This window comes from Triticum urartu, chromosome 1A (genome assembly GCF_056163025.1).
Source record: "Triticum urartu cultivar PI428250 chromosome 1A, HENAU_Tu73, whole genome shotgun sequence".
NCBI classification, from domain to species: domain Eukaryota; kingdom Viridiplantae; phylum Streptophyta; class Magnoliopsida; order Poales; family Poaceae; genus Triticum; species Triticum urartu.
Window position 1 is genome coordinate 64,009,531 of NC_141873.1, and position 72,089 is coordinate 64,081,619.

The 72,089-nt window shown below is 44.6% G+C and overlaps 2 protein-coding genes across 2 annotated transcripts; one reads left to right on the forward strand and one right to left on the reverse strand.

Annotated features, from left to right (window-relative positions):
- The first annotated feature begins 24,737 nt into the window (after positions 1-24,737).
- On the forward strand, positions 24,738-30,875 carry GSH1 (glutamate-cysteine ligase). The gene is made up of 16 exons (XM_048710899.2): positions 24,738-24,951; positions 25,044-25,319; positions 26,601-26,751; positions 26,834-26,941; positions 27,451-27,543; positions 27,974-28,057; positions 28,203-28,271; positions 28,353-28,423; positions 28,502-28,570; positions 28,718-28,811; positions 29,041-29,130; positions 29,220-29,300; positions 29,685-29,777; positions 29,929-30,009; positions 30,097-30,166; positions 30,405-30,875. Exons 2-16 carry the CDS (start codon positions 25,069-25,071, stop codon positions 30,491-30,493), a joined length of 1,494 nt encoding a protein of 497 aa, XP_048566856.1. The 5' UTR covers positions 24,738-24,951; positions 25,044-25,068; the 3' UTR covers positions 30,494-30,875.
- Positions 30,876-36,305: 5,430 nt separating this feature from the next.
- Positions 36,306-37,232, reverse strand: LOC125555461 (uncharacterized). The gene has a single exon (XM_048718432.2). It carries the CDS (start codon positions 37,230-37,232, stop codon positions 36,306-36,308), a length of 927 nt encoding a protein of 308 aa, XP_048574389.2.
- Positions 37,233-72,089: the final 34,857 nt, after the last annotated feature.

Genomic DNA, 72,089 nt, shown 5'->3' on the forward strand with positions numbered 1-72,089 from the left:
CTTAAGGCCATGAAATCTGAGATGAGATCCATGTATGAGAACAAAGTATGGACTTTGATTGACTTGCCCAATGATCGGCGAGCCATTGAGATTAAATGGATCTTCAAGATGAAGACGGACGCTGATAGTAGTGTTACTATCTACAAAGCTAGAATTGTCGCAAAAAGGTTTTCGACAAGTTCAAAGTGTTGACTACGATGAGAGTTTCTCACTCGTATCTATGCTTAAGTCTGTCCGAATCATGTTAGCAATTGTCGCATTTTATGAAATCTGGCAAATGGATAAACAAAACTGCATTCCTTAATGGATTTATTAAAGAAGAGTTGTATATGATGCAACCAGAAGGTTTTGTCAATCCTAAAGGTACTAACAAAATATGCAAGCTCCAGCGATCTATCTATGGACTGGTGCAAGCATCTCGGAGTTGGAATATACGCTTTGATAAGTTGATCAAAGCATATAGTTTTATACAGACTTGCGGTGAAGCCTGTATTTGCAAGAAAGTGAGTGGGAGCACTACAGCATTTCTGATAAGTATATGTGAATGACATATTGTTGATCGGAGATAATGTAGAATTATTCTGCAACGCATAAAGGAATGTTTGAAAGGAGTTTTTCAAAGAAATATCTCGGTGAAGCTACTTACTTATTGAGCATCAAGATCTATAGAGATAGATCAAGACGCTTGATAAGTTTTTCAATAAGTACATACCTTGACAAGATTTTGAAGTGGTTCAAAATGGAACAGTCAAAGAAAGAGTCCTTGCCTGTGTTACAAGGTGTGAAACTGAGTAAGACTCAAAGCCCGACCACGGGAGAAGATAGAGAGAGAATGAAAGTCATTTCCTATGCCTCAGCCATAGGTTCTATAAAGTATGCCATGCTGTGTACCAGACCTATTGTATACCCTGCCCTGTTGGCAAAGGAGTACAATAGTGATCTAGGAGTAGATCACTAGACATTGGTCAAAATTATCCTTAGTGGAATAAGGATATGGTTCTCGATTATGGAGGTGACAAAAGGTTTGTCGTATAGGTTTACGTCAATGCAAGTTTTGACACTGATCCAGATGACTCAAAGTCTCAATCTGGATACATATTGAAAGTGGGAGCAATTAGCTAGAGTAGCTCCGTGCAGAGCATTTTTGACATAGGAATTTGCAAAATACATACAGATCTGAATGTGGCAGACCCGTTGACTAAACTTCCCTCACAAGCAAAACATGATCACACCTTAGTACTCTTTGGGTATTAATCACATAGCAATGTGAACTAGATTATTGACTCTAGTAAACCCTTTGGGTGTTGGTCACATGACGATGTGAACTATGGGTGTTAATCACATGGTGATGTGAGCTATTGATGTTAAATCACATGGCGATGTGAACTAGATTATTGACTCTAGTGCAAGTGGGAGACTGAAGGAAATATGCCCTAGAGGCAATAATAAAGTTATTATTTATTTCCTTATATCATGATAAATGTTTATTATTCATGCTAGAATTGTATTAACCGGAAACATAATACATGTGTGAATATATAGACAAACAGAGTGTCACTAGTATGCCTCTACTTGACTAGATCGTTAATCAAAGATGGTTGTGTTTCCTAACCATAGACATGAGTTGTCATTTGATTAACGGGATCACATAATTAGGAGAATGATGTGATTGACATGACCCATTCCATTAGCTTAGCACACGATCGTTTAGTATGTTGCTATTGCTTTCTTCATGACTTATACATGTTCCTATGACTATGAGATTATGCAACTCCTGTTTATCGGAGGAACACTTTGTGTGCTACCAAACGTCACAACGTAATTGGGTGATTATAAAGGTGCTCTACAGGTCTCTCCGAAGGTACTTGTTGGGTTGGCGTATTTCGAGATTAGGATTTGTCACTCCGATTATCGGAGAGGTATCTCTGGGCCCTCTCGGTAATGCACATCACTTAAGCATTGCAACTAATGAGTTAGTTGCGGGATGATGTATTACGGAACGAGTAACGAGACTTGCCGGTAACGAGATTGAACTAGGTATTGAGATACCGACGATCGAATCTCGGGCAAGTAACATACCAATGACAAAGGGAACAACGTATGTTGTTATGCGGTCTGACCAATAAAGATCTTCGTAGAATATATAGGAGCCAATATGAGCATCCAGGTCCCGCTATTGGTTATTGACCAGAGACGTGTCTCGGTCATGTCTACATAGTTCTCTAACTCGTAGGGTCCGCACGCTTAACGTTACGATGACAGTTTTATTATGAGTTTATGTGTTTTGATGTACCGAAGGTTGTTCGGAGTCCCGGATGTGATCACGGACATGACGAGGAGTCTTGGAATGGTCGAGACATGAAGATTGATATATTGGAAGCCTATGTGTGGATATCAGAAGTGTTCCGGGTGAAATAGTGATTTTACCGGAGTACCGGAGGGGTTACCGGAACCCCCCGGAGGCTATTGGGCCTTATGGGCCCAAGTGGAGGAAGAGGAGAGGCGGCCAAGGGGCAGCCGCGCGCCCCTCCCCCCCCCCCCAAGTCCGAATTGGACAAGGAGGGGGGCGGCGCCCCCCCTTTCCTTTCCCCTTTCTCCTCCTTCCCCCGCAAGTCCTAATCCAACTAGGAAAAAGGAGGGGAGTCCTACTCCCGGTGGGAGTAGGACTCCTCCGGCGCGCCTCCTCCTATGGCCGGCCGCACCCCCCTTGCTCCTTTATATATGGGGGCAGGGGCACCCCATAGACACAACAATTGATCATTGATCTCTTAGCCGTGTGCGGTGCCCCCCTCCACCATAGTCCACCTCGATAACACTGTAGCGGTGCTTAGGCGAAGCCCTGCGTCGGTAGAACATCAACATCGTCACCACGCCGTCGTGCTGACGATACTCTCCCTCAACACTTGGCTGGATCGGAGTTCGAGGGACGTCATCAGGCTGAACGTGTGCTGAACTCGGAGGTGCCGTACGTTCGGTACTTGATCGGTCGGATCGTGAAGATGTACGACTACATCAACCGCGTTGTGCTAACGCTTCCGCTTTCGGTCTATGAGGGTACGTAGACAACACTCTCCCCTCTCGTTGCTATGCATGACCATGATCTTACGTGTGCGTAGGAAATTTTGGAAATTACTACGTTCCCCAACAGGTTTTCCCTTGAAGAGGAAAGGGTGATGCAGCAAAGTAGTATAAGTATTTCCCTCAGTTTTTGAGAACCAAGGTATCAATCCAGTAGGAGACCACGCGCGAGTCACCTTGTACCTACACAAACAAATAAGAACCTCGCAACCAACGTGATAAAGGGGTTGTCAATCCCTTCACGACCACTTGCAAGAGTGAGATCTGATAGAGATAATGATAATAAGATAAATATTTTTGGTATTTTTATGATATAGATTGAAAGTAAAGATTGCAAAATAAAATAGATTGGAAACTTGTATGATGGAGAATAGACCTGGGGGCCATAGGTTTCACTAGTGGCTTCTCTCAACATAGCATAAGTATTACGGTGGGTGAACAAATTACTGTCAAGCAATTGATAGAAAAGCGAATAATTATGAGAATATCTAGGTATGATCATGTATATAGGCATCACGTCCGTGAAAAGTAGACCGACTCCTGCCTGCATCTACTACTATTACTCCACACATCGACCGCTATCCAACATGCATCTAGAGTATTAAGTTCATAAGAACAGAGTAACGCTTTAAGCAAGATGACATGATGTAGAGGGATAAACTCATGCAATATGATATAAACCCCATCTTTTATCCTCAATGGCAACAATACAATATGTGTCGTTTCCCTTTCTGTCACTGGGATCGAGCACCGCAAGATTGAACCCCAAAGCTAAGCACTTCTCCCATTGCAAGAAAGATCAATCTAGTAGGCCAAACCAAACTGATAATTTGAAGAGACTTGCAAAGATAACCAATCATACATAAAAGAATTTAGAGAAGATTCAAATATTGTTCATAGATAGACTTGATCATAAACCCACAATTCATCGGATCTCGACAAACACACCGCAAAAAGAGTTACATCGAATAGATCTCCAAGAAGATCGAGGAGAACTTTGTATTGAGATCCAAAGAGAGAGAAGAAGCCATCTAGCTACTAGCTATGGACCCGAAGGTCTGAAGTAAACTACTCACACATCATCGAAGGTGCCATGGAGTTGATGTAGAGGCCCTCCGTGATCAATGCCCCCTCCAACGGAGCTCCGGAAAAGGCCCCAAGATGGGATCTCTTGGGTACAGAAGGTTGCGGCGGTGGAAATAGGGTTTCGTGGTGCTCCTGGATGTTTTCGGGGTATGTGAACATATATAGGAGGAAGAAGTAGGTCGGTTGAGCCACGAGGGGGAGGGCACGCCCAGGGGGTAGGTGCGCCCCCTGCCTGTGGCCGCCTCGTTGATTGCTTGACGTCCACTCCAAGTCCTCTGGATCGCGTTTGTTCCACAAATCACGCTCCCAAAGGTTTCATTCCGTTTGGACTCCGTTTGATATTCCTTTTCTACGAAACACTGAAATAGGCAAAAAACAACAATTTGGGCTAGGCCTCCGGTTAATAGGTTAGTCCCAAAAATCATATAAAAGTGTAAAATAAAGCCCATTAACATCCAAAACAGATAATATAATAGCATGGAACAATCAAAAATTATAGATATGTTGGAGACGTATCAGATACCCAAAGGAGACTGTTGGGTACACCTTCTATCACAGATCCGAAGGCAAGATATTCGTTGCTAAGAATGGATCCTTTATAGAGAAGGAGTTTCTCTCGAAAGAAGTGAGTGGGAGGAAAGTAGAACTTGACAAGGTAATTATACCTTCTCCCTTATTGGAAAGTAGTTCATCACTGAAATCAGTTCCAGTGATTCCTACACCAATAAGTGAGGAAGCTAATGATGATGGTCATGAAACTTCTGATCAAGTTACTACTGAACCTTGTAGGTTAACCAGAGTAAGATCCGCACCAAAGTGGTATGGTAATCCTATTCTGGAAGTCATGTTACTTGACCATGACGAACCTACGAACTATGAGGAAGCGATGATGAGCCTAGATTCCGTAAAATGGCTTGAGGCCATGAAATCTGAGATAGGATCCATGTATAAGAACAAAGTATGGACTTTGGTTGACTTGCCCGATGATCAGCATGCCATAGAGAATAAATGGATCTTCAAGAAGAAGACTGGCGTTGATGGTAATGTTACTGTCTACAAAGCTCGACTTGTTGCAAAAGGTTTTCGACAAGTTCAAGGAGTTGACTACGATGAGACCTTCTCACCCATAGCAATGCTTAAGTCCGTCCGAATCATGTTAACAATTGCCGCATTTTATGATTATGAAATTTGGCAAATGGATGTCAAAACGGCATTCCCTAATGGATATCTTAAAGAAGAGTTGTATATGATGCAACCAGAAGGTTTTATCGATCCAAAAGGTGCTAACAAAGTGTGCAAGCTCCAGCAATCCATTTATGGACTGGTGCAAGCCTCTCAGAGTTGGAATATACGCTTTGATAGTGTGATCAAAGCATACAGTTTTATACAGACTTTTGGAGAAGCCTGTATTTACAACAAAGTGAGTGGGAGCTCTGTAGCATTTCTGATATTATATGTAGATGACATATTATTGATCAGAAATGATACTGAATTTCTGAATAGCACAAAAGGATACTTGAATAAGAATTTTTCAATGAAAAACCTCGGTGAAGCTGCTTATATATTGGACATCAAGATCTATAGAGATAGATCAAGACACTTAATTGGACTTTCACAAAGCACATACCTTGATAAAGTTTTGAAGAAGTTCAAAATGGATCAAGCAAAGAAAGGGTTCTTGCATGTGTTACAAGGTGTGAAGTTGAGTCAGACTCAATGCCCGACCACTACAGAAGATAGAGAGAAAATGAAAGGTGTTCCCTATGCTTCAGCCATAGGCTCTATCATGTATGCAATGATGTGTACCAGAACTGATGTGTGACTTGCTATCAGTCTAGCAGGGAGGTACCAAAGTAATCTAGGAGTAGATCACTAGATAGCGGTCAAGAACATCCTAAAATACCTGAAAAGGACTAAGGATATATTTCTTGTATATGGAGGTGACAAAGAGCTCGTCGTAACGGTTACGTCGATGCAAGCTTTGATAGTGATCCGGATGACTCTAAGTCACAAACTAGATACGTGTTTTTATTAAATGGTGGAGCTGTCGGTTGGTGTAATTCCAAGTAGAGCGTCGTGGCAGGATCTACGTGTGAAGTGGAATACATAGTGTTGGAAATATTCCCTAGAGGCAATAATAAAAGCATTATTATTATATTTCCTTGTTCATGATAATTGTCTTTATTCATGCTATAATTGTGTTATCCGGAAATCGTAATACATGTGTGAATAACAGACACCAACATGTCCCTAGTAAGCCTCTAGTTGACTAGCTCGTTGATCAACAGATAGTCATGGTTTCCTGACTATGGACATTGGATGTCATTGATAACGAGATCACATCATTAGGAGAATGATGTGATGGACAAGACCCAATCCTAAACATAGCACAAGATCGTATAGTTCGTTTGCTAGAGTTTTCCAATGTCAAAGTATCTTTTCCTTAGACCATGAGATCGTGTAACTCCCGGATACCGTAGGAGTGCTTTGGGTATATCAAACGTCACAACATAACTGGGTGACTATAAAGGTATACTACGGGTATCTCCGAAAGTGTCTGTTGGGTTGACATGGATCAAGACTGGGATTTGTCACTCCGTATGACGGAGAGGTATCACTGGGCCCACTCGGTAATGCATCATCATAATGAGCTCAAAGTGACCAAGTGTCTGGTCACGGGATCATGCACTACGGTACGAGTAAAGTGACTTGCCGGTAACGAGATTGAACGAGGTATTGGGATACCGACGATCGAATCTCGGGCAAGTAACATATCGATTGACAAAGGGAATTGCATACGGGGTTGATTGAATCCTCGACATCGTGGTTCATCCGATGAGATCATCGTGGAGCATGTGGGAGCCAACATGGTTATCCAGATCCCGCTGTTGGTTATTAACCGGAGAGTCGTCTCGGTCATGTCTGCTTGTCTCCCGAACCCGTAGGGTCTACACACTTAAGGTTCGGTGACGCTAGGGTTGTGAAGATATGTATATGCAGAAACCCGAATGTTGTTCGGAGTCCCGGATGAGATCCCGGACGTCACGAGGAGTTCTGTAATGGTCCGGAGGTAAAGAATTATATATAGGAAATGTTGTTTCGGCCATCGGGACAAGTTTCGGGGTTATCGGTATTGTACCGGGACCACCGGAGGGGTCCCGGGGGCCCACCGGGTGGGGCCACCTGTCCCGGGGGGCCACATGGGCTGTAGGGGGTGCGCCTTGGCCTACATGGGCCAAGGGCACCAGCCCCACTAGGCCCATGCGCCTAGGGTTTCCATGGGGGAGGAGTCCAAGTGGTGGAAGGCACCTCTGGGTGCCTTGGGGGGGAGGGAATCCTCCCCCTGGCCGCCGCACCTAGGAGATCAGATCTCCTAGGCTGCGCACCACCCCCCCTGGCCCTCCTATATATAGTGGGGGAGAGGAGGGACTTCATACACCAGCCCCTGGCGCCTCCCTCTCCCCCCGTTACGTCTCTCCCTTGTAGTATAGGCAAAGCCCTGCTACTGTGACGCCCTGCATCCACCACCACGCCGTCGTGCTGCTGGATCTTCATCAACCTCTCCTTCCCCCTTGCTGGATCAAGAAGGAGGAGACGTCTCCCGTCTAGTACGTGTGTTGAACGCGGAGGTGCCGTCCGTTCGGTGCTTGGTCATCGGTGATTTGGATCACGTCGTGTTCGACTACATCATCACCGTTCTTTGAACGCTTCCGTGCGCGATCTACAAAGGTATGTAGATGCATCCAATGACTCATTGCTAGATGAACTCCTAGATGCTCTTGGTGAAACGAGTAGAAAAAATTTTGTTTTCTGCAATGTTCCCCAACAGTGGCATCATGAGCTAGGTCTATGCGTAGTTCTTCTTGCGCGAGTAGAACACAATTTGTTGTGGGCATAGATTTGTCAACCTTCTTGCCGTTACTAGTCTTTTCTTGCTTCAGCGGTATTGTGGGATGAAGCGGCCCGGACCAACCTTACACGTACGCTTACGTGAGACCGGTTCCACCGACTAACATGCACTAGTTGCATAAGGTGGCTGGCGGGTGTCTGTCTCTCCCACTTTAGTTGGAGCGGATTCGATGAACAGGGTCCTTATGAAGGGTAAATAGAAGTTGACAAATCACGTTGTGGCTTTAACGTAGGTAAGAAGACGTTCTTGCTAGAACCCTAATTCAGCCACGTAAAACTTGCAACAACAATTAGAGGACGTCTAACTTGTTTTTGCAGCAAGTGGTTTGTGATATGATATGGCCAAAGTTGTGATGAATGATGAATGATCTATATGTGATGTATGAGATGTTCATGCTATTGTAATAGGTATCACGACTTGCATGTCGATGAGTATGACAACCGGCAGGAGCCATAGGAGTTGTCTTTATTCTTTTATATGACCTGCGTGTCATCGAGAAACGCCATGTAAATTACTTTACTTTATTGCTAAACGCGTTAGCCATAGTAGTAGAAGTAATAGTTGGCGAGCAACTTCATGGAGACACGATGATGGAGATCATGATGATGGAGATCATGGTGTCAAGCCGGTGACAAGATGATCATGGAGCCCCAAGATGGAGATCAAAGGAGCTATGTGATATTGGCCATATCATGTCACGTTAATTATTTGATTACATGTGATGTTTATCATGTTTTGCATCTTGTTTACTTAGAATGACGGTAGTAAATAAGATGATCCCTCATAACAATTTCAAGAAGTGTTCTCCCCTAACTGTGCACCGTTCCTAAAGTTCGTCGTTTCTAAGCACGCCGTGATGATCGGGTGTGATGGATCCTTACGTTCACATACAACGGGTGTTGACGAGCCTAGCATGTACAGACATGGCCTCGGAACACATGCAAAACACTTAGGGTTAACTTGACGAGCCTAGCATGTACAGACATGGCCTCGGAACACAGAAGACCGAAAGGTCGAGCATGAGTCGTATAGAAGATACGATCAACATGAAGATGTTCACCGACATTGACTAGTCCGTCTCACGTGATGATCGGACACGGTCTAGTTAACTCAGATCATGTAATACTTAGATGACTAGAGGGATGTCTAATCTAAGTGGGAGTTCATTAATAATTTGATTAGATGAACTTAATTATCATGAACTTAGTCTAAAATCTTTGCAATATGTCTTGTAGATCAAATGGCCAACGTAGTCCTCAACTTCAACGCGTTCCTAGAGAAAACCAAGCTGAAAGACGATGGCAGCAACTATACGGACTGGGTCCGGAACCTGAGGATCATCCTCATAGCTGCCAAGAAAGATTATGTCCTACAAGCACCGCTAGGTGATCCACCCGTCCCACAGAACCAAGACGTTATGAACGCTTGGCAGACACGTGTTGACGACTACTCCCTCGTTCAGTGCGGCATGCTTTACAGCTTAGAGCCGGGGCTCCAAAAGCGTTTTGAGAGACATGGAGCATATGAGATGTTTGAAGAGCTGAAAATGGTTTTTCAAGCTCATGCCCGGATCGAGAGATATGAAGTCTCCGATAAGTTCTTCAGCTGTAAGATGGAGGAAAATAGTTCTGTCAGTGAGCACATACTCACTATGTCTGGGTTACATAACCGCTTGTCTCAGCTGGGAGTTAATCTCCCGGATGATGCGGTCATTGACAGAATCCTCCAGTCGCTTCCACCAAGCTACAAGAGCTTTGTGATGAACTTCAATATGCAGGGGATGCAAAAGACCATTCCTGAGTTGTTCTCAATGCTGAAATCAGCGGAGGTAGAAGTCAAGAAGGAACATCAAGTGTTGATGGTCAATAAAACCACTAAGTTCAAGAAAGGCAAGGGTAAAAAGAACTCCAAGAAGGACGGCAAGGAAGTTGCCGCGCCCGGCAAGCAAGCTGCCGGGAAGAAGCCAAAGAATGGACCCAAGCCTGAGACAGAGTGCTTTTATTGCAAAGGGAAGGGTCACTGGAAACGGAACTGCCCCAAGTACTTAGCGGACAAGAAGGCCGGCAACACCAAAGGTATATTTGATATACATGTAATTGATGTGTACCTTACCAGTACTCGTAGTGACTCCTGGGTATTTGATACCGGTGCCGTTGCTCATATTTGTAACTCACAACAGGAGCTGCGGAATAAACGGAGACTGGCGAAGGACGAGGTGACGATGCGCGTCGGGAATGGTTCCAAGGTCGATGTGATCGCCGTCGGCATGCTGCCTCTACATTTACCTACAGGATTAGTTTTAAACCTCAATAATTGTTATTTAGTGCCAGCTTTGAGCATGAACATTGTATCGGGATCTCGTTTAATTCGAGATGGCTACTCATTTAAATCTGAGAATAATGGTTGTTCCATTTATATGAGAGATATGTTTTATGGTCATGCTCCTATGGTGAATGGTTTATTCTTAATGAATCTCGGGCGTATTACTACACATGTTCATAATGTGAGTACCAAAAGATGTAAAGTTGATAATGATAGTACCACATACTTGTGGCACTGCCGCCTTGGTCACATAGGTGTCAAACGCATGAAGAAGCTCCATGCAGATGGACTTTTAGAGTCTCTTGATTATGAATCATTTGACACGTGTGAACCATGCCTCATGGGTAAGATGACCAAGACTCCGTTCTCAGGAACAATGGAGCGAGCAACCAACTTATTGGAAATCATACATACTGATGTGTGCGGTCCAATGAGTGTTGAGGCTCGCGGTGGCTATCGTTATGTTCTCACGCTCACTGACAATTTAAGTAGATATGGGTATATCTACTTAATGAAACACAAGTCTGAAACCTTTGAAAAGTTCAAGGAATTTCAGAGTGAGGTTGAGAATTAACGTGACAGGAAAATCAAGTTCCTACGATCAGATCGAGGAGGAGAATACTTGAGTCACGAGTTTGGCACACACTTAAGAAAATGTGGAATAGTTTCACAACTCACGCCGCCTGGAACACCTCAGTGTAATGGTGTGTCCGAACGTCGTAATCGCACTCTACTAGATATGGTGCGATCTATGATGTCTCTTACCGATTTACCGTTATCTTTTTGGGGCTATGCTTTAGAGACTGCCGCATTCACTTTAAATAGGGCTCCGTCGAAATCCGTTGAGACGACACCGTATGAATTATGGTTTGGGAAGAAACCTAAGCTGTCGTTTCTAAAAGTTTGGGGATGCGATGCTTATGTCAAGAAACTTCAAACTGAGAAGCTCGAACCCAAGTCGGAAAAATGCGTCTTCATAGGATACCCTAAAGAAACTATTGGGTATACCTTCTACCTAAGATCCGAAGGCAAGATCTTTGTTGCCAAGAACGGACTCTTTCTGGAGAAAGAGTTTCTCTCGAAAGAAGTAAGTAGGAGGAAAGTAGAGCTTGATGAAGTATTACCTCTTGAACCGGAAAATGGCGCAACTCAAGAAAATGTTCCTGAGGTGCCAGCGCCGACTAGAGAGGAAGTTAATGATAATGATCAAGATACTTCTGATCAAGCTCCTACTGAAATTTGAAGGTCCACAAGGACACGTTCCACGCCAGAGTGGTACGACAACCCTGTCTTGGAAATCATGTTGTTAGACAACGGTGAACCTTCGAACTATGAAGAAGCAATGGCGGGCCCGGATTCCGACAAATGGCTAGAAGCCATGAAATCCGAGATAGGATCCATGTATGAAAATGAAGTATGGACTTTGACCGACTTGCCTGTTGAACGGCGAGCCATAGAAAATAAATGGATCTTTAAGAAGAAGACAGACGCGGATGGTAATGTGACCATCTATAAAGCTCGGCTTGTCGCTAAGGGTTATCGACAAGTTCAAGGGGTTGACTACGATGAGACTTTCTCACCGGTAGCGAAGCTAAAGTCCGTCCGAATCATGTTAGCAATTGCCGCATTCTACGATTATGAGATATGGCAAATGGACGTCAAAACGGCATTCCTTAATGGTTTCCTTAAGGAAGAATTGTATATGATGCAGCCGGAAGGTTTTGTCGATCCTAAGAATGCTGACAAGGTGTGCAAGCTCCAACGCTCGATTTATGGGCTGGTGCAAGCATCTCGGAGTTGGAACATTCGCTTTGATGAGATGATCAAAGCGTTTGGGTTTACACAGACTTATGGAGAAGCCTATGTTTACAAGAAAGTGAGTGGGAGCTCTGTAGCATTTCTCATATTATATGTAGATGACATACTTTTGATGGGAAATGATATAGAACTCTTGGACAGCATCAAGGCCTACTTGAATAAGAGTTTTTCAATGAAGGACCTTGGAGAAGCTGCTTATATATTAGGCATCAAGATCTATAGGGATAGATCGAGACGCCTCATAGGTCTTTCACAAAGCACATACCTTGATAAGATATTGAAGAAGTTCAATATGGATCAATCTAAGAAGGGGTTCTTGCCTGTGTTACAAGGTATGAAATTGAGCTCAGCTCAATGTCCGACCACGGCAGAAGAAATAGAAGAGATGAGTGTCATCCCCTATGCCTCAGCCATAGGTTCTATTATGTATGCCATGCTGTGTACCAGACCTGATGTAAACCTTGCCATAAGTTTGGTAGGCAGATACCAAAGTAATCCCGGCAAGGAACACTGGACAGCGGTCAAGAATATCCTGAAGTACCTGAAAAGGACTAAGGAAATGTTTCTCGTTTATGGAGGTGACGAAGAGCTCGTCGTAAAGGGTTACGTCAACGCTAGCTTCGACACAGATCTGGATGACTCTAAGTCACAAACCGGATACGTGTATATTTTGAATGGTGGGGCAGTAAGCTGGTGCAGTTGCAAGCAGAGCGTCGTGGCGGGATCTACATTTGAAGCGGAGTACATGGCAGCCTCGGAGACAGCACATGAAGCAATATGGGTGAAGGAGTTCATCACCGACCTAGGAGTCATACCCAATGCGTCGGGGCCGATCAAGCTCTTCTGTGACAACACTGGAGCTATTGCTCTTGCTAAGGAGCCCAGGTTTCACAAGAAGACAAGGCACATCAAGAGTCGCTTCAACTCCATTCGTGAAAATGTTCAAAATGGAGACATAGAGATTTGTAAAGTACATACGGACCTGAATGTAGCGGATCCGTTGACTAAACCTCTCCCTAGGACAAAACATGATCAACACCAGAATTCCATGGGTGTTCGATTCATCACAATGTAACTAGATTATTGACTCTAGTGCAAGTGGGAGACTGTTGGAAATATGCCCTAGAGGCAATAATAAAAGCATTATTATTATATTTCCTTGTTCATGATAATTGTCTTTATTCATGCTATAATTTTGTTATCCGGAAATCGTAATACATGTGTGAATAACAGACACCAACATGTCCCTAGTAAGCCTCTAGTTGACTAGCCCGTTGATCAACAGATAGTCATGGTTTCCTGACTATGGACATTGGATGTCATTGATAACGAGATCACATCATTAGGAGAATGATGTGATGGACAAGACCCAATCCTAAACATAGCACAAGATCGTATAGTTCGTTTGCTAGAGTTTTCCAATGTCAAAGTATCTTTTCCTTAGACCATGAGATCGTGTAACTCCCGGATACCGTAGGAGTGCTTTGGGTATATCAAACGTCACAACGTAACTGGGTGACTATAAAGGTATACTACGGGTATCTCCGAAAGTGTCTGTTGGGTTGACATGGATCAAGACTGGGATTTGTCACTCCGTATGACGGAGAGGTATCACTGGGCCCACTCGGTAATGCATCATCATAATGAGCTCAAAGTGACCAAGTGTCTGGTCACGGGATCATGCACTACGGTACGAGTAAAGTGACTTGCCGGTAACGAGATTGAACGAGGTATTGGGATACCGACGATCGAATCTCGGGCAAGTAACATATCGATTGACAAAGGAAATTGCATACGGGGTTGATTGAATCCTCGACATCGTGGTTCATCCGATGAGATCATCGTGGAGCATGTGGGAGCCAACATGGGTATCCAGATCCCTCTGTTGGTTATTAACCGGAGAGTCGTCTCGGTCATGTCTGCTTGTCTCCCGAACCCATAGGGTCTACACACTTAAGGTTCGGTGACGCTAGGGTTGTGAAGATATGTATATGCAGAAACCCGAATGTTGTTCGGAGTCCCGGATGAGATCCCGGACGTCACGAGGAGTTCTGTAATGGTCCGGAGGTAAAGAATTATATATAGGAAATGTTGTTTCGGCCATCGGGACAAGTTTCGGGGTTATCGGTATTGTACCGGGACCACCGGAGGGGTCCCGGGGGCCCACCGGGTGGGGCCACCTGTCCCGGGGGGCCACATGGGCTGTAGGGGGTGCGCCTTGGCCTACATGGGCCAAGGGCACCAGCCCCACTAGGCCCATGCGCCTAGGGTTTCCATGGGGGAGGAGTCCAAGTGGTGGAAGGCACCTCTGGGTGCCTTGGGGGGGAGGGAATCCTCCCCCTGGCCGCCGCACCTAGGAGATCAGATCTCCTAGGCTGCGCACCACCCCCCCTTGGCCCTCCTATATATAGTGGGGGAGAGGAGGGACTTCATACACCAGCCCCTGGCGCCTCCCTCTCCCCCCGTTATGTCTCTCCCTTGTAGTATAGGCGAAGCCCTGCTACTGTGACGCCCTGCATCCACCACCACGCCGTCGTGCTGCTGGATCTTCATCAACCTCTCCTTCCCCCTTGCTGGATCAAGAAGGAGGAGACGTCTCCCGTCTAGTACGTGTGTTGAACGCGGAGGTGCCGTCCGTTCGGTGCTTGGTCATCGGTGATTTGGATCACGTCGTGTTCGACTACATCATCACCGTTCTTTGAACGCTTCCGTGCGCGATCTACAAAGGTATGTAGATGCATCCAATGACTCATTGCTAGATGAACTCCTAGATGATCTTGGTGAAACGAGTAGGAAAAATTTTGTTTTCTGCAACGTTCCCCAACACATAGTTGCTTCGGAAGCAGCAAATGAAGGAGTCTGGATGAAGGAGTTCATATCCGATCTAGGTGTCATACCTAGTGCATCGGATCCAATGAAAATCTTTTGTGACAATACTGGTGCAATTGCCTTGGCAAAGGAATCCAGATTTCACAAGAGAACTAAGCACATCAAGAGACGCTTCAATTCCATCCGCGATCAAGTCAAGGAGGGAGACATAGAGAATTGCAAGATAGATACGGATCTGAATGTTGCAGACCCGTTGACTAAGCCTCTCTCACGAGCAAAACATGATCAGCACCAAGACTCCATGGGTGTTAGAATTATTACAATGTAATCTAGATTAGTGACTCTAGTGCAAGTGGGAGACTGAAGGAAATATTCCCTGGAGGCAATAATAAAGTTGTTATTTATATTTTCTTATATCATGATAAATGTTTATTATTCATGCTAGAATTGTATTAACCGGAAACTTAGAACATGTGTGAATACATAGACAAACAGAATGTCACTAGTATGCCTCTACTTGACTAGCTCGTTGAATCAATGATGGTTATGTTTCCTAACCATAGACATGAGTTATCATTTGATTAACGGGATCACATCATTAGAGAATGATGTGATTGACTTGACCCATACGTTAGCTTAGCACGATGATCATTTAGTTTGTTGCTATTGCTTTCTCCATAACTTATACATGTTCCTATGACTATGAGATCATGCAACTCCCGAATACCGGAGGATCACTTTGTGTGCTACCAAATGTCACAATGTAACTAGGTGATTATAAATGTGCTCTACAGGTGTCTCCGATGGTGTTTGTTGAGTTGGCAAAGATCGAGATTAGGATTTGTCACTCCGATTGTCGGAGAGGTATCTCTGGGCCCTCTCGGTAATGCACATCAATATAAGCCTTGCAAGCAATGTGACTAATGAGTTAGTTGCGGGATGATGCACTACGGAATGAGTAAAGAGACTTTTTGGTAATGATATTGAACTAGGTATTGAGATACCGATGATCGAATCTCGGGCAAGTAACATACCGATGACAAAGGGAACAACGTATATCATTATGCAGTTTGACCGATAAAGATCTTCGTATAATGTGTGGGAGACAATATGAACATCCAGGTTCCGCTATTGGTTATCTACCGGAGACGTGTCTCGGTCATGTCTACATAGTTCTCGAACCCGTAGGGTCCACATGCTTAACGTTCGGTGATGATCGGTACTATGAGTTTATGTGTTTTGAAGAACCGAAGGTTGTTCGGAGTCCCGGATGTGATCACAGGCATGACGAGGAGTCTCTAAATGGTCAAGACATAAAGATTGTAATATTGGAAGCCTATGTTTGGACATCAGAAATGTTCCAAGTGAGTTCAGGCATATACCGGAGTACCGGGGGGGTTACCGGAACCCCCCGGGGAGTATATGGGCCCTAATGGGCTTTAATGGAGAGAGAGAGAGAGGGGCAGCTAGGGTAGGCCGCGCGCCCCCTCTCCCTCAGGTCCCCTTTCCTTCCTCCCTCTCCCCCTCCCTTCTCTCCTAGTCCAACTAGGGAAGGGGGATCACACTCCCGGTGGGAGTAGGACTCCTCCAGGGCGCGCCATAGAGGGTCGGCCCTCCCCCCTCCTCCACTCCTTTATATACGGGGGAGGGGGGCACCCCATAGACACACAAGTTGATCATTGATCTCTTAGCCGTGTGCGGTGCCCCCCTCCACCATAATCCACCTCGGTTATATCGTAGCGGTGCTTAGGCGAAGCCCTGTTCCGGTAGCATCATCATCACCGTCATCACGTCGTCGTGCTGACGAAGCTCTCCCTCGACACTCTGCTGGATCGTGAGTTCGTGGGACGTCACCGAGCCAAACATGTGCAGATCGCGTAGGTGCTGTACTTTTGGTACTAGGACCGGTCGATCGTGAAGACGTACGACTACATCAACCGCGTTGTCATGACGCTTCCGCTTACGGTCTACGAGGGTACGTAGACAATACTCTCCCCTCTTGTTGCTATGCATCACCATGATCTTACGTGTGCGTAGGAAATTTTTGAAATTACTGTGTTCCCCTGCAATATATATGTGGGAGGGGGCGCCTAGCACATACCAGATCAATTGTTAGCCGTGTGCGGCGCCCCCCTCACCGTTTACGCCCCCGGTCATATTTTCGTAGTGATTAGGCGAAGCCCTGCGGAGATCACTTCACCATCACCATCACCACGCCGTCGTGCTGACGGAACTCATCTACCTCGACGTCTTGCTGGATTAAGAAGGCGAGGGACGTCACCGAGCTGAACGTGTGCAGAACATGGAGGTGCCATACGTTCAATACTAGATTGAAAGCACAAGTGCTCCCCAGGTGGTTTTGATAATTGATGACAACATGTCTCTTGTTGGACTAACATTTCGATCTAGCATGTTTCAGATAAGTTCAACAATGGAGTGGCATGGACTAAAGGTTGTGGGAACTCCTTCAAGATGCTAAGGATAAAGGATTGGCTAAAGCTTCAAGCTCAAGACTCTTCACTTTTACATTTTAGTGATCCAAGATCACATTGAGTCCATAGGAAAAGCCAATACTATCAAGGAGGGATGAGGTGTTGCTTAATGAGCCTCTTGCTTCATGTGCTTAATGATATGCTCCAAAATCCTCAGCCACTTTCCCACTTCCACATATGACCTAAACCCTAAGCCAAACTCGGTCCTACCGATTCTTCCTATCCGGCGCCACCGAGTTTTACTTGTCATAAGCCACTGCCAAACCCTAATCATTTCGGTCTCACCGATGGGATCTCGGTCTCACCGAGATGGGCTTGCAAACTCTCTGTTACCCATTGCAATATTCTCGGTCCCACCGAGATATGCAATCGGTCCACCGAGTTTGCTTGGCCAAATCTCAGTTTCACTTATTACCCAAATCGGTCCCACCGAGTTTGAGTAATCGGTCAAACCGAGTTTTGGATTTACCCTAACCCTAGCATATCGGTCCTACCGAGTTGCATGTCAGTCCCACCGAAAATCTCTAACGGTCACTAGGTTTACATTTTCGGTTCGACCGAGTTTATTGATTCGGTCCCACCGAGATTGGAAAACTGTGTGTAACGGTTGGATTTTGTGTGGAGGCTATATATACCCCTCCACCTCCTTCTCATTCGATGAGAGAGCTATCAGAACACACACACCATTCCAACTCATATGTTCTGAGAGAGAACCACCTACTCATGTGTTGAGACCAAGACATTCCATTCCTACCATATGAATCTTGATCTCTAGCCTTCCCAAGTTGCTTTCCACTCAAATCTTCTTTCCACCAAATCCAAATCCTATGAGAGAGAGTTGAGTGCTGGGGAGACTATCATTTGAAGCACAAGAGCAAGGAGTTCATTACCTACACACCATTTGTTACTTCTTGGAGAGTGGTGTCTCCTAGATTGGCTAGTGTCACTTGGGAGCCTCCGACGAGATTGTGGAGTTGAACCAAGGAGTTTGTAAGGGCAAGGAGATCGCCTACTTCGTGAAGATCTACCGCTAGTGAGTCAAGTCCTGTGTGGGCGATGGCCATGGTGGGATAGACAAGGTTGCTTCTTCGTGGACCCTTTGTGGGTGGTTGCTTCTTCATGGACCCTTCGTGGGTGGAGCCCTGTGTGGACTCGCGCAACCGTTACCCTTGGGTGGAGCCCTGTGTGGACCCGCGCAACCGTTACCCTTCGTGGGTTGAAGTCTCCATCAACGTGGATGTAGGATAGCACCACCTATCCGAACCACGGGAAAAACATCCGTGTCTCCAATTGCGTTTGATTTCTCCAAACCCTTCTCTTTACATTCTTGCAAGTTGCATGCTTTACATTCCGCTGCTCATATACTCTTTGCATGCTTGCTTGATATGTATTGTGTGTGTTGAAATTGTGCCTAAACTCCACTTAAACCGAAAAAGCTTAAAAATTGCAACTCTAGCATTAAGTGTCTAATCACCCCCCTCTAGACACATCTACTTCTAGATCCTACATAGATCGGTTGAATCGTGAAGAAATTTCAATTACATCAACCGCGTTGTGAAACGCTTCCACTTACGGTCTACGAGGGTACGTGGACACACTCTCCCCCTTACTGCTATGCATCTCCATGGATAGATCATTGCATGTGCATAGATTTTTTTTGTTTTCCATGCAACGATTCCCAACACTAACATCATCTCTATGGAACAATATGTTTTTGTGCCTGGAAGGTTGATCACTGACAACATAATAACAACTTATGAATGTTTACATTTCATGAAGAGAAACCAGGAAAAGAAAAACCAGTTTTGTGCCCTTAAGTTGGACATGATGAAGGCTTATGATGGGGTGGAGTGGTCATACCTTCGTGCCATTATGATTAAATTGGGCTTCACCTAGAGGTGGGTGGACATTAATATTGTTATGGGCATGGTCACTTCGGTGAAATTTTAAGTGATGTTCAATGGTAAGAAACTATAACAATTTATTCCTTCACGAGGCATCCGACAGGGGGACCCAATTTCCCCATACATGTTCTTGTTAGCGGCAGACAGTCTTTCGTGCCTATTAAAATCTAGAGATGAGTCATCACAACTTCATGGCCTACAGGTGGCACCCTCGGCGGCGCATGTGAATCTCTTCTTTTTGTAGTGATAAGCCATTGTTTTTCAGGGCTAATAGTGTGGGAGCAAATGAGGTCAACCAGGTGTTGGATATTTATTGTCAAACTACAGGACAACGAATCAACTATGGAAAAGAGTCTATCTTTTTTAGCAAAGGAGTTCCTGAAAGTGTCCACACTGATATTAAAGGAGTGCTTCAAGTTCCAAATGAAACTCTAAATGAGAAATATCTTGGCATGCCTTCTGATGTGGGATCTTCAAAAAACAGAGCTTTCAAATTTTTGAAAGATAGATTGTGGAGCAAAATTCAGGGATGTATTGAGAAAACTCTATCTACTGCAGGCAAGGAGGTATTGGTTAAATTTGTGGCGCAAGCTATACCTGTTTTCTCTATGACTTGCTTCAAACTTCCCAGGGGGCTTTGTGAACACCTTAACATGCTCATAAGGAAGTTTTGGTGGGGCAGTAAGGATGGTGATCGGAAACCTAGTTGGGCATCGTGGAAGTCTATGACACAACCAAAAGCTACGGGCGAACTTGGTTTCGAGGATTTTGAGCCGTTTAACCTTGCGATGCTTGCAAAGCAGGGATGGAGGATTTTACAACAACCAGATTCTCTAAGTGCTCGTATACTTAAGAGCGTTTACTCCCAACGTCAACGATATTGCATGCTCGGGTTGGTTCCCACCCAAGCCAAATTTGGAGATCTATAATGGAAGGACTGGAAGTATTGAGACTTGGACTTATTAAGCATATTGGTAGTGGGAACTCTACTAATGTCTGGCTGGACAATTGGATACCTAGAGATGAAATGCTTCGATCCTACGATAGTAAAGTTGCTTACCCACCAAGGCCAGTGCCAGATTATTTTGATCTTGCAACGGCCTCCTGGGACAAGCAGATGATCGAGCATACATTCATGCTGATGGGCGTTCCAGCTATCTTGGTGATTCCCATATGCACTCGCAATTTTGATGACTATTGGGCTTGGCATTTTGAACGAAAGGGAAGCTTCTCGAACCGGTAGGAGGCTTGGCTAGAGCGTGCCGCAGGACCTTCAAGCTCACGCAATGAGGAGAAATCATGGAAGCTTCTCTGGAGTACTCATGATCCAACTAAGATTAGAATGTTTTTCTCACGCCTTGTAAAACAGTCTCTACCCACTGAAGATGTGAGAGCACCACCGCAATATGTCCACCACAAGCTCTTATGGTTGTGTGGCTCACAAGATTCGCGGAGACACTCGCTTCTCGAGTGTTCATCGTCAAGATGCATCTGGGCCTTGGAAGAGGGAGATATCATGGATCAGATGATTACGAGAATGGAACCAAATGCAAAATAGTGGATTTTTGCACTCATGGCTGGCCTGTCTCACCACAAGTTTATTCGCATGGCGGTCTGCCTTTGGGCTATATGGACATCGAGGCGGAAATTTACCATGAAGCGATTTCACAGAGTCCACAAGCTACACACCTATTTGTGAACATGTTCATCAGGGAGCTTGAGTTGATTCATATACAGCCTCAGCCGATTTAACAGAGAGCCCCCCCCCCCCCCCCCCGCCAGCTGGAGTATCACATGCAAGACCCTTGGCTCACACCTGTGGGACATGCAAAAATTCACGTCGATGGCGCTGTGCTCCGAGACTGCGGTGGATTTGCTACTGCAGTTTGTCAGGACGATGCCGACAATTACTCGGGTAGCTCAGTTTTGGTAATAGCGGGACTAGTGGACCCAACCACATTGGAAGCAGCCGCGTGATGAGAGGGCCTTGCGTTGCCAGAAGATCTCCTTCTAAGCAACTTCATCATCTCATTTGATTGCAAGCAGGTGGTCAGTGACATAAAAAAGGTAGCCAGGGCCCTATGGTTCGGTGATTACAGAAATCAAACTTCGAGCTTCTAGTTTTAGTTGTAATTTTATTTTTGAAAATCGCACTGTTAATGATGAGGCTCATAGTCTAGCTAAGCATTCGTATAATCTTGGTCCAAAGCGTCACATTTGGTTGGCCAATCCTGATGATGTATCCCATTCCATGTGGATTATGATCAATAAAGCTTAGCTTTGTCTAACAAAAAGCTCCCGTTTGCCAGCGCCTCACCGCGCCTGTGGGCTAGAATGTGAGGAGCACTGATTACTTCTAATGGGCTCAGGGCCTATTTGGTTCCAATAAGTCATCTGACTTATAAGTCAGGTGACTTAAAACCAGTGACTTATAAGTCATGTCTGTTTGGTTGTCACCTGACTTATAAGTCACCTGACCACACCTTTACACCTTGTTTTTTTATGTAAAGGTGGTGGGACCCACGTAAAAGAGGGTGACTTATAAGTTTTAAGTTGGGGTGGAGCAACTTATGACTTATAAGTTGGGGTGACTTAGGCCCTCTTTGATTTGCAGGATTTTCAAAACACGGGAATAGGGAAAATACAGGATTTGAGTGGCATGTCCACTTGAATTCTATAGGATTAGCATAGAGTGTTTGATGCTACAGGAAAAACAAGGAAATTGAAAAAAGAGGTTGGAGTGGATGCTAGATTTCCAATGAAATGATAGTACACTTGATTCCATAGGAAAAAATCCTATAGGATTCAATCCTATGAATCAAACGACAAACGTAGGAAAAAATCCTAAGGATTCTGACCCTTCAAAAGTCCCACGGAATTCCTTTGAATCAAAGGAGCCCTTATAAGTTGAGTCTGTTTGACGAAATAAGTCACTTTTTTTATTTTTCAACTTATAAATTGATGACTTATTTGAAATCAAACAGGTCCTCGTTGGCGTGGTTCTGGATTTGTGAACCCCGCAATTTCGTCCGCAATTACGCGTCGGGCAGTGTTCACACGTGGCAAGGCTATTGTCCCTGGAGTAGAATTGTTTTTGCACGTAGACCATCCAGCGAGAAGGAGAAAGAAACAGAGGGAAGAAGCTAATTAAACAAGTACCATAAGCCACATGCTTCGATGCTCTAGTAGTACGGCACCAAAAGACCAATCAACCAGGCACCACCAGTGACTGAACCTGCCCGTGGAAATGGGGTGGGTTCACTCCCATACTTGTGCCAATGTGCTTCTCTCCAACCGCTGCGTCTGCTGCAAAATCTAGTTTGTTGCTCCTTTTATTCTGGTTTTGTTGCTCTTCTTTTCTCTCTCTTCGTCTTCACGCAACTCTGCAATGGAGCTTCGAAATAACGTCGTCATGAGGAAAGAAAAAAAACTGCCTTTTTCTTTGAAAACACGTAATTCTATATGTCATTTTCAAGAAACCTCGAAGTCTCCAAAACCTAGGTTTTTTTTGTTTTTGTGGCAGCAAGTAAAACTTTCCATAATACGTCACCCAAGCTCTAGTTGTTTTCGCGACCTCATTGCACACGTCATAACATACTGTGGGTGTACATAGCTATCGGAGTGGCTTAATTTTGCAATTAACAAGACATAATCATTAGTGACACTAACCCCACTCACTTATAAAGAATGATTTAAAAAGGAAAAGAAGGAAATACATGTAATAAATATTAAAACAATATATAATCAGCAGTCAGATCATGTTACACTCTCTCTCCTCTCCGACAACCGCGGTGGCGAAGCGGATTTGATGATGGGCGCAACATCGACAGAAAACACAACACACTCCAAGACGTCGATACTGACGCAACTGTGACGTCGTCATTCTAGATGTCGATACTGACGCAACCGTGATGTCGTCATTCTAGACGTCGGTAACCGAAGCAACTGTGATATCGCCATTCTAGACGTCGATACTGACGCAACTGTGATGTCGTCATTCTAGACGTTGATACTGATGCAACTGTGATTTCGTCATTCTAGACATCGGTAACTGAAGCAACAGTGATGTCGTCATTCTAGACGTCGGTAACTGAAGCAACTGTGATCTCGCCATTCTAGACGTCGATACTGACGCAACTGTGTTATCGTCATTCTAGACGTCAGTAACCGACACAACTGTGATGTTGTCATTCTTCCCTACGTGGTGTTGACAGTCGGGCCTGCAACCACCACTTAATAACCATACCGATGCTGCCCCACCGCCATGCCTACTCCCTTATATACCTCTCCACGCTAGGGTTTTTGTGGCACAAAAGCCCTAAAATTTAGGGTTTGGTGATATGTGCTTGATAAGAGTTGACAAAATAGGAAATGAACTGTAAATTATCAAAACCATTTTTTAGCGTCAAAGATCGTCGATACATGATGACTGCGATGTATAGTTTTACGCTGTGATAAATCCTTTAGAATATCTAGATCTTTGGGAGTAGTGATAGCCGATGACTGGGATGATCGAGCATTGTGGTCGTGAAGCGAATGGCGCCGGACATGAGCTAGCTCGACGTTTGCTTTATGAACAAAACTAGTTTCAAGTTATGGCATGATCAGCTTCCGACTCCCTTGTTCGTACCATTGTAAAAGACCCTGTTATAATTGAGTAAAGTCCCCGCTCAAAGCGATGCAACAGAAAATAATTGAGTAAAGTCGCCCAAAGTTAAAAAGAAAACACTAGTAGTATAAGCGCACGTGCACTGATGCTTGCAACGGTACAGTCCGGAAAGCCACGATGATCCAGGGCGAACCTGCCCTTGAAGACGGGCAAGGTTCATTTCGATCTATGATCATCCAAATGTACAACAGGACATCGTAGCACCTGACATCTCCTCTCGACATTTTTGCTCCGTTTTCATCTTGTCTTGAACGGCAACACGAGGGTGAAGCGCGTGCTCTGGATGTCGTTTTGAGAGCTGAGGCACCACCAGGACGAACCAGCGTGCAAAACACCATCGCCGTGCATGAAAAATCCTGGCGCCGCCGTGCCACCCAGCGTGCCACCTCATCGCCGACGTCATGAGACGGTGGTGGGGGTACGAGAACCATCGGCGAAGCTTAATTCCAGCAATTAACAAGCCATAATAATTAGGGCCAGCGCCCCCACCACCGAGGAAAAACTAAAAAGGAAAGCGGGGGAAGGATTAGTAAATCACCAGCTGTCCAAATCACCCCGCAGCCCCGGCCCAGCTCACTCGCGGAGGGAGGAGCGGATTGGATGACGCGCGCAGCAGCAGCATCGCGCACTTCAAGGCGTCGTCGCTGCTGACGCGCGGGCCCCGCCCCCACCGCTTTATAACCGCGCCGACGCCGCCCCCATCCCACCCCCGACACTCCCCTCCGTTCCGGACTCTGAAGCAGCAGCGGCGGACGGCGGCCCGCGCGTCTCCGTCTCGCGGCGGCGAATCCCACCTGCAAATAGACAGAATCGGACAGGTTCTCGCTAGGTGGGCGCGGCGAGGTGGGTTGGGCGGGGGTTCGATGGCGACACCGTGTCGGATTCCCGCAATTCGCGCTGGATTAACGTTGGTGCGGATTTTTTCTGTGTCTCAGGTTTCTGTTCGGCGGGCTGGGCGTGATGGCGGTCGCGTCGCGCCTGGCGGTGGCGCGGGTGGTCCAGCCGGACGGGGGCGCGGCGAGCGGGAGGAGGGGGCGGCAGGGGTTCGCGGTGGTAGGGCTCCCCGCGGCCGCCAGGAGGGGGAGGCGGCGCGGCGGGGCCGTTGCGGCCAGCCCCCCGACGGAGGAGGCGGCCAAGTTGACGGAGCCGCTCACCAAGGAGGACCTCGTCGCCTACCTCGCGTCCGGCTGCAAGCCCAAGGAGAACTGGAGGTGAGAAGCTGGTGCTGCTACTTACTGTTGGAGGTGGAACGTAGTTCTATGGCTGGAGCAGCCGATTCTTACTGCCCAGCTTACTGTTTAGCTCTGCAATTGGGGATTTAGTATTTACTGTTCAGTCGCCCCTAGAGTGGCGGAGTTTTTTCACATGAATCAGTGCCTTGTAGTGACGAACTGGGTGATGTTTGCCAGTAGTTAGCACTTGTAGTTGTAGGAATAAGAGGGTGGATGCGTCGAAGTGACTTTACTTGTGCCTAGTTAGCAAACGAAGCTCTGCGTTGTTCACGGAAGGGGGCACATGGTATTGGTTAGCATAGTTATACTAGGCTAGGAACTAATTTGGGGATACATTGTGTCATGCTGTTGCCGAATGGCGCGGCTCGTCCATTCATATAATGCTGGAAGTAGTAAAATTGCAATATGTACACAAAACTGATATAGTACTTGTTAATACGTGGAAAGAGTAAGCTTACAAATGATTGTCCTAAATGACAGAAAAAGTCTCTCTAGGATTAGATATGCTATACTTAATGGGGCGTGCTACGTGTCCACCAACTGATCTTTTCAAAAGATTGGCCGGGTTGCTAGCCGCCAGATCTGGCGTCATCAAGCCGTTGACGGGCATCCTAACTTTTGCAACATAGATTATGTTGCAGTTTTTTTTGCAACAGAGATCATGTCGCGGAAACGTCTGTAGATTTTTTTTGCAACACAATTTATGTTACATAATATTTTTTGCAACAGAGATAATGTTGCGGAAACGTTTGTAGAGTCTTTTTTGCCACAAAGGTCATATTGCAGAATTTTTGCAACAGAGATCATGTTGCGGAAACGTCTGTAGATTTCTTTTTGCAACAGAGGTCATGTTGTAGATTTTCAACAGAAAGCATGTTGCAGAAGACGAACGAGGAAAAAAAAGGGAAACGAGCGGCTCTCAGTCGTTAGCGATTAAGATAAGAAAGAAAAAGGATGAACGGTGATAGGGCCCACATGGGACGCATGGTGTGCATCTGAGGTGGCAACGATGCGCTGTAAATTGGCCGGTTGACGGGAATCTTTTCGCATACTTAATACATCTTGTTAATGTAGTGTGCTCATTTTATTCGATCAATAAAATTTATTGGAGATGAAGATCGTTCTGGTGCCTGTGTTCAAATTATTTCAGATTTGACAATATATTTTTGTTTTTCTTGAAGTTCTATTCCTGTATAATTCCTACCGAGTATTTCGGTTAGTTATTTGGTCCATTCCGTGAGTAAATTTTTTGTTGTACAGAATTGGCACAGAGCATGAAAAGTTTGGTTTTGATGTCGAAACATTGCGCCCTATAACGTATGATCAGATCAGTGCTATACTCAATGGGCTGTCTGAGAGATTTGAATGGGACAAGATAATGGAAGAAAACCATGTTATTGGTCTCAAGCAGGTACTATGCCTGGAAAGAAATATGATATATATGGTTTTCACTCAATAGTGTTTTTTGTGACAACTTATTTATATGGACGCAGGGAAAGCAAAACATTTCACTAGAACCTGGTGGCCAGTTTGAACTTAGTGGCGCTCCCCTCGAAACATTACATCAAACTTGTGCGGAGGTCAATTCACATCTTTATCAGGTAAATATCTATTAGTGAGCAAACTGTTGCATGTATAAGTATTCACTTTTTACAGAAATTTATGAAATGTAACTTTGCGGGATTTTCACCTGTGACATATCATAATGTCATATTTAGTTCCCACCAGAAAATTCTTTTTAATCAGATTATCCTATTTCATATCCCAAAATTGTACAAAGTCCATGCCGTGAAATGTATATTCGCATCCCAACAAACCGTGTCAATTATATTGAGAACTAAACAACCACCAATATCTAGTTTCTTCTGGAAGTTTGTATCATCTTATGCATGCATCTGTAAGACCTCCAAACCTTACTGGGCACGGAGTTAGTTTCCATTAGACTGTGTGGGTTCATGAAAAACAAATTGAACTGTCTCATGGTTCTGTTTGCACATTCGCCTTCTAGGTTTTACTTGCTGAAAGTTAATTGTACTATGATGTATGTATTTTTGGTGGAGAAGGTCTATACTGTTCTATGCTATGATTTAATCTTCTGCCGGTTTTGTAGGTCAAAGCAGTTGGAGAGGAATTGGGAGTAGGATTTCTTGGAATGGGTTTTCAGCCAAAATGGGCCCTGACTGATATACCAATAATGCCCAAGGTAATTCTGTCCTTAAACCTCATAAATGTAGGTTTTGAAGTTTGTGCTGTTGCTAGACTGTTAAAGGGCCTTTTTTACTTTTTTATTTATATCCCAGTCTAGTTAATTTCCGAGAAATGAAGTTGCAAATCTAAGAACGTACTTATGGTTTGCACATTAGTAGTTTATTAGTACAACATAGTTCCATGGGGCTGATATCGAAATGCTGGCTTTTGATGCACCCATTCTTGCTTGGTACACCATTAAGCAAAATCCTCCACTGCAACTGTATCGAGCACTTGGCAGTTAACACAAAATGATCGATAACCCACACTGTAGTCTTCTTCCATGCACAACCTCACTTGTAATTTAGGCATATTTGCCCTAGGCAACATAATTATACTGTTACTGGTTCCTGTGAAGTCTGATCATACAATTTGCTACTCTGTAGGGAAGGTATGAAATTATGAGGAATTACATGCCTAAAGTTGGTACTCTTGGCCTTGATATGATGTTCCGCACGTGCACTGTACAGGTAACTGTCATTTTTAGTGTTGTGTTCATGGGCCGTTTTGACAACTCACAGCCCTTTATTTCATTTGATATCAAACAGGCTAGTATACAATATTCATGTGTTCACTAAACAAGTTCAATTAAGAGTTCACTATTCTGGCATGCAGGTTAATCTCGATTTCAGTTCAGAGCTAGATATGATAAGAAAATTCCGTGCTAGCCTTGCATTGCAGCCTGTGGGTATCTGTATTATCTTCCATTCTTCCTGACAGTTTACTTTGCTGCTGTTGCACTAACCTGACTTGCTTGTTTAACAGATCGCGACAGCAATATTCGCAAATTCTCCCTTTAAAGAAGGAAAACCAAATGGGTTTCTCAGTTTAAGAAGGTGTTTACTTCATTGCTTTCAGAACTTAATGTGCTGTTCTGTTGTATGGAGCTGCTAACACATTATCATCATCTGCAGCCATATATGGACTGATACTGATAACAACCGCTCGGGGATGCTTCCTTTTGTTTTTGATGACACATTTGGGTATGCATTAATGCAAACTTCTCCTTGTTCGCCACCCAGAATGCCAGCTATTTGATTGATGGCGTCATTTTGGTCAACAACAATTCCTACATAAAATGAGGCTTTCAGTTTAAACGAGTTCTAATTATAATTTGTTCTTGGTTGCAGATTTGAGCAATATGTGGACTATGCATTGGACGTCCCAATGTATTTTGTATACCGGAACAAGACTTACATTGACTGTACTGGAATGTCATTTCGGGTCTCTTCCTGTCTCTAATATCTTAGTACTTCTGCAGTTATATGCTGTAAACTTTGTAAATGTTACTCCCTCATCCAAAATAAGTGTTGCAGCTTTGAACTAACCTTAGTTCAAAGCTACGACACTTTTTTTGGATCGGAGGGAGTATCTTATTTTGAAGCTTTTGGCTACATGACTTTAGCTGTTGGAAATTTATAGAACTCTTATTTGGCTTGTGTGTATTTTGCAGGATTTCATGGCAGGAAAGCTCCCACAGGTTCCAGGGGAGTTGCCCACTTTGAACGATTGGGAGAACCATCTAACAACAATTTTTCCTGAGGTTTACCTTTGATTTGGTTGGCATGGTGACATATTAATTGGTGTTGTTTCAATTCAACAATCAGTTGTTCTTTTTTATTCTCCTTGCAGGTTAGGTTGAAGAGATACATGGAGATGAGAGGTGCTGATGGTGGACCTTGGAGGAGATTGTGTGCTTTGCCTGCATTTTGGGTTTGTTTGCTGACTCTTCCTGCATTTGTTATGTATATCTACAGAGTCTCATTTACAGCACAGACATGGGCAGTATGTTCATTGTTACTGTACTAATTAGTACTCCCTCCTTTTTCAAATTATAAGGCATATTTTGACAGTCCAAATTCGTGCTTTGACCAACAATTAGTTTTAATGATATGTGGTTTATGTTACATTAAATAGACAACATGATTGGATCCATCATATTCAAAAGCACATCTTATGACTGATCTTGTAACCATAACTAAATATTATACGAGATTACGGTCAAAATACGCCTTATATTTTGAAATGGAACAAGTAACTTCCATTTCGTTGCAAAACCCAGAATCAGCTTTGCATCTGATTTGTCCTTCTCTGCAGGTTGGGTTGTTGTATGACGACGAATCATTACAGAGCATTATTGACATGACTTCTGACTGGACAAAGGAAGAAAGAGAGATGTTGAGACGGAAGGTATCTCAAGATATTTCTGCTCTTTATCCTTAGTGGTAGAAACTGTTGTCGTTTGGAAACATCAATTAGAAGACTAGAATTTGCACTAGCAGATTTGAGAGGCATAAATTTCTACTTGAATTGTGAGTGATCGTGTGTTTTATTTGATCAGGTGCCAGTAACTGGTTTGAAGACGCCATTCCGGGATGGGTATGTAAGAGATTTAGCTGAAGATGTTCTCCAGTTAGCTAAGGTAACTCCCTATTTTCTGGCTACTAATCCTTTCCCATAAGTCTACAAACATGCTGCTTGTGATAACGATCCTATTGTGGTGGTGCAGAATGGATTAGAAAGAAGAGGATACAAGGAGGTTGGTTTCCTGAGAGAAGTCGACGAAGTTGTTAGAACAGGTGACGCTTTCAGAACACTTTTATTCACTTGATCAAGATAAATACTCCAGATGATCAAAATTCTTGTCTTAGATTCGTCTAGATACGGATGTATCTAATACTAAAACGTGACTTGATATATCCATATTTAGACAAATCTAAAACAAGAATTTTGGGACGGAGGGAGTACTAGCTTTGCGATGGCGGGCTGTGAACTGCGCCTTCTCCAGATGATAATTCTCAATCTACTCTTGTGCAGGAGTGACACCTGCCGAGAAGCTTCTGAATCTATACGAGACGAAGTGGCAGCGCAGCGTGGACCCTGTGTTCGAGGAGTTGTTATATTGATATACTGATATCATATATAACTTCGGTGGAAGCTGGACAAGGTGGACAGGGTCTTCAGATTGTATCCCCATACAAAATCCCGTCCCCAATTCTACAAGCCACCTGACCAGGGAAGCCTACTCTCTGGTCTCGCGGCTGCGAATAATTTTGAGCTCGGAACACTCTGTTTGCGGCTTGCCGCCTTTCTTTCTTTGGCTGTGTGGACCTTTTACAGCTTCTGATTTTTCTCGCATCTCCAGGGAGCCGGAACAAGCACCTGTTTGTACCGATCCCTTTTTCATCTTTTCCTGATGAACGGCTTGTATTCCGAATAAATCCATCTCGCGTGATGATGGAAGGAACCTGATTTCCAGAAATAATAATTCAGAGTGTTTGAGACGTATGCTCGGGTTAAAGCACTTCAAAAGTGTAAAGTGGTTTGTGTGGCCGTGTTTCTTTCAAAGAGTTCGTTCCGTGCATGCCATTGACGACCGGCTATGCACACTGTGCAGTCATCCAATGCGTAACGGTTGTTAAGCAGAAAGTAGTGCTAGTTGGACTGGAGAACGACACGTGCGCTTCGTGTTTGTTCTCAATTCCATTTCTTCCGCTGGCGAAAAAAGGGTACTACCTGAAGCGGAAGTCTCCTCTGAGTCTCTGACCAAGCCGTTCTTTATCTCTTCCAGCACGGCACTACCAAATCCAACATCGCTTTCCCTTTCCTCGTCTCACTGCACACCTACCTCTTTCAAGTAATCAATCACTTCCCAGATCCGTGCCCAATGCGTTTTCCTCTTCCACATAAATAGTGGGGAACAATATTCAGGCATATTCGGAATGGCAGGAATTTTCAGACTAAGGATCACTTTTCTTTTTGAAATAATCTGAAGATATTTTTTTAAAAATGATGACTGTTTTTATGATTCTTTATAGAACGTGTTTGATTTTAGGAGCATGAAAGTGTCTCTATAGTTGGAAAGGGACACGTTTGTCCTCTAGAGATGAGTGGTTATTAACACCTCTATGGGCTCTAATATGGTTATTTACATGATGTCTCTCTTCCCAGTGCCAAAGTTAAGTTGAAATTATTTGTGTGGCTATTTATTTTTGATAGGTTTAATATACCAAATATGCGGAAGCAGATACAATTTAATGTTGGTATCAATTATTCTTGCACCCTGAGACAATTAAGCATCTCAACATTTCCTGTCATTCAAATCCAATGGTCTCCGAATGCCTCACGGATTACTTTGGTACCAAGCTAAAGTGATCTTTGATGGCAATCTACTTTTTTGAAATGCTTATTATAACAATGTTGGTCCTCTGTAAACGTGCCAACCACCTCGGGAGTGGCCAACATCTATCTTGTTGCCCCAAAAAATCAAGGCGGCGTAGACATCCAATATATATTGGCAAAATATCGTCATTCTAAATCAATGGTTTCTTCAAGCTTCCTAATAAGGTGAGTTAAGGCATTGATATACTCAGTAATAAATAAATGGGATCCAAGGCAAGTCCATGTTAAATATGGGGGTACCACTTTTGGGTTGGTTCGATGACGAGGAGGCAACACCTTTCCTGGTTTGGAACCTTCGCTAGCAATAACAAATCACATGTTGGTTTGTCATATGTCATGGTTGGGAAATGCATCACCTCAGTTCCTAGTACTTATGGCTTTTTCATATACTGCATCATAAGCATGACATAATAGCAGAGGTGGTAGGTAACTTTTACCCATTTGTGGTTCTGACATGACATGATTAGAACGCCATTTGTGGCTTCTGACATGACATGATTAGAACTTAGTAGCCTGGAATAGGATCTAATGGAGCAGCTATATGTTGTTAATTTATAGCATGGAACATACAAATTTTGATGGACTTTACATGAAGATGGAAATTTCTCCATGAATTCATTGTACCATCGCTTGTGAGTACTGATGCACCTATTAACAATAAGGTGATCTAGAAGCTTAAGATTCCTTTATAGATTAATATTTTCCGTATAGCATTTATGCAGAAGATTCATCTTAACAAGGGAAAATCTTGCAAAGAAAAGGGGGGGGGGGGACATGACATGACGAGACAATTAAGCACATATTCTTTGACTGTAAGTAGACATGGTGTATGGCCTATAATACATGTCGCACATAATTTGTATTCTACCCGGAGCATCCCAAACTTGTTTGGTAATTGGCTATTCGGCATATATAAAAATACGAGATCTTTTATCTTAGTAGCTGCGACAACCTTGGTTCGGGCGTTATGGTTATACAAGAATGATGTGGTTTTGACAAATAAAATATATTTTCTTCACTGCCACAGTTATTTACTTGTGTAGACATTGGCTCCGTACTTTGCCTGTACTATAGTGTTTGGAGCACATGGAGCTCTTTATGATGGCATGTACTAAGATGGAGAGGGTGACTAAGAAGGTCTTTTCCAAACATGGAAGGTGTTGTCTTCGAATCTGTCTTCTTAGATTGCTTGCTATTGTTATTCTTTCTGCATCAAATAACATTATGTGTTTTCGTTTCCAAGAATATTATGTCTTAGTACATGTTGTGTGCATCTAGTTCCTTCAAAATCAGAGTGAACATCAAGGGCCAATAAAAAATTTATTACCAGAAAATAGTATGCCTCACAAAAACATGTTGACAAAAGAGCAAGTGCAACTTACAAGTTATGACTAACTGAACAACGGAGATGAAACAGACATATCATGGAAGCGATCCCAAATAACAGTTTCAGCGAGAGATAAAAATGGAAGAAATGGACCATGGAAGAAATCCATAACAACATTTCAACTACTAGAATAAAAAAATGACTTGGCTCAAAGAGCACCAGCGAGATAGAATGTCTCAACTTATTAAGGCCGGCTTTCCTGCATCTTAGCTATGCCAAACTAAATCAAACGAGACGAGATGCACATAGCTGGCCATGCAATGTCATTTGAGTTGGCTAACAACATTATCCACCTTATGTCCTCATCACCAATGGATATTCATACATCTACTGGTCTAACTTACCTTACCCACTCACCATCATCTTTATAATTTTGCAAATCCTACTTGCATATTGGCAAACCAATCATATTGTTTTTAATCTTGTGTCGTAGAAATCTAGCCCTCATGTCCATCCTTGATTTTTCCACTTACCTTTAATTTAGAAATCAGTTTATATGGCCCTATAACTTCATTTACCTACTATCATTGCTAGCATGCTCCTCCACAAACATGTAAACCATTGCACTTACCTCCCCACAGTCTAGGCAGACCCATTTGAAATCTGTAAAACATGGAAGAATTGTGTGTTCAGTATTGAATGCAATGTAAAAACACATACCTTCTTTTGTTCACATTATTTAGCCAATGTGACAACATATATAGGTCTCACTTGTAAAATAAAAATATATTAACCTTGTAAACTTGTCACCTATAGCTCCAACCGTAACTCATCACTGGTATGTCACTTTTATTTCCTTTTGTACCCATTCACCTTATATCCTTATAACTTGTATTTTGCCACTCCATTTCCATGCCATTCTCGTCGAGCTCGTCACGAACATTGAAGCGATCCAGCACCTCTTACAGTCTGCTTTACATATCCATTTACATATGTATTCCATAAAAAGAGACACTGACAAATATAATATGTCAAAGGTCAATTGAATGGTAATTTGTGCCATTAACATAAATTTCCTACTTATGGTAGATTGCTAAGGAAACACCTGGAGGAAACAATGAAAAGTGTCTCGATAGTTGTAAAAGGAAGATACTTTCCTCTAGAGAGGATTGGCTCTTATCACCTCTATGAGTTCTAACATGGTTATTTACATGACATCTTTCTTCCAAGAGCCAAAATTGAGTTGGAATTATTTGTGTGGCTACTTATTTATAATAGGTTTAATAGACAAAATATGCTGAAGCGGAGACACTTCACTGTTGATATCGATTATTCTTGCATCCTATGTACTGCTATTGATGAAGAGACCATTGAGAACCTCATTTCATTTGCCCCTTTAGCATTTTTTGTTGGGCATGCATTCAAATCTAGTGGTCTCCGAATGCCTCGCGGATTCCTACCTACCTTTTGAAAATTTTATTACAATAATCTTGGTTCTCTCTAGGCGGGTTGACCTCCTTGGGAGCATCGGTTCTATCCCGTTGATGAAGAATAATGTGGCTTAGTTAGTATCCAATATATAGTGGCTGAAACTATCATGCTTTTTAGTAAATGGTTGTTTAGGACTCTTATTGACTATGAGTTATGGCATGATATACTCGGTAATAAATATATGCATTCTAAGGCTCTGTCCCAAGTCCAAAGTAAATCTGGAGGCTTCCACTTTTGGGTTGGCAACACCTTTTCTGGTTTGAACCTTCACTATCAAGGACGACTCACATGTTAGGTTTTGGCACGACTCATAGTTGAGCAATGCTCCGCCTTAGCATCTACTAGTACCTAGGGCTTTTACTGTGTCATAAGCATGTCATAATAGTAGAGGTGTTGGGTAACTTTCTGCTAGATGTGGACTTCAGACGTGACATGTTTAGGCCTTTGTTAGTAGCATGGAAGGATCTACTAGAGTGTCTGAATGTTGTTAATTTATACTACATTCGAAAATATAAGACATTTTTGCAGTTCAAATTTTAAAAATGTCTTGTATTTTGGGACGGAGGTAGTAGCACGAGACATATGAGTTTCTATGAACTTACATCAAGATGGACTCTTCTTTATGAACTCACTGTACCAGATCTTATAGATATTGATGCACCAATTAACAACATGTTTATTTTTAAGCTTAAGGTTCCTCCAAAGACTAATGTTTTTCCTATGGTATTTACGTAGAGGGGTCATCTTAACGAGGGAAACTCTAGCAAAGAAAAACTGACAAGGGAGTAGAAATGTTGTTTCTACTATCATGATGAGAAAATTAAGCACATATTCTTTGAGCAAGTATGCTCATGTTATATGGCTTATAATACATGTCATGCATAACTTGTATTCATCCAAAGCTTTCAAAACTTGTTTGGTAATTGGATTTGAGGTATACATAAAAAATGAGATCTTTTATCTTAGTAGGCATGGGGGCCCTGGTCTAGGCGCTATCATTATGCATGAACATTATGGTTTTGACAAATGGAAGATATTTTTCTACATTGTCGGTTATTAACTTATGTACGCATTGGCTCCGCACTTGGCTCGTACCACAATATCTGGAGCACTGGGAGCTCTTTATATATGGTGGCATGTATTAAGATGGAGCTGACGGCTAAGGAGATCGTTTCCAAACATGAACAATGTTCACTTTGGATCTGTCTTAGATTGCTTTAAACTGTTCTTCTTTTTGTGTCAAACAATGTTATGTTTTTTGTTTCCACAATTATTAGCTTTGTATAGATTGTGTGCATCTATATACGTCAAAATTGGAGTGGACTCTTCATACTTGCATCGCTCACGTGTTAAGAGTAAATAAAAACTTTATTATCAAAACATAGTATACCTCACAAAAACATGTTGACAAAAAGAGTAGACGCAACTTACGAGTTATGACCAACTGAACAACAAAGATCAAATAAATAGACCATGGAAGAGATAGTTTCAATGACTAAAATAAAAATGGCGGCCATGGAAGAAATCTATAACAACAATTTCAACTACTAAAATAAAAATGTCTAGGCTCAAAGAGCACCACTGAGAGACAGAATGTCTCAACTTGTTAAGGTTGGCTTTCCTGCCTCTTAGCTATGCCAAGCTAAATCAAACTAGACGACGCGCGTAGCTGGCCATGCATTGCACGCTATGGGAAAAAAACTTCTCTCCATCCTACCTTACATGGGAGGGAAAAGACTCCAAGATGATTCTTCAGGATCGACGCCGCCCGATTGCCAACCAAACCCCACATCAAAGGGCTTCATCCCACCGGAAGAGCCATCGTTGGCACTGGTACCGGCGCCGTCGTGCCCATTGGTGCTATAGCCGACACCGGTGCTGGTGTAGGCACCATCATGCCTATTGGTGCTATAGCCATTATGGACCAGGGCGTCGAGGTCCCTTCCAGATCTCACCGTCTCGAGCCAACCCTCATGTAGCGGCGGCACATGATACATCATTGGAGACCCCATGTGCATGTTTCCAGTGACGTATGGAGTGGACGATGGCGCCTGATTCATCACCTGAGACCCCATGTCCATGTTTTTGGGGACATGTGGAGCTAGCGATGATGCCTGATACGTTGCCGAAGACCCCATGTCCATGTTGTCAGGGACATATGGTGCCTGTGGCTGCAAGACAGGAGGCTTTCCACTAAATTTTGCAATGCTATCGCCCATTCTCTCGAGGATCTCCTCTAGCCTGCTACTGACGTTGGTGATTTCATCGACTTTGAGGTCGGGGAGGTCACTGCCGAGCATGGCCTTGTGTAGCAGGATCCTGATCTCGGGGTCTCGTACAATGTTTTCCTTGACCTGGAGCTTGTTGAGGCGCTGGGTGAGGAAGTCTTCCTGGTTCACCGCCTTCTTGAGCTGTCCCTCTGGCATGTTTTTGCACTGATTCAGGATATCCACTGCATCGGCGTGGGATGGGTACACCTTTGGCGCCGCATTGCCCTCGTCGTACACCAACACACAAGCCTTGGCGTTGCACATGATAGAAACCTCACCTGCCTTACTTGCTAGGTTCTTACCACGCGTCTCCAAGGTACGGCGCCGACTCGATTCGTTGTCGACGTACTCGATGGCAATCTTCTTGCGACCCATTGCCAACGGAGGGATAAAATGAACAATGGAAATTAGGTTGATGGTTTTGTCAAGGTGGGGAGATCTGATTTATAGTGGAGGATTGACCAAGATGGGGAGGCTATATCGAGAAACTTTTAACTCTACGCTCACAAAATAAGGACGTGCACTATTTTCATAAATGCATCATCAAACCAAGTATTTCCTTTCATTAAAAAGTGCTTATAATGGACCGAGGGAACAAATTTCTGTAACAAAGAACTTTGGTTTCTCTCAGGAAGCCCATGCATCTTATCCGGATATGCTTATTTTAGCTATGTACTACCAAATTAATTTTGCAATTTATTTTGTTCCAAAGTTAGATGGTTATTCAAAAGTGTACATCGTCCCATTAACCATCTACTATTAATTTTTTACCACATTAAGAAATAACAATAAATGATTTACGTAAATTATCCTATAATGTATGACGAATTAAAAATACTAAAGTTTTGCCAATTTTTCCAATACGTTAACTGAATGCGGTGTCACAACCCTAGAATAATTGCCTGTAAATAATTGCATTAGTGAGCATCACCATGCATATTTAAATTCAAAGAAATTTGAATTAAGGAAAAATCCAAAGCCTCGAAATTTAATTAAAGGGCATAGAACCCCAAAAATTGCATTCAATGTTCCAAAATTCCTTTAAAAATTATGAGAATTTTGGCGAGACTTAAATATCAAACCAAAATTTAGGAACATTTTTCAGGAATATTTTGGGACATTGAATTTAAATCATTATTTTATTTGAATTTGGATGTATATTCATAATATTTAGGATATACTCCCTCCGTTCCTAAATATAAGTCTTTTTAGACATTTCAAATGGACTACAATATACAGATGTATGTAGGCATATTTTAGAGTATAGATTCACTCACTTTGCTCCGCATGTAGTCACTTGTTGAAATCTCTAAAAAGACCTATATTTAGGAACGGAGGGAGTATTTTCAAATAACCCTGTAGTAATTTATGTGCTTCTGGAAAAGTCCATGAAGCAACATAAAAATACTCAAGGATTTTTGGCATTGTTTGAATTTTGTTTGAATTCAAAAACAGTGGCAAAAGATTAAATAACAGAAAAACAGAAAACAAAAAGAAAAAAAGAAAAGGAAATTACCCGACTTACTTGGCGGCCCAGCAGGACAGCCCAGCCCACCAGGGGCTGGACCGTCTTCTTCCCTGCACCAGTAGGCACTGGTGCCTGTCCCCCGCACACGCACACGCAGCTGCAACCACGTCCCGTGCCACCTCCTGCTTCTCCCCCGTGCCACCCCTTGCGCCTGGAAACAGCCACGATCCACTCTCCCTTCTCCCTTGCTCTGGACCTTTCTCCCTCTCCTCCAGCCTCAATCTTGAGCACCACCCGAGACCACCCAACGACCGACGTCAGAATGTCGCACCGCAATGTCCAAGAGCATCACCGCTCTCCTCCGCATCTCCAAGTTGAAGATGGCGTCCCCTCGTGCCCTGAAACCTCGCCATCGAGCCTGTTTTCATCGCCATGGACGACGAATGCCTTCGTTCGATTCGCTTCGTTCAAGCTGTCCCTGAGCCCGCTCATCTTCTCTGCCGCACCTCTATGAGCTCCTGCTCCTTCCCCTATGCTCGCGCCATCGTTCCCGTCCGCTAGCTGCCATCCCTACGAGCCGAGCTCTGCCGCCGACACCTCTCCAGCCAGCCCCGTCATATGCTAACGCCACCATTGGATGCCCCGCGCTATAGGTGTTCCAACGCGCCTAGCCTCTCGTCCGACCATGGCCGGAAATGGTCGGCCGGTGAATGACGCCGGTGAGCCACTGGCTAATTCCATCATCAACACTAATTAACCAGCACCCACAATCGTTGACAGCCTCCCCTTACTGGTTAAACCCTAGTCATCACAGGATTAAACCGGGTCGGCCACAATGCGACTGATGTGTGGACCCCATACGTCAGGTTTGACCCTGATCAACCCAGTTGACTTGCTGACATAAGGCTGACGTCATTATTACTTTTTTGGTTTTTATTAAATCAAAAATGATTTTATAAATTCTAGAAAATGTTGCAAACTTCAAAACCCATAGAATTTTAACCGTAACTCCAAATGAAATAATTTATATATGAAAAATTATCAAAAAAATATGAAGAATCTGTTTATGCCATGTTCATGCATGTTTGAAAAAGTTAACATCATCAAATAGGACAATTCATGATTATGGAATATATGGTAATTAGTTTTGGATTTGGAATTTGTTATATGTTTGCTTCAATTAATATGACTAACTATTGCATTAGGTCAATTCAGTACCTTAACATGTCATGCCATTAATTTTGTTGTGCATTGCATTGAATGTGTTTCTTTCCCTTTGTTTGTTCGTGTTGTTCCTTCTCGGTAGAAGACGGTTCCGACGTCGTGATCATTGACACCGATGAAGAGCTAATAGCTATACTATCTTTAGAAGTGCCACGCAAACAAACCCCTTGGTCATTTCAATACAATCTCACTCTCTTGCTCCTGCTCTCCTTTATTGCATTAGGACAACAACGATTCAACTGTTACCTGTTGCGGTAGTTGAACCCATTCCTCTGCATGACCTATCTTTGTTACAGTAAATAGTTAAAACAGTCTAGCATGATTAGGAATTGCTTGAGCCATGTTGTGACTACTCATCCATGTTTGGTTGCTATGCATGCTATTGCTTAGAGTTGTGTCGGGTCTGACTCATTCGGGAACGAATTGGAATGTTGTGATCATGTTTTGATGTTGAGAGCTAAGTGTGTGAACACGATTTGGTAAAGGTACCGATGAGAGGCCATGTAGGAGTACATGGTGGGCTGTCTCATTGCGACTGCCCTCAGGAACTGAGTTCTATGCATGTGATCCAAGACAGTTACTACCACACATTGGGCCCTGAAATATGACTCCTCTCGAGTTATTAATCGCCTTGATCTCTGTCTAGGAGTTGCAAATAGTTTCTGGTGTTTATAGGTAGTGCTATTTGTCTACCAAGTGGCACATGGTACAGGTGGGCTTGGGACAGACTAGGAACAGTGGCACGGTGTACCAAGCGTAGTTCCATTCGTCGAGGTGGGCTTGGGAACCCTGCGCACATCGTTTGGGGCCATGATGGAAACTTCGACCGGACTTCTGTTGCGGGTTAGTTCTAAGATATGCGATAAACCTGGACTAGAGCACTGCGTGGTTAGTCAGGTTGTGGCTGACACCCTCGCTAGGCTTCCGCTTGAAGGTTACCGAGATACATGACGTGTATATGGTGGTAAGTAGTGAGAGCGCGTGTGAAGAAGTACACCCCTGCAGGGTAATATGATCTATTTGAATAGCTGCGTCCGTGGATATGGACTACTTGGAAGACTTATATGTTTCATAGACAACTTGAAGTTGATACTCTAAAATACGCAAGATAAGTGTGAGTGCTATGGATGGCCTTCTCCTAGGGATACGGGAGAGAAACCATAGTGGTGTATTGATATGGTGAATATGTGGACTCGTGTACACTTTCTCACCTCAAAGAGTTACTGGTAGTCGTAGCACATGATAGCCACTAAGTCAAAGCTAGCTTCATGTAGTTAAAATCCACAACCCCCTTCTTGATACATGATGCATAAGTAGATAGTTCTGATGTAAGTCTGGCTGAGTACATTTGTACTCTCGTTTGCTTAATTTATGTTTTTGCACAGGAGACTTAGTCTCACTAGTAGTTCCACGTGGGCTTCGATGATTAGCTTGGGAATCCCAAACAGAGGTCTGGTTCCTATGGAGGGTCTTGTAGATAGACAGGCTTTTTAGCCTCCTTTTTTTTCCAGCTGCCTGTAGTCAGACAGGTTTATGCTTCCGCTTGTTGCTTGTATGACTTTGTATGTTGGGTCATGAGACCCATGTTTGTAATATCATGCACTACAAAAAAAAGACACATCCGTGACATTTTGGGCCGAACGAAATTTTTTCTATCATACATATGACACTTCTATGACGATAATTGTGACAAAACCTGGTATCATCATAGATGTGGTGGGCTCCTACTTCTATGATAAAAAATCATGACAGAAAATGGGCTTTTCGTCCTGGGCGGGCCGGAGACGCAGCTGCATGACATTCTTTGGGCCGTCCATGACGGAAAAACCATGGTAGAAGCGAGGGGGAGGAAAATTTCGGGGAGTTCATGATTACGGTGGGAGGTCGGGGGCCGAGCGATGCGCGTTTCTCTCGTACACGTACGCACGTGTGTGCGAGGCGTTGGCTCTAACTGAACCCGAGCGAGGCATTGGGCTATAACTGAACCCGAGCGATTGCACTGCAGGCTACGCGTTACTGAACCCGAGCGATCGATCGATGGCTGTTAACTGAACCCGATCGAGCGATTCCTTCGCTACTGCTGCTAACTGAAGCTGATCGATGCTGCCTCTAGGATGAACAGTGAGCGTTGCGGGGGGTTTGGATGAACAGTGAACGGTGGCGTTGCCTCTGGATGAACAAGACCCCATGGTGTGGTGGAGGGCTGGATGAACAGTAGACGATGGAGGGGTGCCCATGGAGGGGTGGTTGAACAGGACCCCGTGGTGTGGAGGGCTGGATGAACAGTAGACGGTGGAGGGGTGCCCGTAGAGGGGTGGTTGAACAGTAGTCGGTGGAGTAGCGCGCGGTGGAGGCTGGATGAACAGGAGCCCATGGAGGCTGGAGGAGGTCGACGGTGGAGATGAACAGTATCCCGTAGAGTCCCGTTTTGCGGTACGCCACACCCCTCCCGATGAACAGGACCCCCATTTCAACCGTAGCGCTCCAACACAAGTCCATTTCATCCATTTTGCGGTATGCCACACCCCTCCCGATCAACAGGACCCCCGTTTCGACCGTAGGAGGTCTGTTTCCTTCGTTTTGCGGTACGCCAGACCCCTCCCGATCAACAGGACCCCGTTCCGAACGTAGGAGGTCAGTTTCCTCCGTTGTGTGGTATGCCAGGCCTCGTTTCCATCGCCTGTTCCGTCCAAGCCCTCCCGATGAACACGACCACGCATTCCGTTCCGACCCAGCCAGTTGGCTCCCACGCGTTCCGTTGCCTCCCAATGAACACGGCGCATTCCGTTGCCTCCCCATGAACACGACGCATTCCGTTGCCTCCCCATGAACACGATGCATTCCGTTGCCTCCCCATGAACACACCGACAACACTGTTTCTCCGTTCCGACCCAGCCATGTACACGAGCCCTGGCCGTACGTATGCGCGAGTAGGCGTTTGAGACCCCACCCGTATGTACACATACGTGGCCGTATTTTCTTTCTTGCACCCTGGCCATTGTACGTACGTGTACATGCTACGTGCGCGCCTCTACTACGGCACGTACGCGCCTCTACTACGACACGTACGCGCCTCTACTACGACACGTGCGCGCCTCTACATCCACCAGTATATATGTACGTACACATTCGCGACCAGAATGACAACGCTACGTACGCTTCGATCAGGTGGGTCCCGACTGTTAGGCACTTCCTTGCGTGCAAAGATGTAGCTGTTGGGTCCCAGCAGTCAGGGGGGCGAATCGTTTTTTTTGCCCGGACGCACTTCCTTGCGTGCGAAGATGTAGCTGGTGGGTCCCAACAGTCAGGGGGGTGAATCGTTTTTTTGCCCGGACGCACTTCCTTGCGTGCAAAGATGTAGCTGGTGGGTCCCAGCAGTCAGGGGGAAACATTTTTTTCGTGAAATACGGTGGCCCGTCCAGTGGGTCCCCGCTGTCAGGTGGAGGAATCATTATTTTGCGCGTAATAAGGAGGCACTTCCTTGCTGCGGCCGTGGACCCAGCTGTCAGCCTCTCCACGTACAGTCCACGTCCGATGGAAGTCGTTCCTTGACCACGTTGACTACGCCGCGCCGAGAGCACCACGGCGGTGGACGATGGCGAGGACTAGGAAGGGGACGACTCGGAGCCGGGGAAGACGCAACAGTGGATGCCCACGCGAAGAGGAGTACGAGGGTTCACTGGTTCGGCTGCGGTGTGAGGCTGCTGTCGCCTCAGAATAACAGGGGGTGTGGGTGAGTAGAGGGATGGCCTGGCCAGCTGTGGGAGTAGTAGGGGGCGGTGAGGTCTCCGCGGCATCACAGCCGGCCACGGGAGGCAGGAGCACGCGGCACGACCGGTGCTGGTTTGGGCGGCTGGAGCAAGAAGACCAGAGGTTGAAGAAGCACTACGGCCGTTGGATGAACACCGTACGGTAACAGGAGCTAGAATCGTTCATATTGACTAAGTTGACAAAGCCCTCCGTCCCCGTCAAATTGGTAGGCCCACAAGTCAGCCTCCCACTATGCTGGGTTCCAGCTGGCAGGGGGAATATTCATTTTTTGTGTGTAATAAGGAGGCACTTCCTTGCGTGCGAAGATAGCTGGTGGGTCCGACATGTTAGTGGGGGGCACGTTATTTTCGCGAAATACAGAGGCCCTTCCGGTGGGTCCTAGATGTCAGGTGGAGGAATCATTATTTTGCGCGTAATAAGGAGGCATTTCCTTGTGTGCGGCCGTGGACCCAGCTGTCAGCCTCTCCATGCACAGTCTACTTCCGATGGTGTCGTTCGTTGACCACGCCGCACCGAGCGCATCCAAGGTGGTGGACGACGGCAAGGCCCCGGACAGCAACGAGCCGGAGATGGGAAGATGCGGGAGTAGAGTCGCAGACGGACAGGTGTACGAGGGTTAACTGGTTCTAATGCGTGTGGTTCGGCGGTCGGTGGAGAAGAACAGGAGGTGTGGAGGGGTGGAGGGATGGCCTGGCCAATAGTGGAGTAGCGCTTCATAGCGAAGCGTGCTAAGCAGAGCTGCTAGCAGCAGGAGGCGGGAGGTGGTCCCGGCGGCGCTGGAGGAAGAAGACGAGAGATTGAAGATGGATGCCAGTCGTTGGATGTAAATCCAACGGCTAACATGTCAGAAACATTTGTTGACTAAATTGACAACGACTTGCGTTGGCTTCGACCTATTGGCCCACATTTCAGCCTCCAAAAATGTGGCACGTATTCAACCCATTTTTTCAGAATTTACAGTCTTTTTTTTTCCGCGGTAGAATTTACAGTCAATTTGATCTTTTTTTTTGAATTACAGCCATTAGCTGGGCTGGGTGAACAAATAATGTAGCGTCCATGCGGCCCATTTATTTTATTTCCTAAAAAATTACATGCCATTTGCATTTTCTCGAAATACACGATTTTGCTGGGCTGATTCTAATTATAATGTTGGATTGGGCCAACAATGTTATCAAAAAATAAAAAGGGGCTGAGCATTTTGTTATAAATATACTTAAATAATAAGTGATATTATTACATTCGTCCTTAAATCTTACCAAGCTTTTGTACACAATCACTAGGATTTTCGTGCCAAAACAATCCAGGATTTTATTTGTTAAGAAAATATTTTTATAAGTTAATAAGATGTGGGATATTGTTTTATTACATATGTAAGTATCTGTTAAATATATGATGACAATAAAAATAATATATAATGACATATAAAATATTTTTTTTAGAAAAACAGGGAGCATCTCCCTGGTTCCATTGCTGAGAACGAAACCACAACATATTCTGATATAGCAGCTCAAAGAGCAGTTTAAAAGCAAAGGTAGAAAAGCTACAAACTAGGGGGGGTGGATGAACAAGTTCTCTGAATAACACAAATCACCTGAGCGGTGCCAAAGGCAGAGTGGATAGAGCACTCAAATGACATAAGGAGGGTCCAGCGAAGCCTTCATGGTCTACAGCCGAGGGGCTGTGTCAGCCTGCGGCGACCAGTAAGCAAGCGGAGACACCGGGATGGAAGGCGTAGCATGGTGGATGTCCCTCTTTTTCGGCGCCAGGTGCCCATCATCTTCATCAGAGATCTTGAGACGAGCCCACGGGTCCAGCCCCAGAGCAGGTTGAGTCTTGTTCAGCCACAAGTGATCGCCAACGGTTTCTGGAGGGATCTTGTTAGGGTTTCCACGAAGCTCATCAACTTGTCCTTGTCCAATCCGGAGGAGAGAATCGCCCAGTTCCTCACCATGTTCCTGATCAACCTCAAGACCTGCGGAATGGAAATCCAGGTGTTACTGAAAATCATAGCATTTCTATATTTCGAGAGGCACCAAAGGACAACTGAGCTATCAGTATTTAAAACCGAGCACTTTTTGGTAGCAATCCAGAATCTGGCGACAGATTCAAAGGATGAGCCAATCTAACTAGAGAAATATTCCTCAATGTGGGCCCAGAGATGTTTAGCAACTATACATTCAAAAAATAGATGAGAACAAGACTCTTGTTCCAAGCAGTGAACACAATCAAGGGGCATTGACCGTCCCAAACTTCATTGACACTTTTGTTAAGCTCATTGCAGACAGAGTAAATAGGCCAAAATTGGACTGCCAGGGGGATGTGCCAAACCAAGTATCTTCCCAGAACCTGGTTCTGCTCCCATCCCCTATGTTCCATCTGTAGCCAAATTTCACAGCATGCATAATAGATTTTAATCCTTTCCAGAATCTAGAGGTCTTAGGGTTGGAGGAAGGGACAAAAATATTAGGTTTATTTCCTAGGTATTTATGGGCAATAAGAAGCTTCCAGGGTTTCATGTCTTCCTCATAGAATCTTTTAATCCAAGACCCTAGAAGACAAATGTTAATTTCTTGGAGGTTAGGTATGCCTAGGCCTCCAAAATCTTTTTTCATAGAGACTAGGGCCCAATTAGCAATGTGTAGCTTCCTATTTCCCTCAAAATCATTCCACAAGTAATGCGACATCTGAGAATTGATGAGGTTCACTGCCCATTTAGGGAACTTGAAGAAGGAGAGGAGATACACTGAATGCTAGCCAAACAAGCTTATATGAGAATCAATCTACCTCTGTAAGAGAGAAGTTTGCCCCTCCACCCAGCAATCCTTTTAATGATTTTATCCAGAAGGGGTTGGATATCCTCTCTCCTTAGTTTATCATAGTGGAGAGGGATACCTAGGTACTTAATGAGGAAGTTACCTTTATTACAGACTAGAATAGAGAGGAAGTCAGCTAACTCCTGATCATCCATGTTGATAGGGATGAGTTCACTTTTAGAGTAGTTGATTCTCATGCCTGAGACTTGTTCAAAACAGGTTAGAATAGTTTTCAGATTACTAGCATGTGTGGAGTCATTGTCTAAGAAAAGGATGGTATCATCTGCATATTGAAGGTAGATGATGCCACCAGGGCAGACCTCAGGACAGAGCCCTGTAATCAGACTATGATCAGCAGCTTTGCTTAGCATTTTAATAAGAACGTCCACTACTAAATTAAACAAAAGCGGGGAGATGGAGTCACCTTGCCTAAGGCCTTTACCAGTAAGGAAAAAATCACTTCCACGGTTATTTAACTTGACCCCAACAGACCCCCATGAGTAAGTTGCTGGATCCAACTAGTCCATTTACCCCCCAAACCTCTAAGCTCCAGGAGTTTCATAAGGAAATCAAGGTCAACTTTATCGAAGGCAGTCTAAACTAGAACTACCATCTAGAGAAAAATTCTCACAAACAGAGCCTTCAGATCTGTTTTGGTGAGGGTAAATAAAGGAAGAGCATTCAATGCCATCATTAAGAGAAGTAACATCTACACCAATCTTAGCAGCAATGGCATTGAAGGAAGGATCATTAAAGTTGGAGAAGGAAGTTTGTTTCATACCCTGGGGTTTTTGCACTTCCAGGTTCTGAACCTCTTTGAGCTGTTGAGCCTTTTCAATAATGGTTCTCTTGTCACCAGCTACCCTGGCACTGGTTCTGGTGGCTTGAACAGGACCTCATTTGGGAAGGTGCTTCTCCTTAGGAAGGGCAGGGAAGTCAGAGTTGTATTTTGAGTCCAAATTGTCTGGGAGTTCAGTTGTTTCAACAAGTGCCTTTTGATCCTCTTGTAGATCTATAGAACCTTCTAATTCCATCAGATCATCATCTTTCAGGAGCTCCATTTCCCTAAGGAGGTTGAATCCATCAGTTTCATCAAGCACAGAATTCAAGATCTTTTCCTGGATGCTGAGTTGAGGAGTGTATGGAGAATCAGGGAGGTGTGTCTTGAGGACTGAAGTGGGTGTAGTTTCTCCAAGCATCTGATTGTGGCCAAAAGACTGTCCTCTGATGTTAGGGTCCCCAGAATTGGCAGCAGGACCTTTATCTGATTCAGATCTAGAGCTCCTGTTGGATTCAGCATCTTCAGTAAGATTGGTACCAGTTTCAGCTGCAGAGACATATGTACCAGCAGAGAGGTTGGTAGATGTGCCAGTTTCAGTGGGGGTTAAGGACTCCACCTCAATGAGTAGCCTGTAGATTTTGTTCCCAACTCCAAAAAGCCTTTCAGTAGGGATTTTGGAGGGATCTTTACATAAGATTTTGACCCTAACAGTTTCATCAAATGACTTGAAATTATGTTGCCAATCCACATCCAGTAAGACCCCCAGAGTGGAAGTGATTTGATCCAGCATAGTCCAGTCACACCACTTGGGGGTTCAATTTCCTGATCTTGATCCAAGTTTCTTGGAGGTCCTTTTCAGCCTCAATCCTGCCTTTCCAGACTTCAACATTGACTACAACATTGTCTTTTTTGAGACCAAAACAGGGGTATCCAGCAACTTGAACTACATCTATTTCAGGAGGGATTTTGACCAAGAATGTCCACTCATCTAGGGCATTGATTGGCCATGGCCAGTTGGTTTTGTAAATGTCTGCAAACTCAGTGGCAAGTTCCTGCTTGGTCACTTCACCAGCTTCTACCAGAACAATCCCCATATTCTTCAGGGAGCCATGATACTACGCATTTTCATCAGGTGGGTCTATGTGGTAGAACCCTAATCCTGGAGCAGCACTTCCAACATATCTAGCAGAACTGTGGGTTTTCCTTCTGACAGGGCAATTCTCAACTTTATGGGTAACCATTTTGCAGATAAAACAACTCTTGGGCTTGACACATTTATCCAAATGATGCCCTGATTCCCCACAGTTGTAGCAGATCACCTCAGAGTATGCCATAAGGCCCAAAGCAGGGGCAGGAGCAGTTTTCTGGATGTCCTATCTCTTCTTTTGCTGATTCTTGCCTTGAGATTTCCCACTGATCTGAGAGTCAGAACCACCAGCAGATTGATCTTGGGCAATTACAGGAGCCTGCCCAGATTGTGCCCCCATTTGGGGCGGAGGTGGGCCGTACCACTGCCCAACCGGCGCTCCCCCCATTGTGATAGGGGAAATTCATTGGAGTTCCTGGTTCCTTCTCATCCTCCAGCCAGATGTTGTCTCTCAGGAAGCAGAAATAACCACCAGACAGCTCAATTGAAGCAGATTGCAAGCCTAATTTCAATCTTCTGCAGGTTTGGGGGAGAGGTAAGGTAGGGGATCCACCTGCTCCGGCTCCAGTGGCGTGCTGGTGGGCATGAGTCCAGTCAAGCATTCCCATCTCGCAGCACAGCGTGGATCTCCTGAATTCACTTCTCCTTTCACCCATCGAACGAACGCAATCGGCGGCTCCCTGGGGTGGGGCATCCCGTGCTTCTCCGAGAAATCTCCTTCGAAGTAGATCCGCAGGGCTAGATTCAGCAGCTCCCAATCCACATGATCCTTGCACATCCGAGCATACCTGCGCGAGTGAGAGAACGGATTCGGTCCCTCCTCGGCTTCCTCCCTCGCAGCTTCCTCCTCTGCTTCCCTCCATTCGCGCGTGCACTGGGTCTAGGAGAGAGCGTCGTTGCAGATCCGCATCGCCCGCTCCCTCCATCTCCTCCCTCGAGTCTCCCGCAGCACCGCCGATGCGACGGAGTTGAGCGGCTGGAGCATCCGCGGGAAGGCTTTGTAGACATGTGGGAGATGCATCTTGTACATCTGCCTGTCTTCCAGCCATTCCCCCGTGGATATGGCCGGCGACTCCATGGGGCACGCGAGCGGACTTGCTGAGGGGAGCAGGCGCGCCCGGAGTCAGGAGGCGGGGGGTGGCGGCGAGATCTATGGTAGCGGCGAGGGTGGAGGTAGTGGCGGGGGCGGCGGCGAGGGTGGAGGTGGTGGCGGGGCCAAAGGGGATTGTGAGAGCGGTCATCTATTTGCCAATTATGTGAACTAAACAGTCAATATATAAAATAATTTAAATATATATAATATAGTTAGAAGGGAAACATAAGTTGGACCTGGCGTTCCTATTCTTATATAAAAAAATAGAACAGACCTCTGCGTTTTCTTCAAAAAAAATACATAAATTGGGCTGCCAAAAATAAAACCCCGGATGGGAGGTCCATAGGCCGGTCGATACATGACGGCCCTAAGAAAATACAAACAGGCCTATGGACCTCCCATCCGAGGTCGTGGGCTGTGCATGTTAAAAATGAAAGCCTAGACGGGGCAGCCCAAAATCACGTCCAACACTTGCCAAAACATCGTCCCTCGTTTTCTCTGTGTTTCGCACACTCGACATTGTGTGGGCATTTTGACTGTGCATCATATGAAGATGTGCTATGCATGAATGTTGATCAGCATGATGTTAACTAGCTGGTAGTTCCATTCTCGACCATGAATAAAACTTCCAACATGATGTTAACCCTGTTTGAAAAGGCCGTGTTAATATAAATGCTCTGCCTCTGAAAGTTGCAGTTTCTTATCTGAAACTGAACTTGCAGTTTCTTCTCTGAGAATCACATTGTCTGCACTTTTATACTCCTATGAAACTACATTTTTAAGTGCTAAAAATAGATATCTAGAATTCATAAAATACTTCATATGCTCAATACTGCAAATCTGAAATTCAAAAGACATTCATATCTGAAAGTACTCTCAAAATACACAGCACAAAACACAATTCACAACCTGCAAATACTGACAACCCTAAGCTCCTCCTGACAATTCACAACCTGCCCGACTATTGGGCTGGGGGAGGGGGCAGCCCCCTCCTATTCCTCGGCGGCAGATAGCCGCCCCATGAGACGATGTGAACGGCAAGGGAGACGATGGCGGGGAAGCGTCGTCGGGCCAACTGCTTTTCTCCTCTTGCAGTTGGGTTCGGTCGACGAAGACTCCACCGGCTCGCTCTGGCAGGACACCCTCACAAACGGCACCCTGTAGATGCTCGATCCTTCAATCTCTGGTGGATGCTCCATCTGGGATTGATACTCCCACCACCGCTCCCTCACGATCGGATTCGGTGAATCTGTTTGCTCTATGACCCAGAGGAGCAGCTCTATGTACTCCGGCGCGACTCCCTCCGGGAGTATCGCCGCCTTTTCGCTCTGTTGCAGATATTTGGCCATGGATGTCACCGTCGCCGCTAGTTGGTCCTTGTTGTCAAACCAAGACTGTATCTCCAACATCCTAGCTAGCTTCACAGGGTCGCCGTCTGTGATCCTCACGTATCGGTTGTACTCCTCCATCGATCTACTTCTCCACAACACCTTCACTCACCGGCGGTGGTTTTTGAATGGAAGAGGAGAGGAGCAGCGCTGATTTTGGATTAGAACGGGAGAGGAGCGATGCTGGTTTTGGACTGGAACAGGAGAGGAGGGGCGGTGGTTTTGAAATGGAAGAGGAGAGGAGCGGCGCTGCATTTAGATTGGAACAGGAGAGGGGCGGCGGTGGTTTAAGAGGAGAAGAGCGGAAGAGCGGCGCTGGTCTTGGAAGTATTTTTTTTGTTGTTTTGCGTATTTTGGGTCAAAGTTTGACCACGTATTGTATTTGACAAGCAAAATGTGAATGCATGTCACCAAAAATTGTATCGTTTGGTTCGTATCTGAATGTACTTTCAAATTGTATTATTTTTGCAACGTATAACATATATTTTATGTGCGAAAATCATGGTAAATTATGACCCAGAATAAAAGGGAGACTCGTTAAGTGGGGTCGCTTTCTTAATTGAAGGGTAAATTGATTTTGATTTTGATCCAGTCATAGCGCGCCGGCCCTCTTGTCCAATCCTAAATCGCTGCCGCACGCTCCTCTCCCTCTTCTCCATTGCAAAACCACCTCCTCTCCTCTCCATCATCTCCATTCCAAAACCACCGTCTCACCTCCCCCTCTTCTGATCTTCTCCATTGCAAAACCACCTCCTCTCCTCTCCATCATCTCCATTCCAAAACCACCATCTCGCCTCTCCCTCTTCTCTATTGCAAGACCACCGTCTCTCCTCCGTTTTCTAGACGCTTTACTCCATGGCGCGGGCGCAATCCATGGATACAAAGTTAGTATACTGTATACTATTTAAAAGTCGAGGGCGGGGCTTTTCCTGCGCGGTAGGCGGCAGGGCAGTTCTGCCTAGTTGGTTCGACAGAGACGCGAGAAGACGAGGGAGTAGGCTGCTGCAAACGTAGGGCTGTGTGATTTGACAGCGAGTTACTGCTAGACAGGTGGGGCCCCGTGATTTGACTTGCCATTATCATTTTAACTGCGGCGCTACGACCGGCGTGATTCTCCCGATTCCTGACCACCTCCATACATGTGCCTCTCCCAATGCTCCACAATGTAGTAGAGGCTGGCTCTTGCATGAGAGCCCACTTCTCCACTTTTTCCTTGCCTCTCTTTCCTCCACATATGCAAAAATGCCATGTAAAGCGCACTATTGTACTTACTTTTACTTGCTCCTACATGTTCTTAAGCTTGCCACATAGGCATAAAGTCTGATGTGGCAAGTTAATCAAGAAGAGAGAGACTAGTTTGGTGACCCAAGGAAGAAACGGTGCTAAGCGCGTGTACCTAGGTGAAAAGACAATTTTGAGTCTATAGCTAATTAAATGAAGCAAACTTAGCAACACCATTTCATTGGAAGAGGTCACTCCTTGGCAAATGCAATAAATACTAGTACTCCCTGTGTCCCATAATATAAGAACGTTTTGGCACTACACTAGTGTCAAAAACATTCTTATATTATGGGACAGAGGGAGTACGAAGAAAGAGATAGAGAGGAGTAAAAAAATACACTTATAGCCAACCTTGTTGTAGTATGAGTGACTAAGTGATGACTATGTATGACATGCCAACATCAGATAGCCTAACGCACCGTGTTAAATCTCCAAGGGCGCGACCGCGCGAGCGACGCGACGGTCGTGGTAGGCGCGACCATGATACGGGCTGCTGGCAGCCCTTGGATCTGAGATCAAACGATCACATGCTAAGTTGTTGAAAATTTGCAGAATAACCCTCCAGGATAGGATAGTCACCCATAGGTTTAGAATCACGCCATGCAACCGTTCAATCTCAGATCCAAGGGCTCTCAGAAGCCCGTATCATGGGAGAATGGAAAGCCACTACCCTGCCGTTTGCACGCTGGCAGTTCGCTCCTACTCGTCCCCGCACGTCCTTCAATACTATGTCGGTTCGCTCCTAGTCGTCCCGTCCATTCACATTACGGTAGTTCCACTAATCCTAACCCTCCTCCCAAATCCATGGCTTCCCAAATCTCCACGATCGGCGATGGGTACAAGGTTAGAACCATCACCGGCGATGAGTTCGACGTCATCTACACCCGTTCTTCTACGACGGTGAAAGGATGCCTTTCTCGCTTCAGACGCATGTTCAAAAACTCAGATGATGAGTGGGTGGCTGGGCTAGATGTTGGGTACACCACAGTCCTGGGACCAGAGAAGGATCTAAAGGACGAAGAGAGGAAGAAGCCCGCCGTGATCCAGGTTTGCGTACATAACGTTTGCTTGGTCTACCACATATGCCATGCCGACGTTGAGTGCCATGATTTTAAGAACTTCCTCAAGGACAAAACAGTGAAATTCGTTACTGTAGACTTTAAGAACGACAGGGATGTCCTGCGTCGGATAGGTCTCGTTGTAGGCAACCCCTTCGACCTCCAGAAGAATCGGCTGGTGTCCTCTCGTCAGCCTTCAATGCTGACCCTAGCAGGAGCCATGGTTCATCCTTCGTACGGTAAACTGGAGAAACCCCCATACACGTTTCATCATCATGAATGAGCGGAATGTACTAGATATAATGGATGGCTACCTTTGCTTCAATATCTACAAGGGTTGGATGAAGAGCAATAGCCAAGTGTGCGGTTCAAGCAAAGAAGTATCGGCCAAGAGGAAGAGGGACAAGGACGAAGTCGAGGACGTGGACGAGGACTCCGAGTAAGGTGGCAGTGTCGTTGCTCATGGTGGTTCTAATGCAGTGTCTACCAGAATAGTTGCAAAGTTTAATTTCAGGTGTGCTTAATTTAATTTGAGGAGTGTGTTGTGCTGAGCCCCCAGCAGAACTATGTTATGTTTCTTCTCGTTACTTTAACTCTTCAGTACGTACATACTAGTATTTCTTACATTTCATCTTTTAGTTGGTATAGTACTACCACTCGTTTCTTCACATTATATACGTACAATATATATGGCCAACATCATATAGCCAGCAGTTTAGTTGTCAAAAAATTTCAGGGTGCTTAGTTTTGTCAAAGAATTCCAGGATGCTTAGAGGGTGCTTGGATCCAAGGGACTTATTTTAGTCTGACTAAAAATAGTCTCTTTAAGTGGCTAAAGTTCCAAGCACCCCTGACTAAAGAGGGGCTAAAACTAGTCTTGAGACTAAATTTTTTTAGTCATTGGTACCCCTACTAAAATGTGGATTAGTCCTCTCTCTACTCATTTAACTCCTCTCCTTTAACACAGGCGAGTTCTGGATTAGAGGGTTTGGAGGATAATAAATGCTCATTAACTTGATTTTAGCCTTTTTAGTATTTGGATCCAAGCATGGGTGAGGCTAGCATGTTTTAGTCCCACTACTTTTAGTCATGGGACTAAAACATATCCAAGCACCCTCTTAGTTTTATTTGAGGGGTGGGTTGTGCTGGACACCATTATTGTGACTAGCCTTTTTAATAGTACTATATGCATAATTTGGCGACGAGCGCTCTCTATATGTACCACATTTTTTTAATTTCAAGTTTTGCTCCATGGCGCAATCCATCGATACTACTGCTATAGAAAAGTATACATTTTTTAAAAGGCTAGAGGGCGGGGTAGTCTAGCTTGGTCCGTTTCACGAGAGGCGAGGGCCTTTGTGATTTGACGCCTCATTACTGCTGGAAGGCGGGGCCTTGTGATTTGACTGCTCGTATAAATGTGCCGACGACCTGATCGAGGAGGAGCAAAGAACCGTGCGGTATACTTAAGTTTTCCACGGGAGTAGTAATGCGACGGAGGAGCAGGAAACACGGCAGCCCAGTGCCATATGGCGATAAAAATGATCTAATTTGCTAGTCATCTCATTGTTAGCATTGTTCTATTCATTCCCTCAAAAAAACCATTGTTCTATTCATGCGTCGCAGAGAACGTGACAGGTGCAGCGAAACACCCGAAGCAAAAGATGAAACACATGAGCAAAAGAAGAAGGAAGATTATCACCCCAAATGATCTAATTCACCGTGGAGTCATAACTGCTTCTTCATCTCCTCCACAACCTCCATCTCCTTGCGCGTCTCCTCCGCCATCTTCTTCATTCTGTCCATGACGCAGGATTTCTCGACGCGAGCCTTCATCATCTGTTCCACGGCCGCATTACATACCTTGATAGCAGCCGGGTGCTCGATGCGGAGCTTCACCAACTCCTCCTTCTGTTCCATGACGAGGGCCTGCAACATCTCCATCAAGGAACTACTATTCTCATGCAGCTTCTTCCATCCGGCGTTCTTCTCCTTCAACAGGTCGATCTCGTGGCAGAGCTTCGCCTTGTCCTCCTGAAGTCACAGGATTTCGCCAGTCGCCTTCTTCTCTGAGGCAATGCTCTTCTTCAGCAGCATCACCAAGCGGGCGGTCAACTCCCCCTGCTGATTGAGCTCAGCGGGCATGTTGTCGAGGCTCTCCTTGAGCAACTCCATCAAGCCTTGGATGAACTCCTTCTGCTTATTGAGGTGCTTATTGAGCTAATCGGGCATGCCGTCGAGGGATAATGACTCCAGCTCCGCCGGCTCGGCATGTTCGCCTCCGCGGCTAGGGCGCTCCTGGGAGCCATCGCCTGCCCATGAGAGATCTTTCGAGGTCTCTGCGTGGCGGCGAGCCCTCTTTTTTTCCGCAGCCTTGGTTGCCGCTCCCTTGTTATGAGTAGTTCTCTACCTAGAGCTCTGCTCACTGGCCATGGCAACGACGGACGAAGAAGAAGCACTTATGAGGAGGAAAGGTAGAGTAATTTTAGGTTAGGTAGTTCCCCTTTTTATAACCTAAGTACTAGCACTAGTACTAATACCTGCATAGTGGGAACACGTTCAGGTTTGGTACGTACTAGTAGGTGTGAGCAGGCTTTCGAATGTGATGGGAACAAGGTAAAGATTAATTGATGGTTTGGGTTTCGAGGCCCGAAACGGCTCCCGATGAGTTTAGCGGAACATAAATTTCAAGTACTACACTGCTCAAATGCGTAAATATTATGTTACTATCAAAGATTGGCACAAAATATGAAGGAGACCAATGGAAGTACTACTAGCAACCCACGATTTAACTACTCGCATGCGCGTAGTGGAGTAATAATGTCTTTCTTCCGCCCTCACGTCCACTCAATTTGCATACGTTGTATTAATTGACCATCAATTAAGTGAACGACTTTACACGCGTCAAATTATCACATGGGGTGGATCTTGGTACAAAATTGCGTCCACCCATGTACCCGCGTGTGCGTGCGAGGGAATGAGTGCGTGCTTGGCGTGCGTGCACATCTTTGCTTCATGCATGTACCGCCAGTATGGCTCAGGGAGGACGAGTAAATTCTTCTGGAACCAGCAGCACGTCACTGTGATCAATCCACGCAAGGAGGTCGCGACAACGCCTCCACATGTGCCATGTGGCTTCATGAACTGTAGGAGAGACACTGTGTAGCGTGACACTGTGTAGCGTGCCATTTTTAGCAGCAGTTGTCTAATGATCACATTCATATTAGCCTCGATATATAGTGATGTTAGGGGGGAGGGGGTAGGGCCCTTACTGCCCCCTGTCTTCGCCATTGTGCATGCGTCTGAGAGATGAAGCGGAAGGCATAGATGATGAGAGGGGGACGTTGGATATATAATTAATGTGGGTGTATTAGCTATATATGTTAATCCTATATAGAGAGGTATATATTGATCGATGTGGACGTGGGAAAGAGGGTGAGACCTCACTGGATATATCGATTGATCGGTTTGTGTAGAAAATATGAAAGACCTAGCTATATACACACATACATAGAGGAACATCGATCGTTGCGCATGCACGCGTGAGAGATAAAGAACGCCCGATATGATGGAGAGGGGGATGTGTGTGGGTGTGTGCCTTCATGGGAGACCGACCTGAAGAAAAAGATAACATGCGTGCGATGGATAATGCCGACTGGTAGTGTGTGTGCATGCATGCACGAGAGGAAGTTAGTGGTACAATTATAAAGAGAAGACTACTGTGTGGGTGTAAAAGAATAGGTGAGGTCATAATCAATGTAAAGTTGAATTCAAATATTTGAATAAGAGATCCTGATGTTTGAAACCCATGCATGCATGAATATAACAGAGATCTACACGGTGTGGTTTGGAAATGAGCATGTTGTAATGTATACACATTGAACAAGGTCAGACTGATTTGAATTTGAGATACCGATGGCAGACATCATTTGGCCACGTCGCATCCGTGCATGGACACACTATTCTAGTTGGAGATGATGGGCGGCTTTCACATCACATATCTATATCTATACCCCTATATATATAATTTTTTATATTGTGTGCGGGTAACTTTAACTTTGAAAGATGGTCGTTGGATGAGGCGAATCCGATGGTCCAAAGATGGCAAATTTGAGCACTACTGGCCGTTGGATATCATCTAGATTCCACCAGATTTCTCCACATGTATAATCTAGAAGACTCCATGGTTGAACTTAAGCATAATGCACAAACATCAAAACACAAGTACTTCTTATTTGTTCTAGAATCTTCCGTATCAGAATTGGCCAAATGTTTTTCTACATGATTTGCCATTATTTGTTTTTACTTTATGTCTTACGATGCACAATTCCATGAATCTTAAAATAGATTAGCTTTCTTATAAAAACTAGATGATTTTGAATGGAATGAACTATAAGAATTAAACGAACATCTACATCATGCATATATGACTCAAAGCTTGCATGCTATAATGTGGTATTTATTCATAATTTGGTTGCCAAATCTCATGCGTGCAATGCACGTGTACCTTACTCTAGTCTAAATGGTGTTTGTGTGTGTGTGTTGTGCGTGTTGAGGTGCAAATTGTCTTTTTTGGGTACACGTTAAGCTTGTTCTTCCGAAATTTCAAGCCGCGCCTTGTTATGCCGAAAATTCAAGCTAGCGTCTCTGTTTATCATGCTGCGAAACTCCCACCTCTTCAACCCGCGCCTTGTTACCCCGAAATATTTAAGATATATCTTTGTCTTGTTGTGCTCCGACAACTCCCTCCATCTCAACCCGCGCCTTGCTATTCCAAAATTACAATGCGCGCGAAAACTCCCACCTCCTGCGAAATCCTGACACACGAAATGCCCGTGGTACCCCTGAATCAAAAGAACCGCCTCAAATCGGTGGGGGTACTTTCTTAACTTACCCCACATTTCGGACAAGCGCGTCTCTAAGCCATGGTTCCCCACTGCCATCCCATCCGCCCACCCATTCGTACACCAAGGCCGCGAAAACCCGCGACGAAACCCCACACCCTGCTCCGTCCACCACCCAACCGGAGCCTCTTCCCCGACGACATCGTCCACAGCAACACCTCGACGTCCCTCATCCACCATACCAGATGAGGATCCATCGTCGATCTCATTGTCCCGCCGGTTCAGCCACCCCGTCCTCCACCTCCAAGGAGCTGCCCTGACGTTCCCCTTGTCTTTCGTGCCACCTCCATTCCCACACCGCCATCTTCACCTGCACCACCAGAAGAGCATCATCATCACCGTTTCCTTGGATGAAGCTGCAGCCTAATCGGCGCCACCAGAGAGGTTGTACACTAATTGCCACATTTTCTTCTTGATTCGATCTCACGGTGCTGCCGACGCTCAGTCCCGAGCCGACACGGCGCGGCTCCATCCACGGCGGCGTCGCCGGCCACTTCCTCCACAGCGTCGCTCCCTCGGCGGCGACGTCCACAACAGTAGGAGCCGCTACTGCTTTAGCTCTCGCTCGCGCTGCTGCTCTGCTCTTGCTCTCGGTCCCCTACCTGGTCTGCTCTTGCTATTGCTCTTGCTCATGCTGCTGCTCTCGCTCTTGCTCTTGCTTGTGTGCTGCTCTGATTTAGCTACACTTCAGTCGACTGAATCGACTTTTGGGTCAGTCGATTTTTAGGGGGTGGGGGGGGGGGCTCGCCGTGGTGAAGGAAGAACCAACTGCAGCGGGGAGGGGGGCTCACCGGAGAGGTACCCCACTATCTATCTTAGGGTTCAGGATGGGGGCGGTGGTCGCCGGTGGTGGCGGGGCGTTGGCGTGGCGGTGGCGTGGGGATCGCTGGAGAAAAAGCTTGGCACGGGGGGGAGGGGGGGGGGGCTAGAGGGATGGCCGGGGCGGCGGTGGACCGGCGGTGGGGAGTGTTTTCGGGGCGGGCGGGGTGGCGGGGGGCTGCTATTTGGCCAGTGGTGGCTGGCGGCTCAGGGGGGTGGACGTTGAAGATGAACCGCAGGCCCTTGATTTCGTATCCAACGACTGCAAAATCGACTAACCAGAGATGAAAAAGTCAGTCGACCGACTTGTAGCCTCACCTTTCTAGTGCGTTCAGTTTCGACAGCAAAATTCAGTTTCGACAGTTAAGTTCAGTTTCGACAGTTAAGTTCAGTTTCGATAGTTAAATTCAGTTTCGACAGTTATGTTCAGAGATGAGCGGCTGATGTATTTTACATCTAGCACTTTGTGGTTATTTATTTTACGTCATGTATTGGAGATGCTATTAGAATTCCACTCAGGTTAACGTTGTTCGTTGTCTCTCTTGTCCTGCTTCAGCCTCGGCGTCGTACAACTCACTGGAGCTGCTCCAACGACGAAACCCTCCATCACAGCGGAGCAGTACCTCGGGCTCCATCTCCAGACGCCTAAGATCTTCTTCCCCTCCTCCGACAGACAAGTCAGCCGGAGCATCCTCACCAGCCAACCCAATCACGCTGAGATCGACATGGCTTCGCCAAAGAGGTTGTACACTTGTTGCATCTCTTTTTTACTCTACATGTTATATATATTATCCACTGAGCACTCCTAGTAACGGGAAATACGATTATTTTATCCTACTATATGACAAGAAGTGAGGTACCAGGCAACTTAGCTATCCGTGATGGACTCTCTTGAACGCCATCATTATTTATCTCTGTGCGTTTGAGCTGTGCATTTGTCGATGGGCCTGGGAGTTGAGCTAGTATGGCAGTGGCCTGGGTCCAAAGTAATAGAAGTAGCACAAAAACATTTTTTGACTGTAGGATTTTCCTTGCTCAAGCCTGCCTACTAGAATCTCCAGTGCTTGAAAGGAAAAGTGAATGAAAAACATCGGAATTGGAAAGTTTCCTATGGTACTACTTTTCATGAATTTGGTGCAAAGGAATGGAGCAAAGGAAAACTGTAGGGTTTGTTCCTTTAGTGTCTCCTTGAAAGAAAAACCATAGGAATTCTAATTTCCACTTCTCCTCCTTTTCATATTCCTATTCATCAAGCACAAGACTAAGAGATAGTAGCATAATAGCATTATAACCGTACATTTTCTTGTGGTTTGACTTAATCTCACCATGCTTTTTTGCATCCTGTGATCTTCCAATTGTTGTGAATCAAACACCCAGATTGGCAAAAATCCTGTGTTTTTAAATTCTCTGTTTTGCACGTGCATTCCTATCATATTCCTGTCTATTTCCTATCCCTGCATTGTTAGAATCCTCAAATTCAAACAAGCCCTTACTCAATTACTTATGTTACAAATATGTGTCAAAGAAAACCTTGTGTGGATTGTCCTGCTCCTGCGGCGCTGTGTTCCACCCCAGCTCAGCTGCTCCAACGATGGAAGAGTTCACCACAGCAGGGATCCGCTCTCCAGACTGTCTTTCGCCGCCTCAGATCTTCTTCCCCGCCGCCGACAACCACGGCAACTGCATTACCATCATCAACTGAGCAGATGCCCTTGAGGACTACACGGGTCCGCAAGAGAGGTCGCACTCTTCCGTGTCTGCTTACGTTATGCGTCGCTTAATATGATAACATGCTACATTATCGTCGTGCTCACCTATTAGACTCCCAATCAGGTCCAAACTAATGCTGAAACTTGAGTTTTTAAATGGTTGTGGGGTACATATTGGGGCAGCAATCAGTACTATCTGTCTACTATCTGGTTAATCTCCAGTGTCTACTATGAGTTTCATGTTGGGTGCAAACAAACATTAAATGAGCCATTATCTGTATTTTTTAACTAAAGCTATTATCTGCCTGCTATCATTGGTTTTGGGTCTATCCACAGTTTGCTACAATCACTCTGGATTTGTGCATGCACTCCTTAGATAATCTCACTATGCTTTATTCCTATGCATGCCAGTTATTGTACACAATGGAACTGATCACGTAGAGCAAAAGAGACGAGCCTTGCGTGGCAATAAAATTTCATGCAGACGTCGTTCCATGGTGGGCGCAAAGGCAGCCCCCCTCCACCCATTTCGAATCGTAATCAAGAGGAAGATAACTGTTCTGAGGGGGATTCAAAAGGAGAAGACCACTCCTATTTACCCCATGAGGTCTTCGCTCTAACTTGGCATGCTGATGTTGGTAATATCATGCATATGGTGCCTTGCATTGCTTACTGTATACATTAAAGATGTCATCTGCTTAGTTTAGACATGCTTTGTGTGAATGCCATCTGTTTAGTTTCTTTATCGTATATGTGAATCATGCAATGCCATCTTGTCTAGCCAGGCATCATATATGTGAATTTTGCAATGCCACCCTGGTTAGCCAGTCATCTTATATGTGAATTATATCATACCAACATTTTTTATTACGTGTTACATTTGTCAACAATTTTAGTACATTCAATTACTCTTCCTGTGCATCAGCCATTCGGCACGGTCATGGAAAAATCTGGAGTGGAAAGAAGGTCTTCAGAGCAGACAATGCTATCTGACGAAGCGCATGGCTTGCTGGTTACTGATAGCTCCTTAGAGGAGGATTCAGAGACAGATGACCAGTCATATCCCCCCCGAGGTGCATGCCCTAACTTGGCAGGGTTATGTTGCTCATATCGTGCGTATGGTATCTTGCATTGCTATGTCATTTGCTTAGTTTAGACATGCTTTGTGTGAATGCCACCTGTTTAGTGTCTAATTACCATATATGTGAATTATGTAATGCCATCTTGTTGCAAGACATTATATATGTGAATTATGCAATGTTATCTTGTTGCAAGGCACTTTGTATGTGAATTATGCAATGTCATGCTGTTTAGGCAAGCGTCATATATGTGAATTATATCATGCCATCTTTTTTTGTATTTCTCATTGCTTTTGTCGACAATGTTTGTATATTCAACTGCTCTACCTCTGCATCAGCCATTTGAATTGGTGATGGAGAAATCAGGAGTGAAAACAAGGTCTTCAGAGCAGATAATGCTACCTGCTGAAGCAGATATCTTGCTGGTTACAGATAGCTCTTCATAGGAGGATTCAGAGGCAGATGACCAGTCCTATTATCCCTCTGAGGTGTATGCTCAAACTTGGCAGGGTTATATTACTCATATAATGCATATGTTGTATTGCAATGCTTAGTTTTTACATCATATACACAATATTGAATGCCATCTCCTTAGTTGACACATCATATATGCGATTGCCCTCTGCTCACTTCCTTAGTATATAAATCATATATTTGAATTATGTCATGCCATGATGTTTACATAGACATCATGTATCTGAATTATGGCATGCCAGTCCATTTTCTAAAGACATAATATAGTTATATCATCTCATCCTGTTTACATAGTCATCATATTTTAAATTATGTCATTCTATCCGTGAATTATATCATGCCATCATGTTTCCATCGACGGCATGTTTGTGATTTATGGCATTTCAACCACTTTAATAGACACATCGTATAGTTATATCATGTCATCCTGTTTACATAGTCATCATATTTTGAAGTATGTCATTCTATCCTGTTTAGTTAGCCATCATACATGTGAAATTGTGTCATGCTATCCTGTTTAATTAGCCATCATATATGTGAAATTATGTCCTACTATTCTGTTTGCTTAGACAACATAAATGTGAATTATTTCATGCCCTGTTTTCTTCCCTACTATCCATTGCACCTGTCTATCTTACAATGTCTGTACATTCAATTGCTTTTCTTGTTGATCAGCCATTTCAATTGGAGGGAGTGATGGCAGTATCTGTGGGAGTAAAAACACGGTCTTCAGAAAAGATCGTGCTACCTGTCGATGCAGATAGAACCACGGTTTTACTTGCCCAAGAACCAGCCCCACCACACATAACCCACACTCATGCAGATTGTACCCCTACCCAGTTGGACAGAGAACCAGCTACACCCCTTCTAACCCCAACCCCAGCAGATAGACACCCAGTTCCCGTTGACACAGCACTGTCTCCACCACAGAGCACCCAAACACGAGCAGTTAGTAAGGCAACTGCAGTGCCCAAATCACGAGGACCACCACTCCGAACCCGAAGTCAACGCTTAAAGCAGAAGAAGAATTGTTCTCAGGTCAGGTCCCGTAGCTATGGTTCATACTACTTTGCTCTTGCATCACTGTATTTACTGATACCAACTAATTTCAAATTTGAGGGATGCAATTGAAACTCCAATGGCACAACAGGTATGTTTTAAACCTGTTTCTTCAACGTGTTTGGCTGTTTGCTGTTGTAACTTGCTCTATGTTGATTTCAGTTTCAATTGAATAAACAGTTATGTTCTCATGCCATGCACATTACAAGTGTTGTTATTGCTGTGTAGTTTCCCACACTTATATTCTGACTATGCTGCTTTGTCTTAAATAGATATGATTCGAACTGTATCTATCTTGATTTGGCAACATAAACTAGAATGATATAGACCATACAGTGACCATACTACATAGATATATGTTTGTTTCATGCTGTTATCCTGTCCACCTTACTACTGAACTGGTTTACGAAAATGAATTTCATATACTACATTGTAAACCTGAGATGTGTTTGTTTGTTTATCTTTTAGAACGCGGATAAAATATTGGAGAAGAGTACCCTGTTATGCAATGGTAAAGGAAGTAATGCAGATAAGGTTCAAGATAGTGAGACATCCCTGTTGGTCTCCAAGAAAGCTGATAAAAACTATATTGAAGATACTGAGACAACCCCAAAGTCCTGTCTTGATGTAGTGTTCGAGTTACTGGCTACCACTACTGGCACCAACTCTTCGAACTCGTTGCCTGAATCAGTTCGGCTTCTTGAGTCTCAACTTCAAGTTGAAAGACATCGATCAGATGTTATGCGACAGGAAGCTGAAGGACTGAGGAAGTCCCTACAGAATTCAGATGCATACTTTCTGGTGCAATATCAAGCGCTGGAGGACTTAAGAGCCAAACAAGAGAAAGTTAATAAGCTTGCTAAGCATCTTGCCAGCATTATGGGTACCTAGGATATTGTTTCTTGAGATCTTCTGAAGTGGTTTCAGTTCTGGACTTGTTTTGCTGTGGCGTTTATATGCTGCTGTGTTCCCTATATTTGCACTGGTGGCGAACTTTGATGCCCAGTGGATGTAATATCTGTAATAGCCGTGATAGCCTAGTGTAAGTTGCTTGCTTATTTATTTCCTTGTTGTCTTGTTTATTTGTTTGCTTGTAGTTAGTGCAGTTCTTTTTCTGCGGTTTGCTAGTGGCTGTAATAACCTATTTTTTAAAACTAGGCCACAATAACCATGGGATAATATTTACTGTAGTGACACTGGGCCTCCTACGGGCCGTAGAAACAGTGGGCCTTCTACGGGCCATAGAAATAGTGGGCCTTCTACGGGCCATAGAAACAATGGGCCTTATACGGGCCGTATGATCGATTGGCCAAATATGGACCAAACAGACTGCATTTTGGTCGTAAACGGGCTAGAGTTGGAATTGTACATTCATGGGCCGACCATAACAGGCCATCGTTAATAGGCCGTATTTGATGACGCTATGAAAATGGCCCAACATATTAACGGACCACAAACGGGCCGACTGTAACCACGGGCTGAATTTGGCCCACAAGCAGAAAATGACAGTAACGGGCTGTAAGTAAAAGAATGCTGGAAAATAGCCCAAGAATAAATGGGCTCTGAGAAGGCCGAAAGATAATATGGGCTGGAAACGACCCAACGGAATAACGGGCTGTTAATGGATATAAAGTGATACACTGTTCTTTACGGGCTAGTTTCACCACGGGTCGTTAATGGGTGTAAAGTGATACACTGTTCATTACAGGCCAGTTTCACCATGGGCCGTTAATAGGCCAAGAGTTACATAGGGCCTCATATGGGCCGAAAGACGTCATGGTCCATACATGGGCAGAAGTGAAAACGAGCTGGAATCATATTCGATGGCCCAGATGACGCTACTGGGCCTAATTCGAATAGGGCGTGACGGGCCTTGGGTTAGCGGGCTGTAAATGGGCTATATGCGAACAAGCCGTTAACAGGCTTTCCATGGGCCAGCCCGCCACCTTTTGACCAAGTCAAATGGGCCGGCCTTTTCACAGGAATGGGCCTTTGTTGGGCCGTGCCACGTGTCGACATATCATAGGCGCCTTCTGTCCAATGAGTGGATGACATCTGTCCCAGTGATGAGCCGACACGTGTTTCCTCCAGCCAATGATGATTTTACACGTGGAAAATCCCCATTGGTCAGGGCTGTTAACGGGTTATCGAATCCAAAACCCGACCCGATAGCTTAACGGCGTTCCGTTACGGTGGATGCCACGTGTCGGTCACCCTTGATGAAATCACTTCTGTGATGCGCGATTTATCGTCATGGAAGTGGACACTTCCGTGATGATAATTTTGGTAATGTCATGGAACACTTCTACGACAACACAGGTATGACTATCTTGATTCTGTCATAAATTTGTCATGGATGTACATGCATGACAGAAAACGTGACCTACTGTGACAAACACGTATCATCACGGAAGTGTATTTTTTTGTAGTGATGTTATGTATGGATCTTCGAGGCCTCTTTGATAAATACTTTGAGTTGTAGAGTTATGTTGTGATGCCATGTTGTACCAACACATACTTGCATGTTGTGCGTATGTATGATATGTATTGCTATGTGTTGGGTCACGACAGCTTTGGTGTCAGAGCCTAACTGCATGTAGGATTACCAAGCCAAACTAATCAAAGTCGAGTCTATAAATGCTTTAGTTATATAAGGGAAGTGATTGTGGAAGGGAACATAAGGCTCTTTTTACTCCTTATCCCGTATCCATCTGATTATGAGTCAGCCTCTTCTTTTCTCGGGGATCAAGAACTAGGCCTTCTCAACTATCTATCAGGATGACGAGTTACTATGCTAGATACTTATAGGAAAGGTGTTATCTTCTTGGGTCGGTGTTTTCCATAGGATTTAGCTATTGTGTTGCCAGTTCCCTTGTAGTCCGTCTCATTTTCTATGCCCGTACAACCGTTATGTTGTCCGAGTTATCCAAGGTTACCAAATAGGCTGATGCATTTGCAAATCATTTCTTCCTGTTCCGATGTCTTTTGGCCAGACTAGACACACAAATCGTTCTGTTGAGGTATTCCATTACCTTAACATGTCTGTTGAATTTAATAGGAAACCACGTTATGTTAAGTGAACTACCCAGAGATTCAACCTTTGTGTTGCATCCCCAGTGTGATAATTCTGGCCATCATTCTTGAAGGCATCCCGTGATGCCATTTAGTTTGTAGTATTCTATCCTTGGGTTCCTAAAACCCATGATTCATTTTGCTTATCTGTGTCGACAGTGATTGTAGCTCCTTAGGATGTTTAGTAACTTTTTCTAGTCTTCGAGGTCGGTGGTATCTCATTCTTCCATTAGCATGAACTAGCCATGGCAGACGTTCTCCTTGAAAGAAAATATCACAATAAGAGTGCTCTTGATGAGTTCTCCATTCTAGATTGTGAATCTGCCAACCCCTTCCTTTTGCATGGGTTATCCGGAGGAAATATGTTGAGCCTTGTTCGACATGTTAATCTATGCATCCACAACTCAGAAAATCATATGTTCCTTTGAGTTGTCCCCTGTCAGCCGTATTTTGACCTCCACCTATCAGTTGATAGTTAGGAGTAGTTGTGCATTCATGTTGTCAATGCCTATTATTCTTGTGGTCCGTCAAGCCATTCTATTTCAGAATGCCTAGGATAAACAAACTCTAGTACCTCATCCATATCTAGGATTGGGTCAAAGCAGTTGTATTCCGCAGATCAAGAAAGCCAATCCAGCTTCTAGTCTGTTCTACCCTAAAGTATTACCATGTTTCATATCAAGTATGTCATGAGAATTGCACAACCTCTTATGGACTCTTGATATAGTGATACTTCTCGCCGTCATCATTTATTTCTTGGTCTCCTGTTGGTTGTAACCGGAATGCCGATAAGTGAACTATGAGGTCTTAAATCAATACTCTTAGCAACCCTTTTGCTTGGTAGTTAATGGGTGATAAGTTTCATTCTTAGTGTGTTGGTTATTGGATCACCATTTTAAGATTGATCATGCTACCTAATCCATATTTCCTGGTGCACTCTTCGATCAATGATTTAGGATTGTGTCAATCCCTTGCTCTTTTGATCACATCATCTTGCCCTGAAAATCAAGATTGTTCTCGAGCTTAGTAGCATATCGGTGGTTCATGATTTTCCAAATATCTTCTCGGAAGTATTGCCAGGTTGTTCGCTGACCGTTATGTTGAGTTTGTGATTAAGTTGGTTTTCCTTTAAACCACCCCTTCTCCAAGAATCTGTGTTGGATACCACCGAACGAGTTGGTTAAGCTAAACAACAACTTGGAGAGTTGGAAGATAAAAGCTTGCCCGACTTAGTTCATTCCGAAGGGATATCTTCGTGTGTGTGTGTGTGTGTGTGTGTGTTGAAGAACATGATATCTTCATCGATTGATCTCCATGATCAGCTGTTTGATACATTGTCTTATCCAATCTTTGATTTGAATAAGGCTATCATCAAATCAATCAGTACCAACAAATTTCATAATGATGTCTTACTCGTGGTTGTTTCCTCGAGCACGCACCATTATATTCATCTGGACTGACCAAGGCTATCACCTTGTTCACATAATTATGGAATTCCATCTATATGGAAATCTCGATGAATTGTTGTTGAGCTCATCGATAACATCTTTTCTTCTCCATGATCCATGTTGGACATTAAAGCTAGTTTCGGAAACTTTTGTAAGCATTATCTTCGTGTCCCATTCATGAAGTGTCTTCCTTTGATTAATGTGCAATTTTGTGCAAGTTGCCGCCATGGACTCAAGAAAGCTTCTTTGTGCTTCCTTTGGAATCATCCCAAGTCAGTCATGCATGTACGAAGTATTCTATGGTTTGACAGATTAGCTACCTTCATTCCATATGCATTCCCTAGCACACTGATGTCTACTACGCAACCTTATTCTTGTAGACTCATGTTGGGCCTCCAAGCGCAGAGTTTTGTAGGACAGTAGAAATTTTCCCTCAAGTGGATGACCTAAGGTTTATCAATCCGTGGGAGACGTAGGATGAAGATGGTCTCTCTCAAACAACCCTGCAACCAAATAACAAAGAGTCTCTTGGGTCCCCAACACACCCAATACAATGGTAAATTGTATAAGTGCACTAGTTCGGCGAAGAGATGGTGATACAAGTGTAATATGGATGGTAGATATAGGTTTTTGTAATCTGAAAATATAAAAACAGCAAAGTAGTAAGTAGTAAAAGTGAGCGAAAACGGTATTGCAATGTTTGGAAACAAGGCCTAAGGTTCATACTTTCACTAGTGCAAGTTCTCTCAACAATGATAACATAATTAGATCATATGCCAATCCTTCAATGTGCGACAAAAGCCACTCCAAAGTTCCTATCACGGAGAACATAAGATGAAATTGCTTGTAGGGTACGAATCCACCTCAAAGTTATTCTTTCCGATCAATCCATTGAGCTATTCCTATAAGTGTCACAAACAACCCTAGAGTTCGTAGTAAAATAACACCATATGACACACATCAATCGACCCTAATGTCACCTAGATACTCCAATGTCGCCACAAGTATCCGTGGGTCAATTATACGATATGCATCAAACAACTTCAGATTCATAATATTCAATCCAACATAAAGAACCTCAAAGAGTGCCCCAAGATTCCTACTGTAGAAACAAGGACAAAAACGTGCATCAACCCCTATGCATAGATTGCCCCAATGTCACCTCAGGAATTCGCGAGTTGGGTGCCAAAACATACATCAAGTGAATCAATAGAATGCCCCATTGTCACCACGGGTATCCCACGCAAGACATACATAAAGTGTTCTCAAATTTATAATAGTATTCAATCCGATAATAGTGAAACCTCAAAGGTAAAACTCAATTCATCACAAGAAGGTAGAGGGGGAGAAACACCACATGATTAAACTATAGTAACAAAGCTCGTGATACATCAAGATTGTGCCGTATCAAGAACACGAGAGAGAGAGAGAGATCAAACACATAGCTACTAGTACATACCCTCAGCCTCGAGGGTGAACTACTCCCTCCTCGTCATGGAGAGCGCCGGGATGATGAAGATGGCCACCAGTGATGATTTCCCCCTCCGACAGTGTGCCGGAACAGGGTCCCGATTGGTTTTTGGTGGCTACAGAGGCTTGCGGCGGCGGAACTCCTGATCTAGGTTCTGTTCTGGAGGTTTTGGGATTTATAGGAAGTGTTGGCACCGGGGACAAGTCAAGGGGGCCCACGAGGCGATGACAAGGACAGGGGGCGCGCCCTATGGGGGGGGGGGGTTCCCTCCACCCTTGTGGTGGCCTCGGGACTCTTCTTCGATATCTTTTCATTCCAGTATTTTGTTATATTTTCCAAAAATGTTCTTCGTAAATTTTCAGGTCAATTGGGCTCCGTTTGATATTCCTTTTCTGCGAAACTCAAAACAAGGAAAAAACAAAAACTGGCACTGGGCTCTAGGTTAATAGGTTAGTTCGAAAAATCATATAAAATAGCATATAAATGCATATAAAACATCCAAGATAGATAATATAATAGCATGGAACAATAAAAAATTATAGATATGTTGGAGACGTATCAAGCGTCTCCAAGCTTAATTCCTGCTCGTCGTTGAGTAGGTAAATGATAAAAACAGAATTTTTGATGTGGAATGCTACCTAACATATTTATCCATGTAATTTTCTCTATTATGGAAAGAATATTCAGATCCATAAGATTCAAAACAAAAATTTAATATTAACATAAAAATCAATAATACTTCAAGCATACTAACAAGTCAATTATGTCTTCTCAAAATAACATGGACAAAGAAAGCTTATCCCTACAAAATCATATAGTCTGGCTATGCTCCATCTTCATCACACAAAATATTCAAATCATGCACAACCCCTATGGCAAGCCAATCAATTGTTTCATACTTTTGATGTTCTCAAACCTTTTCAACTTTCACGCAATACATGAGCGCGGGCCATGGACATAGCACTATAGGTGGAATAGAATATGGTGGTTGTGGAGAAGACAAAAAGAAGGCGATAGTCTCACATCAACTAGCACTACTGCAGGATGCTGCTAACGCGACACTACGATCAGAGACCCTTTCACGAAACTATGTGCGATGCATTAATCACAAACGGGGATGTAAAAAAACCCGTCAAAAAGGTTCAAAACGTTTGCAATGGAGGATGCATCAAACACGGTTCAGATTTTAGTTGCGTGTGCGATCCAGGTGAGGGAGTCCTGGACTAAGGGGTCCTCGGGCGTCCGACCTGTTATCCATGGCCCGGACTAATGGGCTGTGAAGACATGAAGGCCGAAGACTATATCCGTGTCCGGATTGGACTCTCCTTGGCGTGGAAGGCAAGCTTGGCGAACCGACTATGAAGATTTCTTCTTATGTAACCGACTCTATGTAACCCTAGATCCCCCCGGTGTCTACATAAACCGGAGGGGTTAGTCCGGAAAGGATATACTCATTACCATAGTCATACGGGCTAGGCTTCTAGGGTTTAGCCATTACGATCTCGTGGTAGATCAACTCTTGTAACACTCATATTCATCAAGATCAATCAAGCAGGACGTAGGGTATTACCTCCATAGAGAGGGCCCGAACCTGGGTAAACATCGTGTCCCCCGTCTCCTGTTACCATCAATCCTAGACGCACAGTTCGGGACACCCTACCCGAGATCCGCCGGTTTTGACACCGACATTGGTGCTTTCATTGAGAGTTCCACTGTGCCGTCAACGAAAGGTTCGATGGCCCCTTCAATCGTCTATAGTGACGTTGTCCAAGGAGAAACTTTCCTCCCCAGACAGATCTTCGTGTTTGGTGGCTTCATACTATGGGCCAACTCGCTTGGCCATCAGGAGCAGATTGATAGCTACGCCCCTGGCCACCATGTCAGATTTGGAAGCTTGAACTACATCACGGATATCCGTGGAGATTTGATCTTCAATGGATTTGAGACCGCAGCGATCGCTCCCCCTTGCCCCGATGAACATGACTTAAATCTGTCATCGGATCACATCCAGGAGATGGTCCTTGTTGCTGCAACGGCCTTAGAACCGGAGAAAATTGTGCCATCTAGGGCCATCGAGTCCGCGGTGTTGGAGCTGCACACTGACTCGGCACCCCGCAATATTTGTGTCAATGGAACTCCGGACCCGTCTCCGGCTATAAGTTCCGAACCGAGTACGCCTACAGACACCGAGCTGGATCGGTTATCGATTTTTGAATTTAGCGCCGCAGACATCTTCCAGCACTCACCTTTGGGTGATGTGCTAAACTCTTTAAAGAACTTGTCCTTGGAGAAGGACTCACAGCCGAACTATGTTCGGTTCGAGCCAGAGGCTGATGATGAGAAACTTCGCTTCCCACCCGCCACCCACTTCATAGCCACCATCGATGACTTAACCGACGTGCTTGATTATGGCTCCGAAGACATCGACAGTATGGACGACGATGCCAACCAGGAGCAAGGCCAAGACCCGCCATTTACTGGACGTTGGACGACCACCTCTTCGTATGATGTGTACATGGTCGACACACCTAAAAAAGCTAGCGACGATGACAAAGGTGATCCAGTTGCGAATAATCCTTCTGAGACACAGTCCAAGCGTCGGCGCCCTAAACGCCGCTCTAAGCCTCGTCGCTCAAGAGATGACGACACTGGCACCAGAGAAAATAGTACTCCGGGCGACCCCTGATACGTCTCCATCGTATCTATAATTTTTGATTGTTCCATGCCAATATTATGCAACTTTCATATACTTTTGGCAACTTTTTATACTATTTTTGGGACTAACATATTGATCCAGTGGCCATTGCCAATTCCTGTTTGTTGCATGTTTTTTGTTTCGCAGAAAATCCATATCAACCGGAGTCCAAACAGGATAAAAACTGACGGAGATTTTTTTTGAAATATATGTGTATTTTGGGAAGTGAAATCAATGCGAGACGATGCTCGAGGGGTCCACGAGGTAGGGGGGCGCGCCCCTGACCCTCGTGGCCACCCCGTAAGGCGGTTGGTGCCCTTCTTTCGCCGCAAGAAAGCTAATATCCGGATAGAGATCGTGTTAAAATTTCAGCCCAATCGGAGTTACGTATCTCCGGGAATATAAGAAACGGTGAAAGGGAAGAATCTGAGAACGCAGAAACAGAGAGAGACAGAGAGACAGATCCAATCTCGGAGGG

Excerpts from the sequence above, each read along its gene's own strand:
- GSH1 (XM_048710899.2), top strand. The coding sequence starts at position 25,069 with ATGGCGGTCGCGTCGCGCCTGGCGGTGGCGCGGGTGGTCCAGCCGGAC. Across the intron at positions 28,812-29,040 it reads GTACTGGAATGTCATTTCGG|GATTTCATGGCAGGAAAGCT; the intron begins GTCTCTTCCTGT and ends TGTATTTTGCAG. Across the intron at positions 29,301-29,684 it reads GTGCTTTGCCTGCATTTTGG|GTTGGGTTGTTGTATGACGA; the intron begins GTTTGTTTGCTG and ends CCTTCTCTGCAG.
- LOC125555461 (XM_048718432.2), bottom strand. The coding sequence starts at position 37,232 with ATGGGTCGCAAGAAGATTGCCATCGAGTACGTCGACAACGAATCGAGT.